Source organism: Sycon ciliatum, chromosome 1, assembly GCF_964019385.1.
Source record: "Sycon ciliatum chromosome 1, ocSycCili1.1, whole genome shotgun sequence".
NCBI classification, from domain to species: domain Eukaryota; kingdom Metazoa; phylum Porifera; class Calcarea; order Leucosolenida; family Sycettidae; genus Sycon; species Sycon ciliatum.
Window position 1 is genome coordinate 51383821 of NC_088643.1, and position 70285 is coordinate 51454105.

A 70285-nucleotide genomic window follows, 5' to 3' on the forward strand; every position below is an offset into this window, starting at 1 on the left:
TCATGTATACCCATTACCCACCATATCATGTATACCCATTACCCTCCATATCATGTATACCCATTACCCTCCATATCATGTATACCCATTACCCACCATAATTATCATGTATACCCATTACCCTCCATATCATGTATACCCATCACCCACCATATCATGTATACCCATGTATACCCTCCATATCATACAAAAAGTGTGAAAGGCATATGGAATGGCCGGACCAATCAAAAACTGCTTCCGGCGGTGCTGGTGCGTTTTTAATTAATTAATTTTTTATACGAAAGTCCACTATATTCCCGAATATGCGCGAGAAGTGGTGGCGGGGCCAGGCTGCTCTGCCCACCTTAATAAAGGTCCCGGAGTCCACGCAGACAAAGCGCGCCATAATGCAGTAAAACCATGTGGAGGGGAGGAGGAACGAATAACAGTGAGGAATGAGGACAATGGGTAGATGGTCGTGAGAGAAGCAGAATGAGAGATGAACATGTAGCGAGGAGAGAAGCAGAATGAGCGATAGCATGTAGCGAGGAGAGAAGCAGAATGAGCGATAACATGTGGTGAGGAGGGAGGGAAGACACTAGTGAGGCGCTGGTCTTACCATTTCATAGGGCGTCGGTGGCAGTTTGCCAGTTCAGGTGCAGCAGACACTTGTTGCACTTTTCCTTGAAGGACTGGAGCTGTCTGGGTTGCAGCCCTGCTGGTAGGCTGTTCCATAGATTGTGGCACCGGTCATGTTCTTTGGTTCGCCTGTGCTGGCGGCTCTCTGCAATTGTGCTTCGGTATCGTACACTGAGGACGTTCAAATGTACATTGTTTGTGGTTAACACGTTCAATGATTATGAGTTTCATTTACCTTTCATTTTGTTATGATTTCTTGGTTTTTCACCCGGTTTAGTTATTATTTAAATTATTATTTGGTGCAGTTTTAGCGCTACCAGTATGTGGTTTATGATTTCCCTTTTTTCTTAATTTCATATTTAGCACCTTTGGGTGTCATTATTTTGTACCAATTCATTATTTTAATATAGCTATGAATAGGATGAAGGCCGCAGACATCACGCAACTACGTTACTTGTTTGACATGTATTACTGTGTATTTTATAACAAAAATATTATTGAAAACCCAGAATCGATTTTCTCGTTCCTATCATCAGTGGGAAAAAACGGAACTAAGGATACAACCAAAGAAACTGAAGTTAAGTACTGTAAATAGAAAGGTGTTAGAAATAACATCAAGATACAAGTGCAATAAAACCACTAGAGGAAACGCGAAAAAGGGTAACAAGATTACATAACCAAAGGTGAGAAGGCACTGAACGAAGTGTCAACCTACGAATACAACTTCAGTGCAACAATGTGCTCTTTTTGCTTACACAAAACAGGCTTATGAATACGTATACAAACTGCCTCTAGGACTTTCAACTGTTGGACATAACGCGCACGACACAGTACAGAAAAATTGGTAGGACCCTTCAACACCTGACCGCACGTATCAAACAGCATGTACCGCTGCATATTCTACCGGATGCAGCTAAATCCAAGCGGCCGAAGCGTGGCCGACCGCGCAAGAACCCACCCCCTGTGCCAGTGGTACAGACTGAGCCAACACAGAATGCGGTGCCGTGTGGGAGAGCTAGGCTGCCCAAGTTGCCAACTCCAGCAGCACCACCGTCGCCCTTGCCACCACCAGAACCGCCATCGGCTCTTCTTGTGGCGGGGGCTGGGGTGGACCCACCTACAATTGCGCTGGCATCACCAACTCTCACACGAATTGCCACGCCGCCCACATTAATCCAGAGACCTCGGAGGGCAACAGCAAACTACTCCACAGAGATCTATGCCAGAAACGGCCAAGGACCGCGCGTTGTGGACAGTACCAACAGGAGGAGGGTCGAGCAGTATCATGAGTCAGTGAGTGAAGCGGATCTGGAGGAACAACTCCGCTCACGGGACGAGCAGCTAGCAAATGGGAGACAAGTGGTCTGGAATGAAACGGAGGATGAGACGGATGATCAGAGGATGGAAGAGGAATTGGATGACGAAACGGTTGGTGAGGACACAGAGGACGAGGCAGATGATGGTGGTGATGATGATCGTGAGGATGACGAGCGGAAAGAGGAAGAGGACGATGAGATGGACGAGGAGGAGTCGGGTGGGAAGGAGCGAGATGAGGCGGATGAATGTGTTGATCGTAAGAAGTCAGCTGTGTATCTACACTTGTTATCTCGTCCTGACTGTCTTGGTGTGTATGATGACTCTCATTTTTCTGTACTGTGTCGTGCGCGTTATGTCCAACAGTTGAAAGTCCTAGAGGCAGTTTGTATACGTATTCATAAGCCTGTTTTGTGTAAGCAAAAAGAGCACATTGTTGCACTGAAGTTGTATTCGTAGGTTGACACTTCGTTCAGTGCCTTCTCGCCTTTGGTTATGTAATCTTGTTACCCTTTTTTGCGTTTCCTCTAGTGGTTTTATAGGGCTTGAAAGTGATGACGTCAAAATGGCCAGGGAGTAGTAAGTTGACAGCAGATTTCTATTTTTGGATCCACTAAGGTGTGACTTTGCTATTGCCTAAGTATGTGGGTGCATAGCAACCCACTCATGTCGCATGCAGGTGTGACTTTTATTTCGCCACCAGTTGTAACCCCGCCCCCACTAGCCAAATCAGTCAGTTTCACTGGCTACATCACCATGCTGTGGGTAAGACCGCTTGAAATATGCTTGGATCCATACAAAAACTGGATCCAAGTGGATCCAGTTTTTGAATTTTTGAAATTGTTGCTATGCTGTGACGTAGCACTTTCAAGCCCTATTGCACTTGTATCTTGATGTTATTTCTAACACCTTTCTATTTACAGTACTTAACTTCAGTTTCTTTGGTTGTATCCTTAGTTCCGTTTTTTCCCACTGATGATAGGAACGAGAAAATCGATTCTGGGTTTTCAATAATATTTTTGTTATAAAATACACAGTAATACATGTCAAACAAGTAACGTAGTTCTGTCCCCGGGGAAAATTGCAATTCCGCGGCCGCGTTTTTTTCCGCATTTTTTGCGGTTTTTTAAAAGACCGCGTTTTCCGCGATTTTCCCGCGTTTTTTGAACTTTTTTGTTGCACTACACGTACACACAGTGCACTGTTCGGTCAGCGGCTTTTTACTCAAAATATGACGAGTGCTTACACCAGAGACTTGTAACTGATTGATTTCACTGCATACTCACTGAAAATTGCCGCACATCAATATTATTCACCGCATATTTACCGCATATTTACCGCAAATTCACCGCAAATTATGCCATATTATGCCGCGTTTTTTGCGATTTTTTTCCGCAATTTTCCCCGGGGACAGGTAGTTGCGTGATGTCTGCGGCCTTCATCCTATTCATAGCTATATTAAAATTATTATCTCCACGTAGGTTATTTGAATTCATTATTTTGTGGTATTTTCTAGCTTCTGTTTGTTTTGTAGTCGTTCTTGGGCAACCCCCCCCCCCCCCCCCCTTTCGATGCCTAGTTGCAACGTTGACGCCGAGACCTCTGGCCGGTTGAGTTGCTCCCAGCACATCAGCACGTCGTCCCTACATCCCCTATGTTTTGTCCTTTTCCTCGTTTCTTTTTGTTCTCCACATGTTTTCCAGTAGGGCTTTAATGAACTTAAAGGGGAAGCCTAAAATCAAATTTTCACCAGTTGTAGTCTTCGGGGTGCTGAGTTGAATGGTCTTGGACCGAGGAAGCTGAGACACTCCATTACTCTTATTCCTAATCGAACTCGTGCAATTCCACCGAAACTGGGTGACTGCGCCCTACTGGATGGGGATTTGTATGCAAAATGTCACTAAAAGCGCCATTTCGTTTTTATAAAAGCACGGATGACCGCGATTGGCCCATATGTTAGTCTTTTTTTTTTAACGCTGAGTCTCCTGGTTTTGGTCCGAGAAAGCTGTGATGGAGCGTTCGGCCCGTATTCCCAATCCAACATAGTTGAATAAGCGGTCACGTGCTCATGCGTGCACAAGTCACTTGGTCACCGTGCCTGCAGGCTACAACTTTCACACCAAGGTTTAACTCGAGTTACTCGAGTGACAGGAAAGCACCCAAACAGGCTGTAAGTTGTACTCTGCAGGCACGGTGACCAGGTGACTTGTGCACGCATGAGCACGTGACCACTTATTCAACTATGTTCGATTGGGCATACAGGCCAAACGCTGCATCGCAGCTTTCTCGGACCAAAACCAGTCGACTCAGCGTCCGAAAGACTACAAGATATGGGCCAATATGGCGCTTTTAGTGACATTTAGCACACAAATCCCCATCTAGTAGGGCGCAGTCACCCAGTTTCGGTGGAAGTGCGTGAGTTCGATGGGGAATAAAGGAGGAACGGAGCATCTCAGCTTCCTCGGACCAAGACCATTCGACTCAGCACCCCAAAGACTACAACTGACGCAAATTTGATTTTAGGCTTCACTTCCCCTTTAATGTAAAAAAGAGAAGAAACACATGAGAACGAGTTATGCAGCAACTATCCACGACTGTAACAAGATGATAAACAGTCAGAAAGTGCTATAATAGGGCACAAAACTGACAGGCTACTGAGACATTCAGCGACCCGAGACCTAGCTCCAACACAACTCCAGTGCACAAACCAACAGCCTTCCAACTTGGAAGTTCATGGTTACGTAGGACCAAAGAGGGGAAGGTGAGCGCAGCGAAAATGTGCACAAGCTAAGTCCCACGGCAACAAAGAGTTTATTATATAAAGTTCCCCTTTATTAAATAAAATTAATAGTAAAATAAAAATAAAATAAAAAAGGCATAAAGAGTGTTCCGGCTGGCATGCACTTGGAACGCAGACCGAGCTAAGGCCCTCTGTATGGGGTGTCCCCCGTGAACCGGGGACAAAAAAAGACTCTTTTGCAAGTAATTAGTTGTAAGTCCATGGATGTGATTACTTGGGTTAATTAATAATTTGTAAAGCTGCAAGAAAGGACAGATATTAAAGTTCGACATTTTTCTCTCACCCTTGAAACTATCATAGTGCTGCTGGCGCAAACGTTGATGTTGGGTTCCCCGAAAATGTCTCAGTCTTCCAGCACGAGAATCCTGGAAGGACTTATTGCAAAAATCACAGTGATACCGCTTGCCCATTCTCCAGAAACTGACCTCAGCTGATCAGCCAGACGTCAGGCCCACTTTCTCAGCGAAACGTCAGACAAAAAAAATATTTTACAGGGGCAACCCACCCATGCCTCTAGCTCTAGCTCCGTCCATTCTCGCCGTTACCGAATCGAAGCTGTACAAGTTAGTTTAAACCACAACGTCCACAAGTCAACTATGTCATAGCGAGAGAAAGTAGAGGAAGCAAGAAGGGACAATCCAGCAGGTTCTACGAGTACAAGCAGTAGGATCTGCCGGGTGCTGGTAAAATAATTCAAATCAATGCCTTCTGCATGCTGTGAGTGCACGTACAAAAAGCAAAAGCAAAACGAGGCACGTGATTTCATCGGCCTCTTGCCGTAAAATTCAAAAACTACACGCAAAAATTCAGTCACTTTTTTTGTTGCTCAGAAAAAATGTTGGTGGAGCAAGGAGAAAGAAGCTTGTCGTTTGAGTGACTTACAAGTGATCACCGCTGCTTTTCCTTGTCAGAGTCAACAATACACTTTGTTCTGCAGCATTGGGAGTGGTGTTGGAGTAGAAATTGCTGACTAGACGTCGCGGAGGGGCGAGCTATCCTGCGTAGGTATGAGTGTGGACGTATTTCAGCATGATCGAGTGGAAAAATTCAAAATTGTTTATTTCAAGAAAACCGAAAAAGGATGATGGGGGACATGTCCTCAGTGCTAGAAGAGGTGTTCTACTATCTGCCGGTGTATTGTGCTTGCTAATTGAGGACGTACCTCGCTGTTTTATCAGCGCTTGTAATTTGGCTATTTTCAAGACCATTTGTGGCGTCAAGGGATGATGGCCTAGTCTTCTGAGATGCTGGCGTGGCTATGCGGTGCTGCACCAAGAACTCTTCTAAGCCAAGGTGAGGCAATGTTGGCTAGATGGAGTTTTGTTCGTAGCTTGTTCTGGCACGCATGCGTCGTGGCTCGTTTCTAATTTAATACCATAAATCATGTGATTTTTCGACCATTTTTTAGGGGTATGCCAATTAAATAATCAAGGTTCCCTTCAGAAACTTTTCCGCGGGCTTTGCATATTCGATCTACACCCCAAAGGAAACTTACCTGCAAATTTTGAGCGAAATTGGAAAGATCGACTTGCACAAATGTTCGCATATTTGGTCCGAGGCTTTGACCCAAGGTCGCATAAAGTAGTGTTGAAACGAGCGTATCTATAACAAACGAGCGATCAGTTCCACTAACGAGCAAGCTATCGAGCGAGCTAACGAGTTTCATCAAGAGTCCATAACCCGGTTATGGACTCTTGGTTTCATTGATGTGGCAAATTATTATGATTATTTTTTTGAATAATTTTTTTTCTAAGTTCGATTTTTTCAGCTGGTTCAAATTATCACCGCCGGCATTTGGGGTTGCTGCTGCTTCACTTCGGACTGCTGTTTGGTGTCGAGATGTCTTTTCAGCGCCGTCGTCGATTAGCCTTTGTAAGAATAGACCGTTTTGCAAAGATTGCAAGTAGCCCTGGTCTTCGCTGCATCGCGGGAGAAAACTTCCAAACGACTGAGCGTAACTTTCACTCGAATGGAGAGGTGACCGAAGCATATCCTTCGACAGGTCAGCAGATGCGGAACAAGACATCAGTAGAGTCCACCAAAGCTGCAACGACAACTGAAACAACTCAAGTGTCGTGCAGGCATACAGTCACCTGTAACTGCGAGTGATTTTCACTTTGCGCGGGATCGGGACTGGACTCTCGATCGATCGACCAGGGAGTCGTAAAATATTAATTTTTACGACTCCCCGGTCGACATGTACTGCCATGTGTACGGAGTACGGTGTACGGTGTTCGTTAGTGCAAACGAGCTGGCCGCACAAACGAGCCGAGTTTCTGGCGAGCGAGCTAACGAGTATCCGGTGAGATCGTTTCAACACTAGCATAAAGTACCAAATCTAGCATATTGTACAGGTGGAATCCTGATAATTCGAATATGGCTTAATTCGAACATACCGCTTAATTAGAAGTTTTTCCAGGACCGATTTCTGTCAATACGATTCCCACATAAACAAATTCTGATAATTCGAACCTCGAACTGGACATGTACGGTTAATTAGAAGTCCCACGGATTCCACTTACATAGAAAATGTGTGGGATTTGTGCTGATAATTCGAAGTTAGCAAAGTGTAATTCGAAGTTCACTGTACACTGTACTGGTCAGTTCAGTTTGCATGAGCAGGCTGTACCGGTCAGTTCAGTATCCGTGAAATCTGTGTCTAAGGTCCATAGCGCAACTCTGCTTGACCATGAGAGCATTTTGACATACATATTGTGTTGTGGGTGCATGTTTGGATAATTAGAATGTCCGGATAATTAGAAGTTTTTTTCCTGGCATTTTGAGGTTCGAATTATCAGGATTCCACCTGTACCAAATCTAGCATATTTTGCTACAAGGAGCAAACAATTATTTGCATATCAGTTGCTTTTGATGAGCTGTGGTGGTGTTTGTGCATGATCTTGGTACAGAGATTGAAGTGCTGCACACCGCACTAAATATTGTGTGACTCATGGCTGTTGGTTCTCCCGACTTTGTACCTTTCTTTTCTATTACCGTAGTCCTTCAGTTATTTACGTTTGCATTTTGCCTGCTTCTAGCACTTTATGCTCAAGCCAGCCATACCTGTTCTCTTTCTGTACACATGTGACGCCGTGCATGTTTGGTTTGCATTACTTTCACCCCTTCCTCATTGTGACATACTCAAAATACCTTTCATAACTTCCAAAATCAGTGTTTTCGAGCTGCGACGTGGCAAGCATATTTCGAGCATATTTTTCTGCTTTTGGGTGATTTCGAAGGATTCGTTGAAGCAAATGGCCAATATGCGAAGAGCATAATATGCGAAATTTTGGGCATGTTTGGGCCCTCCCTAAGGGTGACGGAGAGCGCGGTGGCTTGGCAATGGCCTTTATTCCCGTAGCTATGCAAAAGACGTTACTTCAGTAACGTCTGGCGCTAGCCAGGGTCCACACAGCTTTAATTCCGTGTTTGTTTGTTTGTGCCATCGGCATGTCTGACGCTATCCCGTACCGTACCGTACCATCAAAGACAGCTGGCCACTAACAGCTGGCCACAATATTCAAATAGGGCTTTCAAATGCAAGATCATAACGTGAAGCAACTTGGAAGAATGAGTATGTATGCGAAGTGTGTCGGGGGATGCATGCAGGGCGATTTTGCGGGTTCAAATCCCAGGTTATGTCTTGAAAAATTTATAACATCCCTATGCTTTTTTTGCCTAGGTCATCAAGGTGGTAGACGGTGCTGTATTACCCTCAAATGCAAAGAGAAAGTTTGATGTAGCCAATCAATGGGAAAAAAACCATTTCCATCAGTTCAGTTCATGCATGATGAGCTAGCTAGGCAAAAAAGCATAGGGCAGGGCCCTGAGCTTCCAAGCTCTCTCGTTTAGAATTATTAATTCTCCTCTTATGCTATAATCAATCAATCAATCTATAATTGTGGGTTTGAGTGCATGCTTCCAGAGCGCGATGAAGGCAAGTTACCGGTATGTAATGAAGGCAGCGCGTCATGCCGCACACTGACCCATAAGGGCCATAACCACTCTTGTTTATGCACTCTTGCGATAATTATTTGTAAATTTGCAAAATATATACACGATCGATACAACAGTCAATCAAAAATGCTGATACTGAATTACACAGCAAACAGCACGTCCAACAAAAGCATAATAATCATAGGGTAATGTAAAAAGTACCAAAAACACACACCTCCGAAACGCAAGAGAACACCCTTGCACAGCATCTTCACACCACACAGGTCATCATCCAGCTTCAGTTAACTCGCCTCTGTCATGCATCTCTCTCTTTCCACTTCCTGCTTTTCTGACTTTTGTTTCGGCCTTTGTTGCCACGTTATTAAAGGGGAAGTTAAGGCAAAAATTAAAAGTTCACCAGTTGTAGTCTTCGGGGTGCTGAGTCGAATGGTCGTGGTCCGAGGAAGCTGAGACGCTCCCTTCCTACTTGAATCCCAATCGAACTCGCGCACTTCCACCGAAACTGGCAGGGCCTGCTGGAGAGCCGGGTCACGCGCCCGGCTGGGGAACTGCACGACCTGGCTGAACAGATAACAGCGGGTTCAGTCTGACCCGGCTGAAAAATGTCTCAAACTGACAATGGATTCCTAAAATACCGGTATATTACGACTCGCGGACCCCATCTGTTGCAAATCTAGCGCAACTGTACACATTCTAGTAGGGCGCAGTCACCCAGTTTCGGTGGAAGTGCGCGAGTTCGATTGGGATTAATATTATTTAATAAAAATAATAATAATATTAAAGGGGAAGTATACCCTAAAATCAAATTTTCACCAGTTGTAGTCTTCTGGGTGCTGAGTCGAATGGTCTTGATCCGAGGAAGCTGCGACGCTCCCTTCCTACTTGAATCCCAATCGAACCCGCGCACTTCCACCGAAACTGGGTGACTGCGCCCTACTAGATGGGGATTTGGTATAATACAGAAGCCTTGCTTGTTTTTCGATTTTGACAGCATGTTACAAGAGGACGCGTAGTGCTCCTGACTACAACCATGACCGGGACTCTGCCAACCGGGTTATGGTTGTAGTCAGGAGCACTACGCGTCCTCGCCTTGTAACATGCTGTCAAAATCGAAAAACATAGATGGGGATTTGTATGCAAAATCTCACTAAAAGTGCTATGTCGTTCTTATAAAAGCACGGATGACCGCGATTGGCCCATATGTTGTAGTCTTTTGGACGCTGAGTCGACTGGTTTTGGTCCGAAAAGGCTGCGATGCAGCGTTCCTCCTTTATTCCCAATCGAACATGGTTGAACAAGCGGTCACGTGCTCCTGGGTGCCCATTGATAGTGCCCAAATCACCTGGTCACCACGCCAGCAGGCGACAACTTACTTTCACACCAAGGTTCAACTCGAGTTCAACTCGAGTGACAGGACTGCACCCAAAAAAGGTCAAACAGGCTAGTAAGTATTAGTTGTACCCTGCAGGCACGGTGACCAGGTGACTGGTGTACAGTAAGATCGGGCGCCGAAGAACACCTCACCGAAGAACACCCAGGCTGGAAAACCGGCAAAATTTAAGAACAGTCCAGGCTAGAATTATCAGATTTAAAGTCCCTTGCGCCCTCAATAGCATACCCCTTATGTCTGATTTTCAACCTATCATTCCGCACTGGTCGTTTTCCCTCTGCATGGAAAACAGCTAATGTTATACCGATCTACAAGAAAGGGTCCCGCCACGAAGCATCAAACTACCGTCCGATACCTCTACTGTCCTGTGTTTCCAAACTCCGTGAGCGCGTTTTCTACGACCAATTGTACTGTCATGTCTCGTCACGTTTGAGTTCAGCTCAGTCCGGATTTCGCAGAGGCGATTCTACCACCCTCCAGCTGACGCGCCTGGTGCAATTAGCGTGTCGACATCGGGATGCTGGAGATCTAGTCGGGATCTGTTTTTTCGATCTTGCCAAGGCCTTCGATACCGTCTGGCACCGGGGGCTCTTGGCCAAGCTTCGTGGATCATTTACTGTAGACGGCAATCCCCTGCTATGGCTGACATCTTACCTAACTGGGCGAACGCAGTACGTCACGGTACATGGGACGTCCTCAGCCGACACAACAGTACTATCCGGAGTTCCCCAGGGTTCCATCCTCGGCCCCCTTCTTTTTATCTTATACGTCAATGATCTGCCCGCAGCTGCCCCGGGCACATCACTATTCGCAGACGACACAACGCTCCTACGGGCATCTCCTAACATCACTGGCCTGATGAGTAACCTAGCTAATGGGATTCAAAGAGTAATTTCCTGGATGTCGTCTTGGCGGTTATCGCCCAATCTGTCTAAAACTAAAATCATGCTCTTTCCTTCTCAGCCTGATGTTCCGCCCCTCCTCCATCCCACTTTCCCCCAGCCTATAGACATAGTCTCCAGCCATAAGCATCTTGGCATTTTCATTGACTCTAATCTTTCATGGGAACCCCACATCGATTACATGTGTAAACGATCAAGTTCATCTTTAGGAATCCTCTCTTCTCACTGTAGCCATCTCCCAATCTCTTGTAAACTCCTCTTTTACTCAGCTTTCCTACGGCCCATTTTTGATTATGCAGATACTGCTTGGGCTGGAATTTCCACAACCCGTGCTGCCAAGCTCGAAATTCAGCACAAAAAAGTTCTAAAAATCCTCCTCCGGAAACCCCGCATGCTCCCATCTTCCACCCTTTATGCCCTTGCTGACACTACCCCTTTGTCTAAGAGACGTAATTCACATCTTGTCACCCTTATCCATTCTCTCAAACTCAATCTGTGTCCACCTCACCTCCACTGTTTCAACTGGTTTTCTTCCCGTAGCACGAGAAACTCCCTTTCCCTTCCGAAACCCAAGTCCTCCTTTCTACTTCACTCTCCCCTTTTCACTGCGTACTCTGCGTGGCTGGCACTTCCCCAAGAAGCTAAGGACCTTTCTTCCCTCCGCCTTTTTAAGAGCCTTGTCGCGCCTTGACTTTGATTTTGTGTTTCTCATTTTGTTGCAATCACTACTTATCCATGCCGGTTCCTTTTTTTTCTTCTCCTCCCCTTCTCCCTTCCTTGCCGTGGTTGGCTAACACCCTCTCTCTTTGTATTGGCCGGTGTTCTCACTGTGCTATGAGATGCTGTAATAAATAAAGCCGCCCAATACGAGGTGATTCGTAATTTTTTAACATTGAGTCATTTGGTAAAATATCTCATTGCCAGGTGCAGCATGCAGCGCCTACAAAACGTCACGTCAAATTTCTTTTTGCCATTGTCATTGCCAATGTTCTGTCAAGTATTAGTTCGCCTCCAAAATTGAGACTGATATTCCTTCAGGAAGTGACATTGCAAGAGCTTTCAGTCTGCATGTGTGCGATGTTTACGGTAAAAGAGAGTCATAGCCGCTGGTTTCAACCTCCAGTGACAACATAATATTTAGCTGAAGAGGGAGCATAATGATAGCTACATACATGTACTGGAAACGATGCCTGGGAAGGAGGAATGTCGGTGTGTTGGCCCTGGTAATGGCCAAACATTGGCAATCACTGAATTTGCTAACAGATGTTGACACACTTGCACATGAAATCAGGGTGATACACCTATTGCTATGCAAGCTTGAATGGCTTGTATTTGGATGAACATGATCTTGATCCAGTCTTGCTGGACCATACTGGATACTTAGGGTCTCCTTCTATTGAAAACTGACTTGAAATAAGTTAGTTGCTGCTAAGGCTTATTTTACGATGATTTTTTTTTACTGACCACAACAAAATAATAATGCGGAAAAATTGCCATTTTTCAACTGCCACCTGCTTCCCAACACCAAGGATTATGTGAATGAGAAACCCAACATTGCAATCCAAGGACATCAGTATTACATTTTTACAAGAGTTCATAACCCCCAGGGGGTTATGAACTCTTGATTTTTAGAGAAATGGAAAGATTCACACCTTGAACCCTACGGTCAGTACGGAAGGCTTTTTTACTTGTAACGTTAGTAGTTCGTCGAGCAGCGGCGCGGGCCCGCGCCCGCGGGGCCGGGGCCACTTTTACATGACACATACACCCATTTTTAGCAGGGAGTCGCAAAATTTTACGACTCCCTGATTTTTAGCAATAAATGGCAACTAATTACTTTATAAAAAACAACACAAGAAAATCTGACAGGATCGCTCGCCTTCTTGAATGTTTACAGACTACGAGTAGTACATTTTCTTATTGGGCAGCCATAATTTTTACAATGTGTTAGCAAGCAGCTAGGCTGCTCGCTAACCTAGCAAGTCAGTGTATTGTGGATGGAAAGAGAATACACGACAATGAAGGCGAGGAGCGGATACGAAGCGTCCGCAGATGCAGGTAACGTGGAACAATTGCCTGTAGACTATGATGCAGTGCTCCAGGGCCTATTTTTGTCCTCTAAACCTGGAGCCGATGTGCCTTCCTCGAACAGTCAGGAAAGTACCTATGCCTATGGTGGAAGAACGCTGGCAGATTTCGAGAAAAACGTCATTGGCAGCAGAGTAGGCATTAGTGCCACCAACCTACCAGATGCTACCAAGATCCCAAACTGTAGCGTTGCCAGTACGACAATGGTCAACGGATACCTGGTCAATGAACACCCCATGCCTTCGCGTGCTGTGAGTCACGAGGGCTTTCCCATGGCCAGCCCTGTGGACTCGCAGACGCAGTGGCATCAAAACTCGGCGGCTCACCAGCCGCAAATCCCGGAGACCTTTGCATCTGACCAATTGCTCCGCCAATTTATTATTTCCCAACAGACCCGACAGCAGTTTCAGCACTGCCAACAGCAGCTGCAGCAGGACCACCAACTGCAGCTGCAGCAGCTGGAGAGGCTGCAGCACCTACAGCAGGCCAAGCACCGCCAACAGCAGCAGCAGCAGCACCTACAGCAGCCACAGCACCGCCAACAGCAGCAGCAGCAGCACCTACAGCAGCCACAGCACCGCCAACAGCAGCAGCAGCAGCACCTACAGCAGGCCCAGCACCGCCAACAGCAGCAGCAGCAGCACCAACAGCAGCCACAGCACTGCCTACAGCAGCCACAGCACCGCCAACAGCAGCTGCAGCACCTACAGCAGACCCAGCACCAGCACCGCCACCAGCAGCCACAGCACCGCCAATACAACCGCTATCAGCAGGCACAACAGCAGTCACCGCAGCAGTCACAGCAGCAGCCAACTGCGTTCCCTTTCCCTGCGTTGAATAACTCCCAGTCCGTGGAAAGTCCAGCACTGTTGAATTCAGGTGGCAAATTTCAGCAGGCTGACTCCTATGGTGAGTTTGTATCCACACAGCTGTCTGCAGCCTCACCAGATACACCACGGCGGCAGCGGCTTGAAGGACCTGATCGAATGGCAATGACTGGCCTCTCGAGCCTGCAGAGCCCGGAATCGATCGGGAAGTTTTCCCCGCACGTCCAAGAGTCCAACAGCGTGCATGCTGTAGGATTACGAAATCACACTAATTCTATGCCAGCAGCTCCGGACCATTTCATGCCCGCTGCTCATTGTGGCTCAACCATGTCACATGGTGCGAGCGGAGGTATGTTCCCTACAGCGGCGGCACGAGCAGCCAATAATCAGCTACCGGCATATGGCAATCCCCTACAGTCCACTGTTGACGCACGTCATGCTATCGACGGTTCTACACCAGTGGAACAGGCTAACACGTCACCCTTCGTATTCTCATTAGGGAGTGACCAGCGTATGCGGGTGAGCTCCAGTGCCTCGATATCAAATGCCAGGTTGAATGTAGGCAGTGAGCAAAGCTGTATGCAGTTACGTACCAGCGGAGAGCCAAGTACACAGCAAAAAAGCACACTCGAATTGCTGTTATCTGCTCGCAATGTATGTTCGCCGGCATCAAACTCTGCACTGGCCACTACGCCGCTGTCTGCGCCAGTCTCTGCTTATACTGTGAGTGCAGATGGATCAGTAACAGAAGCAGCAACAGCACCACTACCAGCAGCAGCAGCCACACTAGCAGCACCAGCAGCAGCACTACCGCCACCAGCAGCAGCAGCAGCACCACCACCACTACCAGCAGCAGCACCACCAGCAGCAGCAGCAGCACTACCGCCACCATCACCAGCAGCAGCAGCAGCAGCACCACCACCACCACTACCAGCAGCAGCAGCCGGGTCACAGACTGCATCTCCGACTACACCGGCAGATCACTCTAATGAGACCAGCAATGTAGGCGCTACTCTCATACTGCATCATAGCGCACATACTGGCCAGATGGGTGTACCAAATATGCTGTCTCCACCTCCGTCATCAAGCGGCTCCAAAGTGGCCATTCATAAATTGCCAGCCAGTGGACATGACGCCAATGTAATGCGTGTAGTAGCTGAATTAAAATTGCGGCTGGAGCAAGCCAGGAGCAATTCGAATCCGGAGATACTGAAGGAGTTCTTGTGGGGTCAATGCAAAGCCCTGAATGCATCTGACAGGAAAGCTGTGCTGAACACACTGAGCAAAAGCAGACGGTCGCGCCGCCGCAGCTCAGCATCACTAGCAGCATCAGCAGCAGTGACGCCGGTCAGTCGGCAGACCAAGCACAATCAGGCGGAGGCTGACTGGAGCAGTCTCAACTCGCTCTTTTCGCGATCAGCACTGCCTGCCGCTCAGCTAGAGCTGCTGCTGCTGCAAGAAAAGCAGCAAAGCACTCCCACCGGCCAGCATGCAACAGCTTGCCGCCTCTCCGCCGGAGTTGATCGCAAGGCGAGCAAATTTAGTGTTGATCACCACTTGTTGCAATGTCTTGCAGACATGTTCAGCGGGCAACCGGAAAAGGACATATTTTGTGCCGTATCACAGGAGCTTCGTCTCTCTCAGCAAGGATCTGAGGAGAATGCAAAGAAGCCCACTGAACAAGCAGTGCCGCGACCAACAAGTCTTCCCTTGAGTGCTCAGCACTAGCTGCCGGCGGCTCCCATCAAGTATCGACCCACGTTGCAGGGATAGTCACACGTAAGTTCTGCCTAGCTTCCATCTGGAATTGTCCAAACTGCTGCTTCGTTTATTAAAGTATGACTGGGCATGTCTTGTGCTCAAATGATCTCGTATAATTGCCTATGCCTCCGAATGTCTTGCAATGTCTCCTAATCTACATCACACAGCACACATCATCACACAACACACACGTTTACGTCATGCGGTTGCGGCATTTCGTTCACAGTCACGGCGCTGCTTTCCCAGTGTGCTAAATCCAGTGCTGGGTACGATAGTCGGCCATGACGTAGCATGGTGAGTTTCCTTCTTTCACAGGTAGAAGCGCGTGGGGCACAATAACCCGGTAGAGCTAGCAACTGCCCACTAAACTGTGCACATCGTGCTGGGTTCAAGTGTTGCTGAGACACACAGCTGTATGTACATGTGCTCACTCCTCATTGCATTATCTCCCAGAAAAAGTCTTTTCAGGGGGCACAATAGCCCAGTGGAGCTAACACCTCCCCACTAAACTGTGCACATCAGTAGCACTGGGTTTGTCGCTGAGACACACAGCCGTACATGTGTACATATGTGCTCATTCCCCTTTGCATTTCACATCTCCCCCCCCCCCCCCCCAAAGTCTTGTCAGGGAATCATCGGTTCAAGTGTTTCATCAATCGTTATATCCGTCATTAGCTTGGTATCAAGACCTGTGCATGCCGCAGTTGAGTTTCACATGGCGGAGGTAATGATTCAGTCATTAACGGTCGCTAATCTGCACGTCTTATAAGTGGTTGTTCTTCCGTTCTATTCTTACTTGGCCAGTGCTGCAGTTTTCACAATTCAACTGCTGTTTATTTTCTCAGATTGCTTAGGTTTTATTTATATTTTTGCCAGTATCTTGCATTCAATGCAATTGCCATCAGGTAAGCTAGTCGTCAAATTTTTACCAATGCCAATGGTATTAACTTGAAGACTTCCTGATTTCCACCCAAGTTGCAGTGGGTGCCGCATTGTGTGCATGTTGGCACCTTTCGCACAACTGCTCCTGGTTCTTACTTTGCCAGGTGACCTGGTGACTGCATACGGCATTGCTGCTGACTGGCATACACAATATTATATAAAACCTAATCTATAGGTGTGCCTTTCGATCAGTTCGATTTTTTTTGTTCTCCTTGTCATGAAGGTGATTCAGTGTTGAAACAATGTGTTGTGGTGATTTGTGAATGCACCAAAATCAATCCTGTCTACCGTCTAATGTGTAGTGTGTAGTGTGTAGTGTGTAGTGTGTAGTGTGTATTATGTTGGACGTGCGTATGCATGCGTGCTTGCATGCTGGAGCAGTGTGTGAAAACCAGGGACGGTCCGCGTCAAGACGGATTCGACGGTATCAGGAGGGCGTAAATTTCAGGGGCTTGACAATAAAATTATTTCCCCCGTGCAGTCGGTCAGTCTGTCGAGTCAAGTCGGCGGAAAGGCGTGAGGCCGTGAGCGCCGGTGTGGGGAGCAAACACCTTTCCTATGCATACATATAATGTATAATGATAAAAATATTATAGCCCAGGATCCTCCAAAGAGTTATACTGCATCCAGAGCACATTATATTTAGACGGAGGTTTCACAAAGGCAGACATACGGAGGTTTCACCGGTTATCGTGTACACGTACTACCAAGAATACATTGTACTTTTGGTAGTAGACCTACTGTAAAAGCAGAAATTTTTGGTGGTGTAATATTTTCGGCATTCTCCAAAATTGGCGGTTCGGTGGAGGGAAATTCTCGGTAAACCCGCTTTCCAGGTAAGTGTACTAGTACGGTACTATACCGACATTTTCGGTGGTGTTTTATTTTCTGTAAAAATGTCGGCACCGAAGTTACCGAAAATAAAACACCACCGAAAATTTCTGCTTTTACAGTACCCTACCTATACTATAGTCACCAGTTAGTATACCGATCAGGCCAATCTCTACAAATATCGGAAAATATATTGACATTTGATAAATACCCACACTCATTAGTGACCACACCATCAACAGTATCAAATTCAAATAAACTTGCTTGACTCAATAAATACCACTGTACTTTTCCATGCAGCACTGCCCTTTTCCCTAAAAAGGAGTATTAAAATTATAAACAGTATGTAGTAGCCTCAGGATTTATTGCAATTACATACCAGTTACAAAAACCTCGGGGGACCGCTCGGTGTTTATACCGGTGTATGTAATTGCAATAAATCCTTCGGCTCTACATTTATTATATACGTAAACTGCTATGTCAAATCATAATAATAGTATACACTCACGTTACATCAGGACCCCTCCTCCACACACACACACTTACCAAGAGGACATTCATGTAACCCCAAGGGGAGGGGGTATATAGTGGGTATGTACTCTTCATAATACCAAGAGTCCATAACCCCCGGGGGTTATGCACTCTTGATAATACCGGTATCAAAGGTCTGCGAAGTTTGACCGACACACGGCCTTTGCCTTTGGCTTTGGTTTGGCCTGCCAGACCTTTTTTTGGTTACTTACACTGGGAGTACGAAACTCGAAAGATGTCATCGATTTTCAAAATCCTATAACATAGGATTTGAACTCCTCAAAGGCATTTGTGGGGCATCTCATCTGTCCTGTTTACCTCATGGAAGACATTATTAATTTTTTAAATTAAGTTGTGAGTTTGTCCTGGTCTAGAGCGTGACAATACCGAGTTTGCAATAAATCAACCTCATGCACAAGGGTTTCCATATCGAATGAACACGGTAATATCCAACAAAAGTAAGGATATACATGTAGACATGTGAGGTGACAATCCAATTACTTGTGACTGCTTTGAGTATAAACAAAAAGTACCATGAAGCCAAATTTTACAGGACTAACCAGGGAGTAGTACAATACCGTATTGTACTACTCCCTGGGACTAACTAACGACAAAGATATACCAGGTAGTAGCGGAGGACTGCATGTTCGACATGTACATCGAGCCACTGCTTGTAGCAGCCCGAGAAGACCATCGGCAAGAGTCCATAACCCCATATTAATTTTAGGTTAGGCCATGGTAAAAATTAGCTTCGATTCTCAAGTATGCACGCACTGATTTTTGGCGGCGCACCGACGATTTTTTTAATTTCTATGCATGCATATGCGCACATGAAAACGGTCAATGCGAAAGGCATGAATCAGGGAGTAGTAAAATACCGGTATTTTTCTACTCCCTGGCCTGAAAAATAAAATAATTATATGAACCTGTGACGTACATACCGTAAAATCCCGCCAGAGCGCCCCTACCTCCTCGACGCTTCAGGTGGGGAGGGGCGGATGGGCGAGTCCTACTTGCCGCATTCAGTGCTACATGAAAAAGTACTCACCCTACGAAAACTGTTCGTGCATCTCGTACACCGACCAAAGGTCAAGAGCCAGGAGTCGAACAGACCCGACAAAACGCAGCGTTTGTGCGATCCCTAGTCAGGAGGGTGGGCACTATTGCGTACATTTCCAACGGGGTCGAGCACGCGTCTGCAGTGCAGTACGGCATCACAGACTGCGACAGAGTCATACGAGGATACAATCAATCACGTCCCTGACAAGAAGTCAGGGAGGGGCGGATGGGAGAGACGGGGCGCTCTGGCGAGATTTTACGGTATGTGTGACCATATCTTTGGAAAAAAATTGTGGGAAATAAAATATAAAAGCGCTCGCTCGCACCGATTTTCACAGGCTCATGACCTGAGAATCAACTTTATTTTTTTACCATGGCCTTATGGACTCTTGCTATTGAGGATATTAATTTTGACAACGGTCCCATAAAAGATGAAAGCGCACAAGCCATGATAAGCTGTCATGCCCTTCTCAACCTCATGCATCGCAATAAGAGGTCATACTAGTGCTGCCCCCCCCCCCCCCGCCCTTCCTATGTACATGATTGTACTCTTGATTGCAAGAAGGCAGTTTACAAAACCTTCCAGCCTACACTAGATACGGTCGGCATTACAGGTTTGATCTGTGCACGCAGCGGGTTGAGTGTTTGAGCACGAGAGCTAGTGGCTCGTAAAACACGCAAGTAACTTTCACAATAATTTTACAGTTTACATTACAAGTCTTCTTTTCCGGAAATAATAAAAAAGGAACTGAGCTTCTGTGAGCACTGTGTGCCAACAGAAACAGTTGTACTTGCATGTGTGAGAAGCGGAAAACGAACGAAACACTCAAAGGAGAACAGCACCAATACGGTGTGACAATCACTGGTGTCGGCAGGTGCATTACAGACAGAGCTGTTGTTGCATATGAATGCGGGGCTTTGACTATTTACAATTTGATGGCTGAGAAAACTTGAATTGAGGCTGAGGAATAAAGAAGGATGCTTGTGCACACGTATATTATGGAAACAGCACTGGCAACGGAATAAGAGTACTATTCAGACTGTATCAGGTGCCAAGTGCGGAATTTTCTTCAAGGGTGGGGCGGGTATTAATTTGGTTACTTCCCGTACAAAATAGGACTTGTCGAAATCTTAAATCGAACAAAAACACGCGCAGAAGTGAAGCCTGTACAGATAGAGCATGGTGCAGCTGTGTAAATCAGTGCCAACAAGACCTGAGTGCAGAAGGGGTTAGGTTAACTTTATAATAGATAAACATACTCAATAGATAAACATATATACACTGATGAAATTTTACAAAGGAAGCGTGCCACTGAAGTTTGTCAGCAACGGCGACGACGCACTAAGAGATCAAGTTTTACGACGCTGACTAAAAAACAGGCGTGGAAGAAAGGAAGGAGAAACTCAAATCCTGATTCTAGATAAAAGCCGATGGTGGACATGACTCCACTCGATCGGGATACGAGGCAGCAGAGCTTGGTCGCTGGTGCATGTGTGTGCGTGCATATGCGTGTGTATGTGTGTGTGTGTGTGTGTGTGTGTGTGTGTGTGTGTGTGTGTGTGTACGTGAGCACGCGTGCGTACGTGTGTGTGCTTGGTATTATATAACCCAATACTAGTTCAGAACTAGTTTCATGCTGTCAATCTAACAATGTGTGTGTACTTGAGCATGTCCATGTCTGTGCTCTACCTGTGAGAATACGGGTGTATAGGCACTACTCACCATGGCTGGTTCTCAATGAACACCTCCTCGGCATGCTCAATCAACAGGGTGAGAACATTCTGCAGTAACCTGGGTAGGTCACGCATCAGCACCATGTCACTACCTTCCATAGCTGGTCGCAATAGATTAGGCCAGAACACGACTGCAAGATTGCTGGCTTTCATGAGGTTTTCTGAAGCGTGTTCAGCAACTCTGTGTAAAAATAAGGCAACACGTGTAGACAGACAGGCATGATAGCACACGGAAACAGAATATCGGTATAAGGGCGGGTTCAGACTACCTAGAACCCCAGCAAATCGCGACTGGCGATGAGCCGTGAAGGACATTTATACCAACGGTAAACTAACGTTACTTGTGCAGCTCTCACCGCGGCACTGAGAAGAGATTTCCCCTACTCCCAGCCCGAGGACCTTTTTTACTGCCGGAATGCTGTTTCCGCTGCAGCAGTAAAACTTTCCCCCGGTAAAGTGTCTGGAACGTCATGTGATCAAATCACCCAGGAAACTTTTCCATTCTGTCCCTTTTTATCGGTAGTCCGAACGCGCCCTAAAGGAGCATTCCTTGACACAATCAACAAGACAAAGTAAACCAGAGAAGGTAAGAGCTGACTTGCTCAACGTGTCTGCTCATTTCTTCGGCAGGCACCGTGGGTGTGGTGAACGGTGCAAGGCAAATGGCATGTTTGGTCCAACCAAGCACACAAGGGTTTACCCAGGGGCAAGCTCCTCCAGTCAGAATCCCTCTACACGTTCTTCTCAACGCTCCTTGCCACTTATGCTGGGAATCCGGAGAAGCTTGCCCAAAGTGGCTGTTCAAACAGGAGTAAGGCTCTCAGACCTGCTCAACGCTTGCTCCAAACGGCTACACTATGGCAGATCTGAGTCGTACGACTTTCGTGTAGCATGTGGTGTGTCCCACCAACATATTGATGGTGCTAAGTCTCACAAGTGCCGAATTCAGGAGCACACACGCGCGCACATACACACGCACACACACACACACATTTAACGGTTTTCGGAGAAAGTAGACAAGCGGAAGGAGTAGGAGCGAGCCCAGAAAAGCAACACACCGTTTCTTTCTCAGCACAGGCCATTACCAGGAGAAGCAAGAAGGCACACCGACTGTTCTATGCCCGATATGGATGTGGACACCGCAACTATACCCGATTCGGATGTGGACACCGCAACTATACCCGATATGGATGTGGACACCGCAACTATACCCGATATGGATGTGGACATCGCAATCACATCGGATTCGGGTACAACAACCATATCAGATATGGATGTAAACACCACAACCATTTATTCAGCTTCAGAAGAGCTCTGCTGTGGATGTTTATAGTGGATGCTGTCATATTGTGTGACCTGGAAACAACCAAATTCGACAGCTGCTAGGAAATTGTCCAAATTCCGGGCCACTACCGTACTGGCAATATATGTTGCCGCGTAACGCAGGGGGGTGCGGCGTAACGCGCGACCAGGCTAGTGCGACAAATTTTCGTTGCGTTCGTAACGCGCGTCCGGCGGGGTGCGGCGATCTTTTCATTGCAAAAAAGGCTGAAAACTGTGAAAGCACGTGTACCGCGTGGTGAAAAGTTCAAAACTGGACGCAGCAGGAAGTCCTGCAATAGCAAAAAAAGGACTGCGGCAATATAGAAACCTGTGTAACGGCTCCTGTGCGACTTTGCATGTAACGCCCTGCGTGCGGTAAACATGTGCCAATGTAACGCTTCATGGCCTCACTGCGACCATATATATTGCCAGTACGGTATTTGCTCGGCTAGCATACTAAATTACCTTTGTAAGTGACAGCAAATTTCCTGCAGCAAAGCTCGATTGCGCTGAGGCATGCCAAATACAACGATCAGTTTCAGACGATCCACCATCGATTGCGTGTCCTGATCCAGAGCTGGTGAAAAAAACACAGGCAGAGAGGTGCGCGCACATGCCAGCATGCGCATACACATACAGGCAGAAATCAGCGCAGCACGGGATGTACTCTTCGGCAATAGCAAAGAGAAACACAGACATTAACACATTGGAGAGAGTACCTACATGCTGCTGTGTACATTGGAGACTTGTTGAACTTTCAGACGAGTAGAAGATGAGCACAAGTCGAATGATCATTCATTACCTGGGCTTTGTTGCGCCAAGTCTTCAGACAGCCTCATCTGTATGAGTGGATGACTGTTCATGCATTGGTTGCTCTCTACCAGATTTGCCTCGCATTTGTGTCGTCGCAGAATGCAAAAGATGCATGTATGTGGCTCAACTTCTGCCATGCACATCCTGGTACGGAGTGTAATTCATCACTCCATCAAGGCATGATGAACAGATGCATGGCAGAGAAGACATGACAGGTTCAACTGGCCATGGCACACAGCACTTACTAGGAATCTCCACAAGTCGCGACGTAATCGACGCGGGAACAACTGGGTCAGGTATTTTCCTGAGAAATGACTTGAGACTGGATGCTATGCAGTTCTCATCATAACGATCCGGTCGATCATCACAAACACTGAATAAGTTTAAATTGTGATCTGCAGCGCAAAAAAATTATCAAACACAGAGCATACCAGATTGAGTCAGACACTACTTGTAGTAGCTACCAAGTCACACATTTTCGATGCTCGACAATCAAAACCAGGGAGTAGTACAATACCGGGAGATGACACGGGCACACATCCAGGCGGGCGAGCTTTGCCTCAGGTCACTTTTCTGTGGAGCGCTGTGTCCCGGGAAACGTCACGAAATGTCGTACTTTGCGTACCTTTATCGTAGCATTTCGCAGCATTTTTCAAAAATTTTCATAGAACCATTTCAAGAGAGTGCCAGAATGCTGTCAAGAAGTTTTCGAGCAGTACTTTTCGAAGTTTGTTTTGACGATGTAGGGAAGGAATCCATCAGTCTTTGCTGAGTGATGAGGATGAATCCTACGAATGATATCAAGTAGCAGCTGGCCTTCGCACAGGTACCTTCAGTGTATCCAGTATTTACGTGGGCGGCTTGTAAGAGTGAATTTTTCTTCCTAATTTAATTTGTATTACTTTTAGTTATTCACGTCGTTTCTAGGGGAATAGATAATGTTGACGCAAGTTTTAGTCACAATGAACGACATGTTTCAGGTATGGCTGACCCGTCTCAAGATAGTAAGACTATTCCGAATCCAGATGCTATAGTCGTCTGAGTGAAACACAAAATAAAATAAATTTTATACTGCTGAGACAACTAGCTATTCGCAAATGTCACTATGACGCATGTCTGTGTCAAGCAAGGAGTAGCACAATGGTACAATGGTATTGTGCTACTCCCTGCTACAAAGCCTGAGATGTTACGCGTTAACAGGAACTGGTGTTGATGATAAAGGCAGTGTGGAATTATGTACATTGTTACTGGTGCAAGTAACCATGTCATGTATGTCATGTATGCAGGTAATCAGACCAAGCGTAAAAGGATAAAGATAGCCTGCTTATGTACTACTAGTACGTGTGCTTATTATAGATACTTTGTGTGACTACTAGTTGTATGTGTCTGCATATTACTATACGTAATAGTACGTAATTGCTTTTACTACAATTTGTACTTTGTGGGGAGCTGCGTGACGATGAAATATGGCCACGAAGAGCGTACGCAATCAGAATCGTACAATATCATTACGTAGAGGATATAACCCGAGTCAGAGGGTTATACCGGCTGAATATAAATCCCGACTGCGATAGCAGGAGGGATTTATATGAAGGTACGGTATAACCCGACTAGGAGGGTCATATCCTACTTATGCCAGGTACCCCTACGCATTTCCAGAACAACGAACCTATTTGGAGATCTCGTACATCATGCAGTACATGAACATCTTCTGATGGTTATCAGTTGTCAATTGAAAGAATGGTCGAGCAACATCAGAAGGAAATTCCTCTGTGGATGTTTGGCATAAGATTTCCTTTCAGTTCCAGTGCATATTGTAGCATCTTCATGATCTTGTCTCGTGAGCGGTGCGGAAATCAACTGAATTGCTGGGGTGCTGGAGTTTGTCGTTGAATCAAACTGCCGTCACTAGTGACATGTAGATTACAGCTTGAACTCTTTGGGAGTAAGTGTTACTATAATTATGGTACAGTGCTGATTTTAACATGCGGCATCTTATAATCAGTTTGCTTACTACTTGCACGTAGATGCATTTGCATTAGGGGTGAAACGGTTCCATGTTTTTCATGTTTGGGTACCCGAATGCCAGCATTGTTTCCCACGGTTCGGGTATCGGTTCCATGCACTCTTTTCTCCAGACCGACAAAATGCATTCGCGACATTATTTTTTAGAAAAAACATTTTTACGAGCAAGAATGAGACATCGGAGAGTCCAAGTGCGAAGAAGATAATGACCATGATGACCAGAGAACCCTTTGGAAGAGCGGTGATCGTAAGGTAAGACATTTAAAATCTTGAGTAGACTTGACGTGTACATGTATTTGTAGGAAGACGAGATTTTTCGAGTTTCGGTTCGAAATTTGACGGAACGGGTACCCGATTCTTTTCAGCTGGCGGTTCCAAAACCGGTTCCTTACCCGAACCGTTTCACCCCTAATTTGCATACACCCGTTTTGTATCACTGTATCACATTTCAATCCAATCTAGCATTTTCCAATCAGGTTGAAGTACACTCTGTACTATAAACTTAGTTACGAAGGAGACAGTCTGTTGATGATCTTCAACTCTTTGAAGTACAATGTACATTGCTGACCCATTTGGGATACGTCGTGGTTATTCGACGTTCTTTATCCTCAGATTCAGTATAATAGAATACTCTGTAGACGAATTCCAGGTCATTCTTCTTTTCCATTGTGTACTGTTCCTCGTCAGTGTGCCGTTCTGTGTGGAGTGTACACGTGCATGTGGTGTCTGTTGTGAATGGTCCGCGCGCTGGAGTACTGCCGCCGTACAAGTTCACTGCCTTTCAGACAGTGAACTTGTACGGCGGCAGTGCCCTAACGTAAGTACCGTGCACAGGGATTTATATTGGCTAGTATCAATCCCGCGCGGGATTTATACTGGCCAATATAACCATGGCTAGATGAGCGCTGATTGGCTGAAAACAGGCCCACCGTACCGTACCATGGTGTAATCCATGATTATAACCAATGTTACTTTTATGGCACCGTGGAATCGTGTACAGCGTACAATGCCACAAGTCATCCCTGTGCCATTCATGTTATGCAAATAATCACCAGGGAGTAGTACAAAAGGTGATCATGTCAAACACAAAAGGATAAAGACGAATAGTTTTATGTATGCGCACGTGCGCGCGCGTGTGTGATGTACAAGTACAAGAGGGTGTGTGTATGTGTGTGGGTGTAATTGCAATTGGCGTTGGGCAGGCAGACTTCGCAGCCGCACCCAAGTCGTCGCTCTTCCTCTTCTGTCCACGGGTTCTGGGGGTTAAAAAAGCAACAAAGCAAGCAGGCCTGGCCTCATTCAGTGCTGAAAACAAGTGATCTTGAACATTATGTTCAAGTCTGTACAAATAAATAAGTTTCAAAATTTTCGGAATGAGTTTTCCAAAGTGTTACAGTAGCTAACACGTTGAGATGAAGTAGAATGGTAGACAAATAGGTATAGTTTCGAAATATCACAACTTGGTGAGGTGTCCGAGTGGGTCCAAATGAGAAATTCAGGTTCGTGTTACACCATGTCAAGATGAGAAAATTCCATCACATTACTTACCTAGGATAGCGTCCTCCATATTCGTCACTTCCATCCATTTTGGGGAGTCGAGACTTGGCAGCAGTGTGGACGATGTATCAGAGTAGCTCCCAAAAAAGGCTCGAGCTGAAAAGAACAAGTGGCAGCTTGTCACGAAGGGATACGTCTGGTCTTCTCGTCACTATTTGAAGGTTTCTCAGCGCTGTCAAAAGAGCACAAATTTGAATTTTCGCGCGGTTTGTATTTTTTTTGTGAGGCAAAGCTCGTAATCCCGGATGTGTGCCCGTGTCACCTCCCGGTATTGTACTACTCCCTGATCAAAACAATCAAAACATAATTGATTTCCACTCCAAGGTACATGTAGCATGATCTGCATTCCGCGGGCGACCGGCAGCAGTTTTTCTCCCTTTCCGCTTTGATGAAGAAATCAAGCAGTGGTTCTCGCAAGACTATGTCTAGACTGCCCGTTTTGATCTCAGGAGCCCCGCGCACATTCTCTTGGTCATCTGACGAGAGACGTATGTATGTGGGATAGAACCTCACCTCCGGAGAAAATCTTGTTTGTCAACGCCATCAAAGGACCCCAAGGCACTCAGCTTGAGGTAGCCGTCGGTGTGCTTCTCGCTGGTCAGTCCGGACCGATGGAACGCCTCGCCAACATGAAGTCACGCCTGGAGAGTTTCTCTAAACTTTCCTCTGCAGAATATGAGATGATGGAGGGATGCTGCCATTGTCGAAAGGGACTCAACCAGCTTGGGGAGAAGTTCGCCGCCATTTCCTCTCCAGCCTGCAGCTCTGAACGTGCTGGTGAAGACCGCACCACACGAAAAGTGGGAGTACCATAGGGTACACGTCCTCTTCTAGCTATGGTCCTGGAGTACGTCTCAAGGAAGCCACAGCTGTTGCATTGCCGTCTGCATCGATCGAAGAGCATTTTGAGCGCATTCAGAGGCAAACCAAGGCTATTCTGTAGGGTTTGGAGGAGGAAACACTCCAGGATGTGCTTGAGGTGTGTAAATCTCTGATGTCTGGTCCAGTTGTCGATGCGGTAGTCTCAGCTGGGCGCCTGGGAGTGCCTTCTGAGTCATCATCTGACGAACCAGTACGCCCTTAACCTGTCCTTGCCACGTTTGCCAGCAAGGCAGCCAAACTAACTTTCTCCCGAGGCCGTTTCAAGCTTACATACTGTTGAGTTCGAAAAGGAACTCCCACATGCTTGGCGTTCTCCACTAGCCAACTCTATGCCGATGATACAAATGTCTAGGTTGCAGATCAGACTGCTGATGCAGCCACTGATAAAATGCTTGAGAAAGACATGCACTCAGTCAGTGAGTTTCTGCAATCCAGATGGCTCAAATTAAATCCAGCAAAGACTCAATTTCTTGTTCTGCCGAAGCCCACTACTGTGCTTGCATCCCGTCAGTTGAGATTCTATGGCACTGTAGTCCAACAACTGGCATGCACTAAATACCTTGGTAGCAAGTTGACGCCCTCGGGAAGAAGGTCAGCGCAAAGATGAATGCATTTCGGCGCTGCTGAGGGCGTTGCTCTCGTGGAATGATTACCCAAACAGTAACATTGAAAAATCTCAGCACAGCATTGTAGTTTTAGGCTCGATCAGGAGTTCGAATGGAAACGCATCTGCTCGCTGCAATGAAAAAGAACTTACTCATGCCATTCGACCAGCTATTGCTTGATTCTTCAAATGAACAGGTGATTCAGCGAGCATCCAAAGAAAGACTACAAAAAAGGGGAACAGTTTCTATGACATCGCCGCATGCTCATGAATCATGATATGCTTTCTCCCGCACACGGTACACATGTCGTTACCTCAGTAAGATAATATCACAGGGACCGTAGTCATGACTACAAACAGCCACCCGCTATGGATGCTGGAATACAGCAAAAGCACTGCGTAGTTTAGTGACGGCAGAAAATCTAACCCAGACCGTCGGTCGGCATCAAAACCCACGCGTGCCCTTTCCAGCGCAAAACAAAACAATGGGCTGTGAGGAGCCTTACATCCGGAATCAAGTTCCGCCGAGCACTCCTGTCAACACAGCACTAACCTGCTGTATACATCTCCTCCAACTCAGTGATGGCCGACGAGATACCGGATAGACGATAGATACCTCTTGTTGACATGGCTACAGGAAACACAGGCGAGGTGCGGCAGAAACAGAAACAGTTACTGGCACCCCAAGCAACAGAGATGCACTTCTACAACATGCATGTTGTAATGAGAATACATGTACGTACACATAGTTGCAGCCGTCGACCCCCCCCCCCCCCCCCCCCCCCCCCCCCCCCCACACACACACCTGTGTGCACCGGGATATATTATGGCCAGCTGCCCCTTGCGATTTACCCAGTAAATCCTTTGCATATAGAACGTCCAGGGTGCAGCCTTCGAGATCCCTTGACATTTTGAATCAGCGGAGAATATACAGGGTTCGCTTTGGCTTGAAATCGATACTGAGGGGTGGAATAAACTAGGGATCAAACGGATGTACCGGGTACCTGGGTACCCGCCACTTAATCTCAGGTATCGTTAGTAAAAGGGCACCTGTTTGGATTTCGATGATCCAGGCAGTACGGAACAACACTGCTGGGACCGCACATTCCAGGTGAGAGTCAATTATTTACAACTCAACGTTGCATGCCTGCACTGCACTGTTGCATTTTCACACCTCTGCAAGCGACGCCCTCTGCAACGCGCTCAAACTGAGACAGTACTGTAGTACGCACCACACACATCTGCGACTGACTGGCTGCGGATATACCCTTTTCCTTTGCATTCCCGTTTCGGCTTTGTCAGACAGGAGCAGGCTGAAATACAGTCGTTCTCTCCATTCTAGTGCCAGTGAAAATACTCAAACTGAAGGTTTTTGATTGCGATGAGAGCAACAAAAAAGCAAGCCGTAACACGTTTGAGGCGCCAGCTGAGTTACTAGAAAGTTGCGATGGTTCTCCGACATCAAACCTGCCATAGCACTTGAAGATGAACTCGTGTCACCAGGCTGAGCACCACACAGTGATGTTCGTCGGTGGTAGCTATGATACTCTTGGTTGTAGTTTGTTCATTCATTCGACGAGCTTGGTTTAGTTGAAAAACAGTTCGAAATAAATAGTTCGAAATATTGCATACGCGATTACTGGTTTCGTGAAGATTCGTTTCACGAGTTCAACAACCGGCTAGCACTAGCAGCTAGCTGGCAAGCAGCACATCAGCTGTGTCGCGCGCCCCTATTATCTTCTGAATGCGGAGAGTACCTATTCTCTGCAAAAATCGCTGACAGCATATAGGAATGCGTGGGGTCACGTCACGGAAATTTGCTAAACTACTTGACATACCTTGGATAATTAATCTGCAGTTGATTTGTGTACATGCATCATAACAACACTAGGACGACTAGAATGCATACACTCTTGGCCTTTCAAATCATTGTAACTGTGTGTGAAGGTGTGTGTGTGTGTGCATAGACAAATGTACGTATGACATTCATTCGGAACTTCAGTACCATAATAATATTACTACTTGAAGTAGTATGACACAAATCAATTTGAGAATTGATGCAACAGCAGCAGCAGCCCCACGAACGACAGTAAGAGCGGATACAGCGTGGATTGCGATATCCTAGATGACACCTGTGGAGCACCGGCCCGGACTCCAGGCCAGAAATCACGGGGCTATCAGCGTGACTCGCCGCCAGAGACGCAAGCTGCGAAGTTTAGTGTCACTGTTGGCAACGCATTTGCATCTCTAAGTCAGGATGTGGATAATATATCTGTGCAATGACTGGAAGAAGATTAGGCAACGACCCTGCTGCTCATGAACTGAATATCCTGTCCATCAATATCAGAAGCCTGCGCCACAAACTGCGTGATGTTCTGGATCTTGCTGAAGGAACAAAATCTGACATACTTGTAATTTGCGAAACATGGCTGGACTCATCCGTCACTCCTGGCGATCTCCACCTCCCAGGCTATAACTTAGAAAGGCTAGATCGCAGCGGAAATGTTGGTGGTGGTGTCTGCATTTATTGGAAAGCTGAACTCAACTGCCAACCCAGGCCTGATCTCGTTTCTCCAGGCATAGAATTAGTGTTGAAACGAGCGTATCTATAACAAACGAGCGATCAGTTCCACTAACGAGCAAGCTATCGAGCGAGCTAACGAGTTTCATTGAGGTGGCAAATATGATTTTTTGAATAAAAAAATTTCTAAGTCCGATTTTTTTCAGCTGGTTCAAATTATCACCGCCAGCATTTGGGGTTGCTGCTGCTTCACTTCGGACTGCTGTTTGGTGTCGAGATGTCTTTTCAGCGCCGTCGTCGAGTAGCCTTTGTAAGAATAGACCGTTTTGCAAAGATTGCAAGTAGCCCTGGTCTTCGCTGCATCGCGGGAGAAAACTTCCAAACGACTGAGCGAAACTTTCACTCGAATGGAGAGGTGACCGAAGAATATCCTGCGACAGGTCAGCAGATGCGGAACAAGACATCACTAGAGCCCACCAAAGCTGCAACGACAACTGAAACAACTCAAGTGTCGTGCAGGCATACAGTCACTGTAACTGCGAGTGATTTTCACTTTGCGCGGGACTGGACTCTCGATCGACCAGGGAGTCGTAAAATATTTTACGACTCTCCGGTCGACATGTACTGCCATGTGTACGGAGTACGGTGTAAGGTGTTCGTTAGTGCAAACGAGCTGGCTGCACAAACGAGCCGAGTTTCTGGCGAGCGAGCTAACGAGTATCCGGTGAGATCGTTTCAACACTACATAGAATGCTGTTGGATTGAAGTGAAAACCAGCCATCAGCCATGCCTGATTGGGAGCTTATACCGGCCACCAGGGTGCACTGTTTCATACTGGGACTCCTTTGAAGCCCTGCTGAGTAAAGCCTGCAGCCCAACGACGCAGACAATACTTTGTGGAGACTTTAATGTTGACACCAGTCGCAATTGCAGTAATCATATGCGGCTGGCTGATATTGCTACAAGTTATGGACTGCAGCAGCATGTACGCAGCCCCACTCGTATTGGACTAAGAGGACTACCAACTACAATTGACTTAGTATATAGCACAATGGGATGTGCTTCTCCTGCTACGACTCATGCTATCTCCTTCAGCGACCACCATGCTGTGACAACCCCTTTCAACATGGTTCCAATTCGAATTCCTCCTGCAGCTCCTGCACAGACACGGAACATCAGACGTATCAATATGGACCTGTTTCGGCAAGATATCCAGTGTGCTAACCTGTGCTCCATGAAGGGAACCTGTACCGAAATGTGGACCCAGTGGCACGAGTGTCTCATGTCACTCGTAGATCAACATGCACCACTCCGGCCTCGGAAGCACCGTGCCCACAATGTCGCACCATGGTATACCCCGGAGCTCGCAGCGCTTGTACGCAGGCGCAACAAACTGCATCGTAAGTGGCTGAGAACCAGACTTGATGTGGACTACCGCAGCTTCCAGCAGAGCAGACGGGAGGTTACCCGCACTAGCCGAGCACTGAAGGAACAGCATTACAATGAAGCATTTGTGAACGCTACAGGGAACCCAAGGCAGACTTGGCGTGTATTGAATCAGCTGAGCGGACGGCAACCAGTCCACACTCTTCCCAAATGCTCCCCGGATGACATTGGTAATGTGTTTGCAGGCATTGTCAATGATCCTCAACGTCCCCCAGCCTTGACTCTACCTCAAGGCCCCATGTCTCCGAACAGCCTTTCAATCTTTAAGCCTGTTACCATTGCCCGTGTGCGTAAGCTCCTATCGTCAATAGCCATGACAAAAGCTACTGGCAGTGATGGCTTGCCCGGAACGATTCTTAAATCATGCGCTGACCTTCTTGCACCCTCACTGATGCTCATCTTCAACAAATCATTGTCCGAAGGCCAGCTGCCACCGAACATGAAAATCGCCAACATCACTCCCGTCTACAAAGGTGGTGACCCCAGTCAACCCACCAACTATAGACCTGTCTCTTTGCTCCCTATAGTCTCCAAGCTGCTTGAGCGTATCGTCCATGAGCAACTCAGTCAATACCTGGCTGAACATAATCTTTACCCTTCCTGTCAATTTGGCTTCAGACGCCAGCACTCTACAGAGGATGCTCTCACAATGGTTACAGACAAATTCCTAAGAGCCCGAGATGACGGGCTGTCAACTGGCGCTGCTTTCCTGGACATGTCAAAGGCCTTTGACAAGGTCCAGCATCAGACACTTGTCGAAGACCTATTCCAGCTTGGAATCTCCGGCACAGCCCTGAACTGGTTAAGCGACTACCTCTCAAATCGTCAACAACAAGTCGTCATCAGCGGCGATAGTAGCTCATCTTTCACGTGCTCAAGTGGGGTTCCCCAAGGGTCTGTACTGGGACCACTATTGTTTGTCATATATGTCAGGGATGTGGCCAGTGAAGTGGATCAGTTTGCCGTCCAGGTAACCCAATTCGCGGACGACATCATGCTACACGATAGCAGGAAGGACAAGGTAGTGCTGTCACACAACCTGTCTTCAGCCATCACCCATCTCAGCAACTGGCTTGGTGAGCGCAACCTAATCCTGAATAGTCGAAAAACACAAATATTGTTTATTCCTGCCAATCGTCATGACGACAAGACATTGAATGTGCACTGTGCAGCTACACTCCTCCAGCAAGTGACAAGCGCCAAGTACCTGGGCTTGCACATCGATGACGACCTGAAATGGAACACAATGGTTGACCATATAGCCAAGACAGTGTCCTCAAAGATTGCCATTCTCTTCCGCCACAGGCAGTGCCTCCCAATGCCATGCCGCTCAACCTACTTGAGATGTATAATTTTACCCACATTCCAATACGCATGCAACAGCTTTTCCTCTTCCCTTTCCTCTGCACAACGTGATCGTCTTGAGAAACTTCTCAAGCGAGCTGTGCGTGTTGTCTGCTCTGCTCCGTTCCTGTCTCCAACTGCCCCTCTTTTTGAACGCCTCAGCATTCAACCCCTGCAATCAATGTATTGCCGCAAACTCCTCCTGCTAACCTTTCGTGTAATTCATAATAACTGTAGTGTGCTTCTTCATGACCTTGTCACACCTCTGTCACACACCCGTCGAACGAGGAGCACAGATGTTCCCCTGCTTCTTTTCCCGAGGATCATATCTGCCGCTGCCACACGCAGCCCTTCATATCAATGTCCCGCTCTCTGGAATAAGTTGCCTGCATCTATACGATCACTGAAGAAACCAGGTCAATTCCGGACCGCTCTTTTACCCCACCTGAAAAATTCACCGACTTACGTTGCTCACTGATCAAATAATTATGCAATCTTTCCTCTGCTAGCTAGCTGCTGTCTTAAATCCTACTCTTTTTTTCTATTTTCTTTTTTTTCTTTTTAATCTTTTCCTTACATGTGTGTGCCTGTTTGTCTTTAGTCGATCTCATGTAATAAGGCAACACTGCCTGTTTGTTATTCGACGTTAAATAAACCAATCCAATCCAATGTGATACCAAAATGCTACTTTACAGTGAGTTTCAAAATATTAAAAAAACAATCCGGACGATCGCCCGGGGAGTTTGCCATCTTAACGTACGAGCTGCCTGGAAGAAATCGCCGTAAAACTCGAAGAAATATTCCGCGCGAAAGCATGAAAAATGGCAACTCAACTCACTCATGTCGGTATGTCTGGTTCACAACAAACAAGTTATTCCTCGATATCGCGATATTGAGTCACAACGCACATGTCAAAAGCGTGGTAAATGTTGAAGCGCGGTCCATTTGTGACCCAATAATAGTTTCTTTGAGCTGCGATGCAATATTACTCTCACCATGTGACGAAAAGGAAATGGACATGGACTCATTCTCAAGGCCATGGGTAAACGCCAGAAACCTGGCCGAAATTCTAACTCCTTGACGGCTGGTCCAATTGTTCCGATACCTGCACAGAACAATTTGCCGTGCCCTACGGCCACACTATGTTTTTCTATGTTTCTCGTCACCGCCCGCGTAGGTTTTCAGAAATTTCGGAAGAAAAAAAGAAGTTCATACTTGTAAATGCACCGGTATGTACGCTGCACATGCTGCAGCTGCTACGTTGTAGATGCGTCAATCAAAATCGTAAACGTTTGCACCACAGCAGCAAAGGAGCGCTTCTCGTCCGTTCTCTGTGATGAAGGCTGCCGTAACGAAGCTTTCAGTCGTTCACTGCCTGAGCCTCGCGGGTCCCAGGAATACCGTAAATCGGACGAGTTACGTGGCAACTGGCGTCTGTGGAACGATGTCGTGGGCAGAAAATCCAAGCAATCGACGCATGGCGAGGAAAAGATGAGCGGCGTGGAGGCAAGAGTTTGATAAGCGGACACAAGAACGTTGAAGTAACAAACCAAAACTGACGAATGGGAAAGCGTTTGTTGATGCGATAGCAGATAAATATATGTTCTCTTTGCCAACTCGTAATCAAACTTTATACTCTCATTGTTGCAGGTTGCCTGATATTCATGGGCTGATGTAATAATGCAGTGCAATCATGTACTATGCCTAGCGCCTATGATTGTACAATAGACACCCTTAGCAAACAACGGTAACGCTATTTTTTACGGTACTCGTACCTTGATCACCCAAATAGTGTTGAAGCTGCAGCGTAAAAACGTTATGGGGCTGATCTATCGTTGTGACAAACGGTACGTTTTTTGGCCAAATATTGCATAGTCTTTACGCATTTCACCTTGTATCGCGTATATGGTGACATAAATGGTTGTACCGCGCGAAATACAAGCTATTCTCGTGGCAAAAGCGTACTAAAAATAGCGTGCATCTTGCTAAAGGTCGAACCCAAATCATGATATTTTCCCCCTCACGGTAATACCGTTACAACATAACTCTCTTTGCTAAGGGTGTCTAATGTACTACTGTATACGCAGTGTCTTGCATGAATCACGCATACAAAATGTATACAGTTTTCAGTAGAAAGTGTTCTTGTTTTTTTTCTTGGCTTTTGTTTTTTCCACCTGCCCGCATACCTTTTGTTAAAAATTGCCGACGAGAAACATAGAAAAAACTAAGTGTGGCCTAACAAGCCCTTCTGTGTACTTTGTTGTCCGAATTTCCTTTATCTTCATACTTTTTAAGATCAACACTGATTGTTAATCAGCCCCTGTGCGTCATCCAGGATGTGCCGACAAGATGGAACAGCATCTACTAGATGCTCAAGTGTCTTCTAGAGCTCCGCAAGCATGTCCCCACGGTGAATGTTGACCCAGTGAAGACTCCGGAGGCTTATTACAGGGCTCCGACACCATAACAAGTATATTAGACACCCTTAGCAAACAACGGCAATGCTATTTTTTTACGGTACTCGTACCTTGATCACCCACATAGCGTTGAAGCTGCAGCGTACAACCGTTATGGGGGCTGATTTATCGTTGTGACAAACGGTACGTTTTTTGGCCAAATATTGCGTAGTGTGTACGCATTTCACCTTGTATCGCGTATATGGAGCTGAAATGGTTGTACCGCGCGAAATATAAGCTATTTTCATGGCAACAGGGTACTAAAAATAGCGTGCATCTTGCTAAAGGTTGAACCCAAATCCCGGTATTTTTTCCGTTACAAAGTAACCTTCTTTTGCTAAGGGTGTCTATAGTAAAATACCTTCTGCTGCTGTTCCCAAACAACAGCAGCAGGCTAAGAAGTCCACAGTGCACACTCAAAACGACAGGCAGCTGAACAACTGAACAGTAGAATACAAAAAAACCTACCCCGTTCTTCAATGAAAGCAATGCACTTGTCCACGAACAGAGGAATCGTGCTGTTGTCTGATCTCGGTGGCAGAGCGTCCAGGTTGACACCGAAATACGGACCAGACGTGACCAGACTGGAAGCCTCCCAGGGGGCAGATACGCCATCTTGACGTTGGAAATGCCCTGTCCTGTTTTGTACTGGGCTTTGTGCTTCTACGGAGGACAGTGATGTGGCCGAAGGACTTATACGCTTCTTTGCAAGCCGCCGCCGCCGCTGCAAAGAAAGGCAAAGCGAAGAGGAGAAGAGCTCATTGCCAAAACATCAAGCAACATTACAGCGGCATTGAGGACAAGAACACAACTGGCATAGCACACACACACACACACACACACACATGCACATGCTTGTGCATCCATGTACACGCACGCATGCACATGCACACAACATGTACGCAAACCTTGCCGCGTTACCTAAGAACCCCCGAACTTACTAACCACTTTTGGTGTTCCAATGCCTGGATTAAGAGACTGGGTTTTCATCAGTTTTTCCGTCTTTGATGTACATGTAGCTTGTCTAGTTGTTTGTCCAGTGCCATGTTCACCCATTGATCTATCTGGCCTGGTAGTTGACCCATCCTCGCTGTCAAGAGAAAAGTATGATTCTGAGATTCTAGACAATGCTCTATGTGGCCTAGTTGTTGACCCATCCTCCCGATCAATAGAAAAGCATGCTTCTGGAATTTCTGTGTTTGATAAAGCAAATTGAGTGGTATGGCAAGGTAATTCTCCTGCATCCATCACCAAGAAGACAGCTTTGGAGGCTACACTCCTGTTCACAGCCTTCTTTATTCCTACTCTTTTCTCAATAGAATCTGGCTTGAACTGCAGTTTTATCAAAACAACCAGCATACTTTTCTACTGCAACACAGTGTGTATTCTGGAGGGAGCTCCAGGTTCCATAGAGACCCTGCCCCCTCCCCCCCCCCCCCCCCCCATGCATGCATGCACACCCACTGTATACTCGACCCCGACTTCATGCCTGCCATACAACACATGCTGTACACGTGACACTACAATGTGTACGAGCAAGAGTACATAGCCCCAACGGGGTGCACCTGCCTGTACGATCTCTATTCTGCGCTGCCGCAGCAGCGCTTCGCATCACATGGCATGTTATGCTGCCAAACAGTGCAAAGTGACTACCAGATAGCTGTACCCAAAGAATGCTTGTGTGTACAAACCTGTAACTACATCATGCACCGGGTCCAAATAGTGTGTATGGGTTTATCACATGCAGCATGCAGACAACCTTTGACCTAAACTGATGCGCGATAGCTCGAAAGCAGGGAGTTGTACTTTTTCGTTCAAGGAGCTTTTGGGCTACTAGTAAATTAAATTCCGGACTAACGTCCATTTCGCAATGAATAAAACAAATTGCGCACTCATAACCATGTATAAAACAATAATTAAAATGAAAAAATCCAGAACGTTTTCTCGTGACTATCATCAGTGGAACATCGTCACATACTGTATAAGCAGAAACATTCGTCTGGAATTTAATTTCGTCTTTTTTGTCCAAGGAGCTTTGACTAAATTTAATGCCGGACTAATGTCGATTTGTGCAGCTTTTCAATACACCCTTATGATCCATGGACGAAATTTACAACCGGACGAACTCCCTTTCTTTGGAGTTGGACGAAATTATTGACCGACGAAATTTTCTGCCTGTGCAGTAAATTAAATGCTGGACTAATGTCCATCTAGCGATGAATAAGACTAATTGTGCACTCATAATTTAACCATGTATAAAACAATTATTAAAATGAAAAAAATCCAGAACGTTTTCTCGTGACTATCATCAGTGGAACATCGTCACATAGTAAGAATCACTAAACCAACCAGTTATATACCTAGAATAATATGTAGTATAATATGAAAAGGAGCGTGAGAATGCAGCAGCTCGCGGTTATGCACAACGCGTGTAGTGTGAACTTATGCAGTGGATCTGAGAATGGTAGCAGTAGATAAATGTGGCAGCTATGTGTGCGTGTGGCCAAAAATGTTGAGTGCGTAAAGAGTGTGAGTGCTACAACATTTTTTTCTAGGTATATAACTGGCTGTTTTAGTGATTCTTACTATGTGACGATGTTCCACTGATGATAGTCACGAGAAAACGTTCTGGAATTATTCATTTTAATAATTGTTCTATACATGGTTATGAGTGCACAATTAGTTTTATTCATTGCTATTTTACGACTGTTGTCTCCTTGTTGGTTATATAACATCCATTTTGTCCAGCTTTTCAATACACTCTTACGATCCGTGGACGAAATTTACAACCGGACGAACTCCCTTTCTTTGGAGTTGGACGGAATTATTAACCGACGAAATTTTCAGTCTGTACAGTATGTTTGTCTGAAGAAGGGCTGAGGTTTCCTGCAGCTTCATCTGTGAAGGGAATTCGGGTGGACACACCCATTCCCATAGCGCTGCACATCCGAACCAGTTCCGTTGTTTTATGTTTCGGCACTTGGCCATCGTCAGGTAAGAAGACACAATGAATACAGTGGAAGCCACACAAGAGCAGTATGTATATACGCAGAACGTAGCGCCAAAAAGATGCGAGTTATGCCACCTCTATGCAGAGAGGGGGGGGGGGGGGGGTGTGACTGTGCACATCACGGAGAAGAAGCAGCAGAACGTAGCGCGCCATTGTGCTCTGCGAAGTGAGGGTGCGTGCCAAACAATATGGTGTTACGCAGAGTGTAGCGCCAAAAAAAGATGCGAGTTATGTCACCGCTATGCAGAGGGGGGGGGGGAGGGGAGGAGAGAGAGAGAGAGAGAGAGAGAGAGAGAGAGAGAGAGAGAGAGAGAGAGAGAGAGAGAGAGAGAGAGAGAGAGAGAGAGAGAGAGAGAGAGAGAGAGAGAGAGAGAGAGAGAGAGAGAGAGAGAGAGAGAGAGAGAGAGAGAGAGAGAGAGAGAGAGAGAGGAGAGAGAGAGAGAGAGAGAGAGAGAGAGAGAGAGAGAAGGAGCAACTGTGCACATCACGGAGAAGAAGCAACAGAAGGTAGCGCGACATTGTGCTCTGCGAAGTGAGGGTGCGTGCCCAATAATATTATGGTGCTAATTCTAGCACATTACAGGATGGGATTTATTATGACTCAGCTTGTCCTTGCTGCTACTCTTTCTTGTATATCAATATCACTGAATATAATACGAGGCAGGTCACTCAAATCCATTCTGTTCCTGACCCCTCACCCGTCCCTGGTGATAACAGTTAGGCATGGGAAGTGTGGGATTTCACGGTTGTCTGCTTTTCTCGCACATTCCGTGATTAACCTCATAGTGCCTTGGCGCATGGGCTTCAGTGTTCCCCTTCTGTAATGTGCTAGAATTAACACCATAATATTATTGGGCACGCACCCTCACTTTGCAGAGTACAATGGCGCGCAACCTTCTGTTCCTTCTTCTCCGTGATGTGCACAGTTGCTCCTTCTCTCCCCTTCTCCCTCTCCGCATAGAGGTGACATAACTCGCATCTTTTTTGGCACTACACTCTGCGTATATATATATATATATATATATATATACTGCTCTTGTGTGGCTTCCACTGTATTTCATTGTGTCTTCTTACCTGACGATGGCCAAGTGCCAAAACGTTGTAAAATAACGGAACTGGTTCGGATGTGCAGCGCTATGGAGATGGGTGGGTCCACCCGAATTCCTTTGTGTATGTTTGTACGACTGATATGTGCAACTCCAGGATATGGGGTCAACGACAGAACTTTAAATCACGTAACAAACCCCGTGACTTTGTACATTAGACACCCTTAGCAAAAAACGTTACTTTTGTAACGGTGTTACCGTAAAGGGAAAAAATACCGAGATTTGGGTTCGACCTTTAGGAAGACTGAAGCTATTTTTAGTATGCTGTTGCCATGAGAATAGCTTCCTGCATTCCCTCCTCCGTAGGATGTTTCAAAATATGTAGGGTATAAGTGGCTTGGTGGAAGGTCAGTTCCAAAACTGGTTCTTTAGCCAGACAATTCCATCCCTAACGAATATACGTGTGCATGTACATAACAATAGCCCACCCCCTCCTAGAACGAATATGCTTGATGAAGAGAGTGCAGAGATTACAAGCTGATACTAACATGATCACTGGCTGATTCCTGCAGGGATGACAGCAGAACATGAGAAGGAAAAAAAGAGACAAAGACACCATGCAATGTGTCAAGACCAACTACTGAAGAACGCATCACAAACCCTCGTTTCCTGTGCCAGCAGTTACAGTCAGACACTAAACAGACATATTGGCCGAACTTCTATGGAAATCAAAGGAGAGAGATAATATCGTTGGCTGGTTTCTTTATTTGAATTCACCCAAATGAACAGGCAGTGTTGCCTTCTGGACGGTGGATCCTCCCACACGGTGCATACCTTCTCACTAGCAAGATCATACTAGCACGTGTGTGTTTAAATCAAAATTGCCCCCCCCCCCCCCCCCCTCCCCCCATCCCACTTTACTAGCAGGCTGTCATGCACTGTAAGATATCATACAGATCTCTGGTAAAAAAAGACTAAAAACCACACAGCAACAATGCATGCCAGTCTAGACTGCACATACCGTAAAGTCGCGGATAAAAGTCGGGTTTGCATACAAGCACATTGCTGTATAGAAGCCTGAAAATCAAACGGGTCAAATGCATATAAGCCTGGCTTCTATGCAAGCGCGGATCGGGTAGGTCAAGAGTGCATGCGCTATGTACGGTGCACAGTAAAAGTGCCGCCATACCAGTAGTCATTGGTAGATATACGCGTGTCGCGCGTAGAAGCGTGCATACAAGCCTGGCAAAAATATCAGTGGTGCATATAAGCATGGTTTGCATACAAGCCTGATGCAGAAAGCGGCTTATAATTATGCTTATAAGCCCGGATTTTATCCGCGACTTTACGGTAATTGCGACATGCTCAAATATTCACTGGACGTGGCGACAATAAAATTGCAGACCACAGCAGTACAATTTACAGCCCTCACCTGTACTCCAGTTTGGTTCTGTGCAAACAAAACGGTAAGAAATAGGAATAGAGAACAGCATTTCTTTTAGATTCAAACACACAAGTACAGTCATACATCAGGCCCGCCGGAACCGGTCTGGTTATCACCGGACCAACTTGTTGGCAACCAACACGTGTTCACTACTGTGGAGGGCATGTGTACCCGCCATATCATACACAACGTGTGAAAGGCTATAATAATAGCACCGGACCAACTGAAAACTGCTTCTGGCGGTCTTGTACATTGATACAGTGATATTGCTAGAAGCTATCACACTACATCAACTTTTTTTCCTCTGTTCAAATCGCAGTCAGTAAAATCTGTCAAGGCGACCACCTGTCCCAGAGGACCACTACAACCAGGAACAAGGGACGTGATTTCTACTGATTATAACCTGGATAAGGAGAGACCACCTGTACACAGCGATCACATATTCAAAGGTCCCTTGAGTGGTCGGCTTAGACAGGTTTCACTATACTTGACTAGGGTGTACTACAATCATGTATCATGCCCAGAGTAGGACTACTCCAAAAGTGTGACAGTTATGTGCACGGCTTTGAGCCCCTAGCAGCCAACACCAAACTCCTTTTTTTCCTGAGCTGGAAACGATGTGATCAGTCCAACGAGAGAGTTGGTAATCTCGTGGATTAAGCACGCAATCAGGCATTTCCTCTCCTGGTAGGCGTGTGCCAAAGTCGTAGGATAGGATCAAATAAGTTGAAGTAACGATCAAGTCACTAAAAAGTCAGCACTGAACACACGACATTCTGTTTGAGTTTGAGTTCCACTCGCTCCGTGGCACGAGGCAGCTGAGAGACACATATGATGGAGCAAGTGGTACGGCTCTTCTCTTGATGCGCTAAACACGAGTGCTCTCAATATGCTAGATGGTGTGTAGCGAAGGGTATGTTCTGTACACATGCCCTCTTGGAGGTCAGGCGGGGGCCTATAGCTCGACACCAGATCTCCAGAAGTGGGCATCTAGCATTGCACCGGCACAAAACTGTCAGGAGAGGAAGTGCCCATTCAAGGAAATGGCGCACATCAACATCATTGCTAGTCTTTAACCCTTTGGAGTCCGTAACTTTTTTGCTTCCGCAGAATTTGTGTCAGTCACGAAAGTGCGCACTCCATTTCCAACATAACTTTGGTTCTACTTCACCGATTTTGAAGATCTTGGGCTCGTTGGAAAGCTCTTGATGAGAGAAATACAATGAGCCCAAACTCGCCAAGAGCACTATTCATTGTCCGCCACAACGCGCCCCAAACGCGAGTCCAGCTCCAGATCTGAGACGAAATCGGTCTCCTGTAGCCATTTCACTGAATCTAGCTCGGAACTGTTCAATTTTTTCCGAGTAGAAGCTTACCTTGCCGTGACTTCGCGCCGCGCCGATCCTGGCAAGTACCACCTGTCATGAAGCTGGGAAAATCCCCTTTTTTCACGCACTGCTGACTTGCAGCACGCAGCGCAGAAAATGCAAAATGTTTGATCGCTCGCCGCTCACTCCAACTTCATCGGAGAGACTTCGGACTTGTTCGAGGCGATAGCTGAGTTTTCTCTACTATCTAGACCCTTCGATTGTTGAATTTGGTCTAGATTTGGCCGAGAACCGAAAGTTTGACTGCACCCACATGCATACAAAATGCCCATGGTTCGAAATCGAACCATGCACTCCAAAGGGTTAATAGCTCTTTTGACAAAAAAAAAGCAGTGAATAAAACACTTAGTGGAATGTGTCCCGGCTCTGCTCATCGCAGATTGTGCCGTTCCGAGTATGTTCAGTCAGAACTTACAATGTCCGCCTGACTTTTCATCAAGTCCTCTACCAGCGTCAGCAACTGGGAGTGCTCCGGTAAAGCTGTCACAAAGCAAGGGTGGGGACACACAGCAGCAAACCAAGACAGTGAGTTTCAATGCTACAAAACTGCATGGCCATCACTTGTCAGTTCAGCAGGAGAAGACATATTTCCCTACAAAAAAAGTCAGGAAAGCCCGTGCCTGGTCTGTTGAAATGCCTGTAAGAAAAAAACGACTGCGCTGCCGCTTCCGTAGACAACTGTTGCTTCAGCAATCCCTAGCAAGAGTGTGTAAGTCTACTGCTAGTCTGACCCAAGCAGATTGTTGCTGTCACCACATTTTCCTGTGACCTTGAGTCATCGCGTAGAACTTTGTGCAAGATCTGCATTGCAGGGCGGCATGTGGGGCACCTCAGTAGGTGTTCGTACTGCCAGAAGCTAAAAAATATGGCTGGTGACACTCAAGGTTGCCAACCGTTGGATGTAAAAAAAAGTAAGCTTTCCAAGGCATGAAGCCTACAAGTAAGTTTTCAAGTCATGAACCCCACCCACCTCTGTACGTGATGACAAATGATCTCTGGAAAAGTGGATGTCAACAAAAAAAATTGAGCCGCAGGCCAAACTGTGCGGAGTTGCACACTCTGGTCAATATCCTTTTGCAACACCGTGGTAGAAGTGAGACACAAAAGTGTGTGGCTGACAATGGCATGCATACATGCACACAAACACACGCACAAACACACGCACAGACACACGCACAGACACACGCACAAACACATGCACAAACACAAGGAAAATACAAATGCTTGCATGCGCACACACACACACACACACACGCACACACACGCACGCACACACACACACTAGCACGCATGCGTGCGTGCACACGCTTCAGCACACCCAGGCTGGCCCACAAGAAAGCACGTTGCGCACAAACTGCTGGATACACGCCATAATGCCAGTGAAACAAGAAAAGGCGTCCAAACGCACACCATGTCTAATTACAACAGCCAAATCATTGTCAAAGCTGTTCATAACTGCCTACAAAGTACAACCGGTTCCCTTGCACAAACATCCTTGTTAGGGCGGTGCAAGTCGGCTCATGAGCACAGCGCAATGTGATGGAATGTGATGAAACGAGTGCCGAGAAGGAACAACACATCCACAAGAGGGTGCCCGCATTCTCTGGAAAAAAGCCATCACTTACAGTTGCATTGATCAGCAATATCCATAGCGTCAGCCAGATTGCAGTTGCCAAGCGCGTGTGCAAGCACCGTGCGCGTTGCATACCGACCGCTGGTCTGCTTCCACAGCTGCAGCATGCCGCGCGCGTACTCGATACTGCGCTCCTCGATGTAAGGCATGTCTGCTCCTGACGCCTCCTGCGCAACTGGCTGTACGGCCTCGATCTCCGCACGGCCCAGGTTGAGCTCATACGCAACGGATCTCCAGCAGTTGCCAATTTGCCGAGCAACTTCAGTCAGCATAGTATCACTCACGATAGATGGTAGAAACTCTGCAAGAGACACAGAAAGATAGTGGGTTTTTTTAACTTTTTCCCCCTAGACTGCTTTGCAATGTCAGCAGCAGGTGGATAAAACACATGTGCTGAAAAAATCAAACTGCTTGTGATGTCTCGTTTTGAAAAGCACTTCCGGATCACAAAACATTCGAAGCCAGCCAATACAGAATCGACAAAAGAAGAACCCAGGATTACTTCAAAGTTCTGTCGTTTCTTGTACCCGAACCCTCGTCCAACGTTTTATCCATACTTTCACATGTTTCGAATCCGTGTAACTAAGGGGTCGTCGCAAATGTTTTTTGTCGTCCCTAAAACGAACATGATTCATTTGGGGGGAGGGGGTGCGAGCCAAAATCGCAAGTCGACCGACACTGTACATATGACATGTACATGCATGCGATTTTCGTCGTCCAGTATAGCAAGCCGTGTTCGTTTCAGAGGGAGGGGAGGGGGTCCAAGTACGAAATGAACGATGTTCGTTTCAGGGACGACAGAAAACTTTTGGGACGACCCCTAAACACAACATTGCAGACACGAGCCCCCTGCCTGAACTTTACACGAGTCACCCACGCCCGTGTATTCGTTACGTGTGTCACTAATTTCCCCCAAATACGTTAATTTCTCTCACCTACTAACCTTAAACACACCACACACATGCGCATACACACATTCATCTTTAGTGCCCCTGTTCCAAGATGCTCCATGAGTTGCACCCCCCCCCCCCCCCCCCCCACACACACACACACAACTCCCATACCGGTATGCCAATTTGTACTCATTCACATGCACATGACATGTGCACACAGGCAATGTAGGCACTATACTAGAACATGGGCATACGGCCCAATGAGGCACCCGCATTGCACACCCGCATTGCACACCCACATTGCACACCCGCATTGCACACCCGCATTGCACGCCCGCATTGCACACCTACATTGCACACCCACATTGCACGCCTGCATTGCACGCCTGCATTGCACGCCTGCATTGCACGCCTGCATTGCACGCCTGCATTGCACACCCGCATTGCACGCCGGCTCTCACCTGCATCACGTTGCCATTGGTTAAACGACTCGTCCAGCTTCTGCTGCAACTCGGCATGATCCAGCAGCAAGTCAAGCAGGCGTGGACGCACATCATGGCAGTTCTCACTCAGCCGCCACTCCTCCAGAATAAGGAATATAGCGTCTATGGCATCGCCTTGGACCGCATGCGGCAGCGAATCCATTTCTACATCTAGGTTATTCGCTAGTTGTTCGGCAGAGAAGACGCCCGACAGGAGACTGGCCACGCGGCGAGTCAGCTTATCGTTCCAGTAGTAGCGTATCTTCTTTTTCCGTGGTCCACCTGTATCAGCAGGAACACCACAGAGAGCCCCCACCAGCCATGATGCTTGTTTTATGCTAGTATACTTGAACACTACTTTCTTTGCTGCAGTGTGCATTTCTGGCATTTTCTGCATACCACACAAAGTTTTTGAATAGCACAGCAGTGCACCACAGCCAAGACATTGTATTGTCCACAATCCAAAACCATGGGAGAAATCGAGAACACCGGAGACGGCCTCTTCCTCGCCACCAGCTGAATGCTGACCTTCAAGAAAGGCCCACTTATTTCCAGCAGCATTGCATGCAATGGCTTACGTTGCTCAGTCGGAGGTCTCTGTGATGCAGACCGACACAGGATGTCTAGTGTTGCATCTAGAAGCGTGCTTGTTGACGGTTTGCTGGGAATTCCAGCCGACGCGGGTGCTGCTGGTGGTGACCGAAGACGAAAGAGGACGGTGAAGCCCTCGTCGACAACTCTGAGTTGCTCCAGACCAATCGTAGCCAGAGTAGCAAGAGCACCGGCGCAGTTGTTCTCCAACAACTCCAATACCGTGCCCTGCGGCAACGAGATGGACAGCAAGTCATGGTCAGCACTCGTATGCTGCATACCGTGCACATCCGCAAGTTTGTGCCTCAGGTACGCTTGAATCCGATCCAGAGAGTTGCTCATCACCAGGATTTCACATAGTAGCTTTGTGTCTGTACGAAACACAGGCAAAATAAGGATGGGTGCATACATGTACAATGATAACGGTTGAAAATTTAGGGCTGAAACAATTATACCGATAACTCGCATATCGATCGTTATGAGTGCAATCGATAATTGTTAGTGTTCAAAACGAGTGCTAACGATTTTTCATGCATGCATATTAGTGACAGTATTCTAGCCCTTGCATTCCATCCGATAGTGGATACGAGTGCAATCATGTACTTTCAAGCGCAGTAAAATTGATTTGTGTCTTTGAAAGAGATCGGGAGAGAAGACGTTGCCTTTTCAGTTCATTCGCGGGAGAAGGCGGAGATGAGAGCAGTTGCCAGAGGGTGACAACAAGAGTCTTCGCTCTAGAAACAACATAAAGCTCTCTACTTGAGTAGTTCATGTTGATAAAACCAGCCAGATATCTACAGATGTCAACAGTGCGGTGCCACAAATTTCTAACGTAGCAAAGGTATCATAGAATTTTTTCATAAACTGGTGTTCGATAGAGCTGACAAGAATCGATAAAACCAATATATCGATCGTTAATGATATTGGTTGATCGTTAGGAGTTATTGAATGATCTTTTCAGCCCTAGTTGAAATACCTCATGTTTTTGAAAAATCAAGTCATTCTGGAGTGCCCGTGTGATGTCTACCGAAAGAAGAGATGGAGAAGGCCTGCCGAGTGCCGCGAGTGTTTTGTTCTGTGTGTAGTGAGGAATATATGGGTGAGACAAAGCAATGTTTGCACAAGCGTTTCCGGGAGCAGTTTCTACTTGACATGAAGCCAAATCGAATTCTCACTCAGAGAGATGCTGGCTGTCAATGGACCTCTCTCCAGGATGTGCGTGAATTGTCAATCTAAGGGCTTCGCAAGATGAGAAACTTCAGCCCATGCTAGAAGCCCTGAAGTCAACGAGGTACACGGGATTTCTGCCCATGCAAAATGAGAAACCCTGTTGTTAATCTGCATGAAACTAGCCATTTCGGCCCCTGTTCCAATCGATTTTTGTACACTTTCGATCACATGTCCTAAATTTGTTCCAAAGCCGACATGCCTGGCCGGGGTGGGAGCGCGTGTGTGGTATCTCCCGTATCATTTTCACAGACAGACAGCCCGCCCAGCTGAGCTCAGCTCATCCGAGAACCCAAACAGTCAGTTGGCAATGTACGAAGTCAGCATGCACACGAGAGCCCAGTTGGCACGATGTTCCACCAGCCTGGGCTGAACGTGTAAAACGGGGCCCCGAAAGGCAGATTGCACTTAGAAGGGTCCATATGACAGGTACTCAACGTACCGGTAAGCTAAATAAAGGTAAACTGAACTTCTCCTACATCGCTCCATAGCAGCATATCTAAGCACTGGGCCCATAAACAAACCCTTAGAAGAAGCTGGGTTTAATGCTGACCTTTTGGCGTGGAGTCTGCCTGTAGTCTCTCAATGTCATTCTGAAAGCGCCACAGTACTTCAGATGAGTTCATGGCACCTGCAATTCACATAGTGCCACACACAGACATACAGCACTCTCAAGCAAACCCCACATCACTAGCTTCTACTCAATGGCAAAGATAGAGGCACCCACGAAGGTCTGAAAGTACATATACACTATACAGGGTACACACCCACCCACACCGGGTCGGTGTACAGCTGACAAGTGTTACTTAGGCTGTGCAACCCCTCAAGCAGGGGAAAATAGAGAAAGGAGCTCGGGAGAAATCATCCCCAGTTAGAGATCCAAGTGATTCTTTGCCAAAGTGTACTACCGTTAAGTCGTGTATAAAAGCCGCGGCTTGCATGACTTTTCGGGGGGGGGGGGGGGGGTTGCAGGCTTCTATAATTATGACACAGGCTTCTATACAAGACAGGTATTTCTATGTATGTCAACACTAAAACCAGGCTTATGTGCCGACAGTGAATCTTGAAAATCAGGCTTCTACATGAGACAGGCTTTAATACAAGACAATACGGTAGTTGCTGATTCCACACAGCTTCTCGGGGGCACGAGTCTTGTCCTTCCAGCAAAAGAAACCCCTGAGATGGTCCCGGATCATCAAGTCAGTTAAATAACATCTGCTTAGGGAGGAGGCTGTTGAGCATCCGGGCAACGTGTCCTAGGCACTAGAAATGGCGGCGGCATATGAAATCAGACCTTCACCTCCCAATGCTGACACTTCTGGACAAGATGAAGCTCCTGGTCCCAGCTTGAGATGCCAGGAGTGAGTTACAGCGAGTGTCAGTGTGAACTTTACCATGGCGGAGAACTGACCAACACCAGACACCGAATATAAGAGCAGATAAAACACAGGCTTCAAAGTGAAGTTCATACTTCTTCCTTGTGCGGATGGAAAGGTCGCGAGTGCCGAAAATCCAACGGAAGGTGCCAAAAGTGCACGATACAGCGGCAAACAACAATCAATCTCCTGGCCAACATGTGAGTCAGGGTTGATGAGGCTGCCAGGATGGACCAGAGCTGAAACTTGCTCAACTTCTCACCCCAGATGATCATAGAAGTATTCGTTGGTCGCAGTGCCACAGCACACAAACTTAGTCCTCGTGAAGCGCAGACACAGACAGACAGATACAAGATCTCTCTCTCTCTCTCTCTCTCTCTCTCTCTCTCTCTCTCTCTCCATCCCTGGAGGCAGGTTGACCAGTACATGTATAGGGAAGGGAGAGAGCCTAACACTGTACCTGGACCAACATGTACATCATAGCTGTGGCTTTGTGGCTCCATTGGACTGCTATGTCGACGGGGTACGACACCTGCCCAGTGGAAATGAAGAGAAAGGACAAAAGACAAAACACACACACACACACACACACACACACACACACACACACACACACGCACACACACACGCACACATACCCGCGTGCATGCACGCACACACATACATGTATACACATACACACACTCACAGTACTCCATCAAATCAATCACAATCACAACGGCTTCATGGACTCATGCAGATACTAAGCAATATCAACAAAAATCAAGTGCAGCCAGGCACAAGAATCCACAACGTTCACGGAATAGAGTAATGCAGGCAAATGCAGTTGTCAGCACTGTGACTTCACTGCACCACTGCTATCAGTATCCGTATGAATGCACATGTACTTCCAAAATGTTGGTGGAAGCCTGAAACGGCATACATGAACCTCTGTCCCTGGCAACACCGATGTAAACCAGTCAAAATGGGAATAGGTGGGTGGCGGATGGGGCAGAAGCAATGGAAGGGTCGGACAGCAGCAACCAAGCAAAGACTAACCGGAATCTTCAGCTGACTTTTCAGCACCGTCTAAAGTTCCCCCATGTGAACCTGTGCATAACAATTATGGCAAAAAGAAGGGAAATGCTCACCATCAAATGGTGGAAAAAAAACCGTTTCGACTGCTTTTTAGACAGTAACGGGTAAAGAAAAAAGGAAAAAAGAAACTCATATAAGAAGAAGAAGAAGAAGAAGAAGAAGAAGAAGAAGAAGAAGAAGAAGAAGAAGAAGAAGAAGAAGAAGAAGAAGAAGAAGAAGAAGAAGAAGAAGAAGAAGAAGAAGAAGAAGAAGAAGAAGAAGAAGAAGAAGAAGAAGAAGAAGAAGAAGAAGAAGAAGAAGAAGAAGAAGAATACAAAGTCACCCCCCAAGGAAGAATTGTGTCTTGTATGCTCTCAATTTGTATCCATCTCTTATGATATAGAAGGAACTTCCACACATGCACGATGGAATCTACTGGAGCTAGAAGCTTAAAGAACGTTGATCAAAGGAATAGACTACAGTCGTTGCCAAAGAAATCCGACCAACTAGCCGAGAGTAGTGCCAAGGTTTGTGCGGCCTCTGTGGCCCTATGTTTTTTGGAACGTACACGATGTAACTGAAATGGCAACGCAGCGATACTTTTGACTAGTGGGTTGGATTTCTTTCGTCGCAACTGTACATGTACTCGGAATGATGTACACACAATCACAATACCACATACCGTATAGGCGCGAATAGAAGCCCCGGGGCTCTAAGACACATCGAGGGGGGTTATATTTGAGAGGGGGCTTTATTTTTTAATAGAAACACCAATTGTTTCACACTATTCATGTTGATCAGTACATGCAGTGACTACACTCGATCGTTGTACGGTAAAGTACCCCTAACTGTACTGCATGGTACGGACATTGCGCACTCAATTATAGCCCCGGGCTTTTATACGAGACGGGGCTTTATTATTCCGATTCCCTCTGACACACTATTTGAGAGGGGGCTCTATTCGAACAGGGGCTTATATTCGAGCGCGTACGGTAGGCAGTATGGACGTCAGGGAGTCGTAGCATCAAGAGTACATAACCCCCCAGAGTGTGCAACTCCACTATGGGTGCTGTCCCGACAGAATTTCAAGTTGACGTCATTTTGATGATGCAATGCGCACTGTACACGGATTATCAGACGAATCCGGAACCTGTGGTTGACCGAAGCCGATCGATCCTGTACAAATTATTGGAAAGAAAAACGTGTGATGCGTTGACACCCGTACACATGTTGTAAATCACTGGTGCAAGGAGCATTGCGTCATAAATAATGACGTCAACTTGAAATTCTGTCGGGACAGCAGGGTATGTGGGAGTTCAACACTCTGGGGGGGGTTATGTACTCTTGGTAGCATGCAGGGAGACGACATGGGCGACTATACAGCTAAACGAGGTGGGTTTTGCTCCCGGGCTGCCCATTCCAGTTGCCCTTGGCTGATTTATACATGCTTGTATCTGGTATCACTTGTCTGGGTCGCACTCGGGGTGGGCAGGTCAAAACACCGCACCATGTAGAACTTCTAAATTTGTGGTTGAACGGACACCATTTGGGGAACTATAATCTCACGTTGTCTCCCTAGATGCTACGACTGTTTGGTGGCCATGAACAGATGACGGGGAGGGGCATGCTTGGAGTCGATAGGGCCTCCACAATAAGAAATGATTGGATTAGGCTGCGCTAGGCGCCGATATCAGGTTCGCATGTCTTATGCTGATACTGCCGGAGATTGCACGACGCACAAAAGGTAAGTATTCATCTTCATCACTTGTACTCGAGTAGCCTGCCATGCATCCTTGTCAAGAACTTGCTCATACAACTAGCCGAGCTTCTTAGTTGCACACTAACACTGCTGTGCATTTCATTTTGTTCATCATGTTCGTATCTGCAACAGTGATGGAGGTGGAAACAGAGGCAGAGGCGGTGACAAGGCAGAGGTGGTGGCAGTTGTGGAGAAAGGAAGGCAAGAGGACGTGAGACGGAGACTGGCAACAAGGGTAGGAGGAGTTCGGTGCACGTGGGACAAGTCCAGAAGTGGCAAGGAGTGAAGCCAGTGGAGCAAACACACATAGTTCTAGTCTAAAATACATATACCTCGCTTCCGTCTCGAACTGCGATTACTGCGATTACTCGGGGATAAGATATCTCTTCCTATTCCGCCCAAGGAACACACTGCCAGCAGGAAAGACCAAGCAAGAGCAGTGTACATGATGAGGGAAGGTGAATACGGAGCAACAGTTGCAGCCATAGGCTAGCAGCAGCAGCAGTGGCAGCAGCAGCCAGAATACTAATGACAAGCAGCGCAGCAATCACACACAAACAATACATCTCAGGCACTGGGCTACCGTCTTGCATGATAGCCACTTGCATGCATGTTTATGGAAGAATTTCAAAGGATTCCTTACGAACCACGCTTCTGTACAAAAGTGAATATAGGCTGTACACAGTATACAAAACCAGGTTTGTGTGCAAATGGTCAATCTTGAAAACAGGCTTGTGTTCAAGATGGGCTTCTAAAAGAGACACGTGTTTGCACAAAAATAGCACGGCATGTCAAAAAAAGGGGAGATGAAAGTGTATGCGAACGGCATGCTGGCAAAATCTTGCGACAATTTAGTCAAATTAGATCGACCATACTTGCACATGTAAAGCCACCCAGAGTGGCAAACCAAGTAGGCAGTACTGTTGACCAGTACTCATCGGGATAACAAAAAAAACGGTTAAAATATATATTTGTAGCGCATGAGAACAATAATTACCTATGGCAGAGACTTGATTGCTTCCTTTCTGCTTCAGAGAGCCAGCATAGCTGTCGACCTTATGGAACGACTTACTAGTTCCAATTCTGCCTATCATAGGGAGGAGACATCCAATAATTGGGGTTAGGTACCCGGAAAGGCATGTACACAAAGTGTCAACACCAAACACCAAAGGCACTTTTCGACGCATGAAGTTTGGCACTGTGAAATGCAAGTGCAGTGTCAACGACACATGATTGTGTGCGTTTGAAGTATGCTAACGTGACTTTAGAAATTTGGAATCAACCCATCCCAGCGTTTGAAGTATGCCAACGTGACTTTAGAAATTTAGAATCAGCTCATCCGAAGACGGTCCAGAGCAAGGCAGAGAACACCATCCACAACAATAAACGACCGTCATGCATCAGTGAAAACTTTCGGATCTGCCACTGTCTCTGACGACTACAACACCTCTGGATATGGCCAGGTGTTGTTGTGACCTAGTTCCTCTAACTGAAGTGTAGGTGGCACAAGAGCAGCGTGTGCTATTCTCTTATGCAGAACCTGGCCTGAAATGGCAAATTCTCTTGCACACTGTGTTCGCCATGTCATGAGTCAACCGGGTGCGTAAGTTGCTGGAAGAGCAAGCAAAGAGACTAGCAGGAGATGGAAGAAAAGAGACTTTTTTACAGCCTTGTTTTGGTCATTAAAATGAATCGGATGTGCAGCTGTACCAGTACAAGTACTACAGTCCATTTCAAAAATATAGACGCATGGTATTATTGAAATATTTCAAATTTGGCTGGAGCTTTTCGAGAATTTTTTCCGGAATATTGCTCATGCCCGTCACACAATTACTGTCATATAGATTGCTAAGCGATCGGATAGCAAAATCCCAATTTCGAAATTTTTATGCACAAAGTGATCACAGATTTTATGTGGTATAGATGCTGGCCTAACGGGTTTTTTTTTTTGAAATTATGCGTCTATATTTTTGAAACGCACTGTAAGCATGAAAGTACTGTAAGTCTACAAATTTTCTGCCCATTCAAATTTCGGCACCCCAGGGCTAAAACACATTTCGGTCGCATTAAATTTTCACCTGTCCTGCTGCTGTTGCCTGTATACACTGTCACACGGAACCTTTCAAAATATAATTTCGGCTGCAACAAATTTTCGGCCAGATATGACCAGGCTGAAAATAGCCGAAAAATAAATATGCGCCGAATATTTGTTGACTTTAATACAGTACCTAGTTCGGCCAGACCTTGCCAAGAGACTACTTTGTTTGAAATTGAGATAGAGCGGGTGCAGCTTACCAATCACAGTATTCTGGCTACTTGACCGCGGTTTTACTGGTACAGGATTTGCGCTTTTCTGACTCAGAGCTGGAGCTCGAGCAGGAGCAGGTGCAGGTGCTCTCCCTGCAAAAGCCAGATGAGCAGAAAAGGAGAAAATACTGCATTGGACCAAATGTTAGGCACTGGAAATTGACACTGTTCCCCTGAAGTCACGTGCCTTTCAAGGGCTCTCTCTGCAAAAGGATGTGTTTAGATCAGGTCAATTGTAAGTGTGTTACTACCACCACTTCACTTAAAACAACTTAAACATAACAAGACACCACCACCACTGCACAAGAGGTGACCGTTTCTCAAGAGTTTCCCTGAGGCCATACATAAGAAAGTGTCCGGGTTTTGATTGGATCAATGAGACCCCTCACACACAACCGGTCCAATGATGCAGCTAATTCTGGCACTTGGGACAATTACTAAAGACTTTGACTAAATGAGAAAAATGCTGAAGCCACAGAACAGCACAGGGTGATGCTGAAACAAATCACATTCCTGTAAGACCCAGTCAGACTGGGCTTTCAGCATCCATAGGAAAGCCTCCGCCCTTAAAGATCAAGGCCCAGATGCAGCTCCTAAAGCGGTGGGAGGCGAGTTGATCACCACCGCAAAGTGATCAAACACTGAAAAACCCATTCGCCTCATCCATATTTTCCCCATGATGCTCAAAGTGCAACACAAAAAGGACAACTAGGTAGCTGAGTACAGCAGTGATGAGACATTATTACACTTTAACATATCCCTTGCTTCAGCTGACAGTCTGACTGCACTGGGTAATGTGTGTGTGTGGAGAGGGGGGGGGGGGGGGGGGGGGCAGTTTAACAGGGCTAAACTACCTTATCAACTAGAGCACCAATAACTAAATGGGCATATTGTTGTGCGTGTAGTGCCCTTATTGGCATGCCGGCAGTGGCCTATTAGCATCCACTAAAATGCACTATGGCAGGGTGGGGTGGGGATGAATGGGGCAATATAAGCAGAGGTAGAGACACATCCCCTGTTGTGTCCAGATTAGGTGAACAGGTTAGCTACATCAATACATGATTGTATTGAGCACCTGAATACCAGCCTCTCTGGCAAATTACATTACACACCCCAGGCTTGGCTCTAGCTCTACCAATGCATTCTACTACACTGCATAGTAAGATAGAGAAAGCTGTGCTGGGGTTCAGACTGCCATGCTAAGCCATACATGGGCATTGAGCACTATTTGGGCAGTCCAGCACTCTACTTTACAAAGTCAATACATTTTACTCCATTACCATTCCAGACCTGACACATGAATTGTGGAAAAGATTCAGTAATGCAGCCAAGGGGTGGTGTACAGCTACAGTCATGCACTAGTTACTTGCTCTTCTCTTACAGACCCAACAGTCTACTGTAGTCCATCAGGAAAGGCAGGGACACACCACTACCTACAGTGCTCTGATCTACAACCTTTTAAATGCTTAGGTTGTTATTGCCCTGGTCTACATGACCACACGAACCGTTGTGGGGAGGTGAATGTACCCCAGCCAGGACCCATCTCCGGAGGGAGGGGGGGGGGGGGAGGAGGAAAACAGAGCCCAATAAGAAAAGTGCATGCCCCAAGCTTCAAGCAAGTTATGCTCACGCCCAAGTCTAAGTTCGTCGAGGTCGGGCTACGCAACTCGGAATAAATGCTGTTCTGAGTTCTTGGAGAATAGACACAACTACTGTAAATTCTCACAACTTATCAGCTGTTCAACAGTCAAGGGTGAATTGTTGTCATCGCCATGACCACTGCTAAATGAAGGTGCTCGGTGCTTAGACGCATGGGGAACTTCTGGTGTGGCCATGGGTAGGACAACACCTGAATGCACGTCAGCAAGTTGGCCAATTTTACTTGCACAGCATGTCTTCACTGATCTACACGTTGGTGGCGTTAGAAAAAGCTGACGCTACATTAATGAAGGGTTACTAAGACCACGCTACTACAGGCGCAAGAAGTGCTCACTTCGTACATATAGTGGACTACAGCGGTATATTACCAACCTGAGTTCACATAAAGGCTTCTTTCTCCCTCCAATAACACAGGCATTGCTAGGGGCGGGCGGTCGTTCTTAGTGAAGACCGCAGCAGGTTGTGATAGACGGTGTGGCTCTGTGGCCACTCCTGCTGTCTTTGGCGTCGCCGACGACTCAGGAAAGTGGAAGCCATCCGGCAAGCTCTGCTTCGCCCTATATCTGGGTTTGGGCGCTGGAGCCGATCTGCCGGGGAGCTGAAGTCCCCTGCGCAAGAGAGGTGCAGCATCGCTGGATGCATGTCGCCGAGGTGCAACCGGTGCTGACATGCTCTTCTTTCAGCTCCAGTCTGATCTAATGATATGCAACTACACTACACTGTGCCTAGGTGTGTGCGCATGTATGCATGTAGCCAGTGAACGGGGACATGAAAGACAAAGATTGCTGCCTTCCAACACACTTGGTCTTTAGAATTCAATCCTCACACGACCTGTTTTAGTTCGAGTCACAACAACCCACAATTCAAGTTCTCTACACATCGAAACGCCCAGGCTGGTTCATGAGATGGGTCAAGGAAAATACTGCACTAGCAAATACTGCACTACCCGTCGCTGATGTCCGCTAGTACTAGTACTACTAGTGTTCACCGCTGTACCACCGACTTCTAGCTTTATGGCTATGCCTTGCCTTTGCTCACTTCTCACACCCACAGAGAGGTCTAAAATCATCAACCTGATGTGGACTGCGGTGAGGAGGATGAATGAATCTGTGCGTATTGCATGACTGAACTAGTACTTACTCCTTGCGTCGGCCGCTCTGGTAGCTGCCCTCGTTGCCGCAGCCAGGACTGCCTCAGGGGTCGGCGGTGTACTTGTGCTGCTGCTGCTAGATTGCAACACTGCTGAGCCAGTTTTCTGGCGTGAAACACAAACAGGTTCCATTCCAAAAGCGCCCGACATGTCGACAGCACAGCAGTACTACTACTGGGAAGCTGGGCCTGAGTGGCCCCTTCGAAAGCTCTTGAGCTGGCACGTAATATCTAGGCGAAGGTAGCACTAAAAAGCCTTTGAACGACTTGAGAATAAGTCTCTCAATAAAATAAAATGAACACTGTGTCCGAAATCAGGACTAAGGCGCAGCTGTGTTTTGGCGCAGCCAGCTAAGCACCACAATCGGCGAGGACATTCCAAGCCATTGCGGCTGGAAGTAGAAGAGCAGGAAGGCTAGGGCGGAGGAGATGCACGAGTTCGGAGTAGGCAGGACCGATCGGTGGCGTCCAAATATGCTCACTTCTCCCAAAGTAAACTATCGGAAATCAGGAAATCCCATTTGACCCATATTTTGCCTTGGCCCACGCGCGCCACGTCTCATCGTACTAGTATGAGTACAACATTAGGCACGACCACGTGGAACATCAATGCGGCCTTTGTCTTGACCAGAACACAGTGCAGAGTTCTCAAATAATTATTTGAGCTGATATGAGGATCGCGAGCTTCGTCTCTGTTCAGTTGTCATCATCAGGTCATCGAACTGGAAATACCATAATTATAGGTGTCAGCTCTTGTTGTTGGTCAGTGAGTTGTTTTCCCGGATCGTGAGCCTGTCTAAGTATTTTTTGACAGATACTGATCCTTCGTAAGAAGTTGTCTGCGTGTTTGGTATCCGGCAGGGTGCAGAACGCTGTCCGAATGAGTACAAAATACAATGTCATGTACAAGTGTTGTACTTGCTGATGGTGCCACATGCCGTCATGTCAGAAGTGTGCTCAGTGAAGGACACAACAACAACAAACAAACGACGACTTTCGCAGTCCCGATGACTTGGAACTTGCTTGGAAGATCTGCGGGGCTCTGGGGTGAGTGGGCAGTGCCGCTGAGAAAAGTCGACCTCTTGCCAGAATTAAAAAATGTACTACAAATTTCGCAGAACACAGTGCAGTGTATACGGTACATGTACTGGCGCCCTTGGCGGATAATGCTCGGAAAGGTGGCAGATTCTGTTCGAAAAGCAGTGAAATTGGCAGAACCACACAAATCTTATGGCGGGCAATTTCTCGAATTCTGCTCCATTTCTTTATCCACATACCAAACATGCATGAAACTTACCAGAAAAAGTACCGAATTCTGCCACTTTTTCTGCCGGCATTATCTGCCAAGGCCTAACTAGCTGGCGTACACACTACTACAGCACAGGCAGAATCCTGGTAATTCGAACCCCAAATTCCCCACCCGGCCAAAATGCCAGGGAAAAACTTCTAATTTATCCAGACATTCTAATTATCCAAACATGTACAGTGCGTATCGGTTATAGCGTGGTCGTGTAAAAGAATATACTACCTACAACTGAACTCTCATGTTTTCATAATCATAACGTGGGTTTCAAGTGCACATTTATTCTTACAAGCAATGGACCGATTGCCATTTGTACAGATCCACGAAATCCCGTAGAATCCCGTAGGGTGTTAAATGTGCAGGACCCTATTGTGTTTTCTGCTATTTCCATTAAGAAATGGGGCCTGAAGCCATTTCATACGAAAATCTTTTTCTGACAAAGACCTAGCTAGTCATTAGTTCTAACCAAAGTGAAGAAGCTGGAAAAGCGATTGCTGGTCATTGAATTATGACGCTAAAAAGGTCAAATGCGCATGCATAGCACACAATGAACACCCTACCGGGTCTACGGGATTCTACGGGATTTTGTGGATCTGTACAAATGGCAATCGGTCTATTTTTTATCTCATAGTGGAATATTTCGGTCCTAAGAATGGACTTTGTGTAGCGAAACATGCCAGATTAGTACATGTACCAAGTGTATTGCCTGTAGTAATAACATCTGTCCAATACAGTTCTGATCTGACTCGCGAGTTGGGTAACGCGTCGTTGCGTTGTAGTGCTGCAGTTTCAACTGTTTCGGTCATGTAACTCGCGTTACATAGCCACATGGTAAGCCTATGCCTATGGGACTATGACCAGCCGCATGCACAGTAGTCAGTAGCACTACGTTGCATGTACATGTACATGTACGATGATCTTCCTGCCCCTGCGCACATGCATATGATATGTTTCACTTGATTTATCGCGTGTAAGACATATCGGAAATAAGAATAGAAAGTCGTTTTTCAAACACCCGCCCTATAACTGATACCTACTGTACATGTACCCACAAAACATTATGTATTTCAAAAATGCTCACATTGACACGCAGAGTTGCACTACAGTCAGACCTCGCACACATCTGTTTTCCACAAAAATATCCGGATAGGCGAGGGAACGAGATAACTGAACACACATACTGTATATGCATGTGGCATGTCAACAGCAGTGACATCGTACATACATGTAGACAGGTGCTATGCAGTACGACTAGCGTGCCCAGTATGTAAAACAAGCGAGAAAAATGACAAGTGCATGCAACTGAGTGTTATCCGCATGCATCCAGCAGATCAAGGACCTCATTTGCTTGTACAACTCCCTGATACTAGCTTCTGCAAGCCACATGCAACCGGATACAACGAAGCTTTTTGTACACATTTAACCAGTTTGTACACAAAATCATGCACCGGTATGCGGATCGCGAGGTCCGGTTATGTTGTATGCATAACATATGCTGCACATCGGTAACCAGCGATTTTCGTGCGGATGGAGAGGGATCCGGATAAACCCAGCACATGTGCCGATGAAAATATAGTGGACCGTGCTCAAATAATGAAAGAAAGCACTAGCCACTACAAAAATTGTAGTTGCGCAACCTAACATCGCGTCCTTTTTTGATCCACCACGTGCTTTCTTAGTGCGCAAAGCGATGAACTCAAATAAGAGACCGGGTCTCTTATTCGGGCATGGCCTACTATTTTTCTGTGAGGCCTCTAGGAGGGTCTACTATTTGAGCATGGTCTATTATTCGAGCATGGTCCATTAATCGAGGAATACGGTATATTCTTTTACACGACCACGCTATACCCGATACGCACTATATAAGCGCTGGGCTTATAAATAGTTATAAGGCCATCATTTTTTATAGCTATGTTTCGCGTCGTCCGCACGCATACGTTTTGACTTTTTTCGGAAAAAAAATAAAAAAATCGAACATGCACAGTGAGTGTACGATCGTGCGAGTCATCACAGTGCAGTGTGGACTGGTTGCGATACGGCGAAGCTGGGATTCAGAAATGGCCTCTAGTCTAGGCCAGCGTTGGTAAATCGTTTGTTCGGCATCTGGGAGCAATATTCTATGAGCTTACACCAGACCGCATTGATCGCCTCAAGCTGAGAGGATGTGTCGTTCCGGAGCTCTTTGCACCGCTGCTGAAGTCTCAGTACAATAAGCCAGCGAAGCATGGGCACCAACGGTTGCTTCCTCTGTCCAAAGTGAATATTTACTCATGCTGATAACCCAGATGTTGTGCTTCGATGTACGATTTTTCTCTCGAATGTACATCATGCACGAGCTATTGTGTTATATATTGACCTTTGATAAATACCCACACTCATTAGTGACCACACCATCAACAGTATCAAATTCAAATAAATTTGCTTGACTCAATAAATACCACTGTACTTTTCCATGCAGCAGTGCACTTTTCCCTAAAAAGGAGTATTTTATAAACAGTATTTATTGGCCTAGTGGTATTTTATAAACAGTATTTATTGGCTTTTGGGCCAAAAATAATAATAATAATAATCAACGCAATAAATAGAGTAAGCTGCGCACTCAGTACAAACACCATTAGCAAAACTTGTTTTCATGTAAATAACGAAGCTTGTTCCTAAGCTTGTTCGTTATTAACAAGTTTTGCTAGGGACCGAGGTTTTTATACTGGTATGTAATTGCAATAAATTATTATTATTATTATTATTATTATTAACCCTTTGGAGTCCGTAACTTTTTGCTTCCGCAGAATTTGTGGCAGTCACGAAAATGCGCACTCCATTTCCAACATAACTTTGGTTCTACTTCACCGATTTTGAAGATCTTGGGCTCGTTGGAAAGCTCTTGATGAGAGAAATACAATTAGCCCAAACTCGCCAAGAGCACTATTCATTGTCCGCCACAACGTGCCCCAAACGCGAGTCCAGCTCCAGATCTGAGACGAAATCGGTCTCCTGTAGCCATTTCACTGAATCTAGCTCGGAACTGTTCAAATTTTTTCGAGTAGAAGCTTACCTTGCCGTGACTTCGCCCCGCGCCGGTCCTGGCACGTGCCGCCTGTCATGAAGCTGGGAAAATCCCGTCTTTTCACGCACTGCTGACTCGCAGCAAGCAGCGCAGAAAATTCGAAATGTTTGATCGCTCGCCGCTCACTCAAACTTCACCGGAGAGACTTCGGACCTGATCGAAGCGATAGCTGAGAGTTTTCTCTACCATTTAGACCCTTCGATTGTTGAATTTGGTCAGGATATGGCCGAGAACCGAAAGTTTGACTGCGCACACATGCATACAAAATGCCCATGGTTCGAAATCGAACCATGGACTCCAAAGGGTTAAAAAGCTTACGTGGAGATAAAAATGTAATCAACGCAATAAATAGAGTAAGCTGCGCACTCAGTACAAACACCATTAGCAAAACTTGTTAATAAATCCAATTGCAATAAATCCTTCGGCTCTACATTTATTATATACATGTACAGTGCATATGTAGCGTTGGCACGCTGGGGACTTCAAAGCGTATAGTGTTTAGAGTATAGCATATCCCCGTACTGTATCCCCGTACATTAGCGTACGGAGTCTGCCTTTGTATCAAAGCTGCTGCGCATGATTCTTTTATAGTTAGTTAGTTAATTTAGTTGCCAATAAGTTATAGTTAATTTCATTGCCAGTTTCCAGTACATTTCAATTGCCAATTACAGTGTGTTCACTGAGACCTTTGTGCGTTCTTGCCTCCAAGAGACTGCGGCCCGCTACACATATACACCTCTGATGAGCCTTTTTTATTATTTTGCAACTTTTTATTTTTTCCACCTCTCGCATATGATTCTGGAAGTTGAACTGACGCGAAACATAGATATAAAAAATGATGGCCTAATGGAGATAGTACGGTATACGCAAAAGCTCTCGAAAATGTGGATAAAGGGGAAACGTGGAAACTGGGTGTCTGCAGCATCACGTTATCCTGTGGGAACAGATGACCGAATGGCGTTAGCTGTGAGGGCATGTATCATGTCGTTATGGAGGTAATGCGAGTGATTTCATGGGTTGAGTCAGCAGAACTGCTTATGTGTGCTAACAAGAGTACATAAACCAAAGTGTGCAACTCTGGATGGTTCCTGTGGGAGCATAATCTGTGCAGTACATCATTTCTGACGGCATGGTAAGCCACAGGTACGGTGAAAAGCTGTGTACCCAGTCACAGTGGTGCAGGTCACTGAGTTTGTCCTGATTTCCGTTTTTTGATACGGATAGCCTGGTGGATTTACTTGCCAGCGGATGTACAGTCACACAAAAACACCGAAATCCTAAAACGGGACGTCTAAAATCGTGTACACTCGGCTGATTTCCGGACTGTGAAACACGAACATTTGAGCTGTATGCAAGTCGCGGCTTGGCTGACCTCATCAGGGTGACGTAGTGCACGAACTGCGCTGTTTCAGATCTGATATGCACAGTTGCACACTCTGGTTTATGTACAGTACTCTTGGTGCTAAGTATGCAGTTTGAGTCGCTTGTGTACCTCTGTGCCGCGACTTCGCCAAAGTACCTCAACTGATGTGCTCGAATAACCTCTATTGTTTGTTGCGAACAATCACGAGAATGTGGTGCAGCATACCAGGCAGAACAACAGAGACCTGTATCTTTCTCGTGACTCTGAGTTTCATGGTCAAAAACACTCATCAAGCAAAAAAAACACTCATCGTCTGATGAATGTTTTTGAACACGAAACTCGGAGTCACAAGAAAGATACTGGTCTGTTGCTCTGCCTTGTGTAGTATGCTCTGCCCTTGTTAGAGAGTATTGAGCACTACTTGAAGTATTTTGCAGCAAGGACCTCAAACACTTTGTCCATGAATATATATGCAAAAGTTACTCAATCCCCAGACAGCAGGTCACTCGTCTACTCTTTGGCAATGCCAGCCCTAGCGGAACATACTCGGAGCAGTGGAGAACGCTCTTGCTAATCTCGTGCCAATGCCAGCAATCGACTTCGAGAAGCCGTGGCTGCCTCAATCCATTGCCATGCAAAGGAACATGAGAGTATTCTTCGCTCGGAGGGGCATTGCACTGGACGAATTACCAGGTGTTCAGCCAATCCGATTATCGGCGTGGATAAATGTAGGCAGTGCCCTGAGGCCAAAGCCATGGCCCTTGCTACGGGGCTCAATGCCCAGGATGTCTGTGGGGCTGATCAGCTCTGTTCTGGCGCTAAGGCTGGGGTTGAGGCAGCAGCTCATGCTTATTGCTACGACTATGAGCGACACTTTCATTGACAGCGACACGGTAGGTCTCCTTCTCGTCGACACTAGCTACCGTTTTCGTCTGATGATCGATTCAGTTCGTGAAACTCAGAGTTACGAAAAAGCGACTGCTCGTTCTTCTGGCTGTGTATTCCGCTTTGCTTTCGGCAAATTGAGCCCTCTACGGACGGTGGATGAACTTCACATACTAGCACTTCAAAGTAGCTACCAATGATGTTGAGCCGACCAAGATTATAACGTGTATTTGTTAGTGCAGAAGTGGCTCTTTGAGAATTGAAATCTTTTGAGCACGCCGAATATCCGTCAACTCACAGATCACAAGGAGCCATGCTAAATCGGAGGAATTCATATTCCTACATATCCTGAGAAGGGATTGATTCAGATTTGTCCTATAGGCCTTTCACACGACGGAACGTGCTCACGCTTGCACGCTCCGATCGTTCTACGATCATCGCGGTACGGCATGCCACTTCACACGACGACTAGCTCTGCCGATACGGCACACACGAACCAGTTCTTAAGGGAACGCAGAAACAAAATCAAAACTCATAAACTGGGGTCAGGGTGTCGCCGGCAAGGCTACGGGTCTACGGGTTCAAATTTCCCACCAATCGTTGATCACCTTGGTGATCCTCGCGTGAGGCCGAGAAGACGTGACTTTGACTCGTCGTGTGGAAGGCTTATAATCCCAGCTTGGAATGTGTACAATCCGTGTATGTCCAACCAAAATAATCTCTTTCCCGCAGATCCCATTCAGTACTAGAAGTCTTATCAGCTAAGTGCACGTCATTGTCCACTTAGAGGGGAAGTTAAGGCAAAAATTAAAATTTCACCAGTTGTAGTCTTCGGGGTGCTGAGTCGAATGGTCTTGGTCCGAGAAAGCTGAGACGCTCCCTTCCTACTTGAATCCCAATCGAACTCGCGCACTTCCACCGAAACTGGGTGACTGCTAGGTGTTGGCGGATAATGCTCGGTAATATGGGATATAATGCTCTTAGTAATGCTCCACAAAAGGGCATATAATGCTCCAAATAATGCTGATAATGCTCCGCCGGATGGAATATTAACACCTGAACCTTGCGGTATTGGGCTAAGAAAAATGCTATAATTTAGCACCCATGCTATGATAAACACATAATACAATATCAGGTAAACATGTACGCTAGGTACACACACACATAGTCATATTGAGGCGGCACAAAGAGGATACGCCTATAAGGACTCCTTGACAAGCTTCTGCCTCTGAGTTTCCCTCTCCAAACGGGACTTTCCTTGTTTATGTCTTGTGGTAGCAATATGGGACATGATTATACTCTTCTTCCTTGACAATGTTGTATGCATCGCAACTCACCAGTATCCTTCCCCCTCAGGCAAGAAACAACACGCTCCGCTCATTTCCCCACTCCCTCATCGAAACGTGGAATCAGCTCCCACCTACCCTTCTGCAGTCTCCCCCTTCTCGCAGAGGCATGCACACGTTCAAGAAAAACGTTAACGACCACTTGCGGCGCAGCAAGTGGGAGTGGGCCACAGACAGGCTATGATCTCTGCCAACACACCAGCCTAATTATACTGACCGCACTCCAGCTCCCTTCTACCCCTCTTTGATCCCCTTCGCTCAGCCTTAAAACCCGATTATCAGTTCACTCCATCTTCCTACGGTGCACTGCTTTTACTATTGTTTTTACCCCTCTTTGATCCCCTTCGCTCAGCCTTAAAACCCGATTATCAGTTCACTCCATCTTCCTACGGTGCACTGCTTTTACTATTGTTTTGTCTTATCCCAATCTCAAATTCTCCCCATTATCGTTTGCAAAGCCAGTGCTCCCCTCTTGGATGCACATGTTTCTTTTCTCCTATGTATCGGCGCACAGGAGTAACAACGATTCCGAGACCTTTGGTCGGAGGAGTTACTTTTGCCCCGCCCCCACTTCCATCCAATATGCCACCGCCCCCGCTGTGCAGCATCTGATGGTACTGTGGTATTCAGTAAAAAAAAAAAAAAAAAAAAAAAAAAATGGCATGCCGGGCACACTAACTAGTTACTTGCCACAGTCGCTTTTGAGCGGCTCATCTGGGAACTCCCGCACCCGTGTTTCGGCACTGATGGCCACTTCAGTGCTCCGAGGCTGTCCATGAGCTACTCGCGTCCTTTTGGAAACATTTTCAGACTTAGTAATAACTCCACGACGTCACTATCATCAGAGGACTCCGCCAAAAGCTCATCTGGAGAAAGCCCAGCTTCCTCCCAATCCCAAGAACGGCATCGCGGCGAGGCAGCCATCAGCGTTGGCTGCTAGTTAGCTGGTCTTACACAATGGTCAATGTCTGGTGAAAGTCCAGCGTTACTCTTCGACAAAGACATGGACTCTTGCTTCGATGAAGAATGTTTTTTGTAACATCGTGGACGGTAATCGGGTAAGGTCTGGAATGTGTGCGTGTACGCACCTCCACCGTTCCATGCTGGCTCACATAATCATTTTGTTTCGTTGGTTCGAGTTGTTACCTGGATCTTCAAAAAGTAAGTAACACAGTAGTGTTGTTAGTTGCTGGCCGAAGATAGACTTCCGGGACCGGAAGTTTCTGCGAGAGTTTCCACACTGTGCTGGACCACAGCTGGGCCTGGCACGCGCAGTGCGTGCCACGACCTGTATGGTGGAAGGGGACGGCTCGATACCGGGACGCTTTGACAGCCAAATTTGCATAGACCCAAACCGATCATCAGCGTTGATTTTCACTCGAAATATGTTTGTGGAAGGAAACTGGCATGTTGAAGTAATAGTTTGCTCTGGGGTCAGAGTCAATCGAACTGAGCCACTCCTTTGTGTTGACCCATTGCCTCCAAGTTGCCCAATTTTTCGCTTAAAAAAAGTTCAAATCAGAGGTGGCTCCAAACCGGACAGGTTTTAGAGTGCACGTCAAATTCACTCTGGGTCTGAAATTAGGTAATTGCTATCGCTCCACGACGGCCAGTACAGAGTAACAATAAGCCTTGTGTGTGCTTCCATTAGTTTTGATTGGTATGTGGTGCTTTATTGGCAAGAGGCGAACCGCTGTTTACCTGCGACAAGAAGTTGATTTTTCGAAAGTCGTAAAACTCAAGTCGCAGTGCGAAGCAACACGTCAAAAACTCACCTGCTTGATATGGCGCTTCTGGTCATCGCAGAGCCATGAAATTTTGGCTCGGAGTATAACACATCGTAGTCTCACTGTGACATTATGTTTTCTAATCAAAATACCAAGAGAGAAAGTGAATATTGAGTCCGTTCCGGTTTGCAACCTGTGTCCTATTTGAAACCATCGCCTCTACCATGCATGATGTGTACGGTGGTCTATCGCTTGGAGTAATACATCGCCAATCAAAGACCAACACTATAGCCGATACAAATCTGTACATGACGAATTGACGATGTGTGTAGATCATACTATGCAGTCATGTAGAACGCCGTATAATGCCATTTTTGGCCTCGTAATGCTTTATAATGCTCGTAATGCTCCGGGTGGTGTATAATGCTCGATATAATGCCGGCATTATCCGCCAACACCTAGTGACTGCGCCCTACTAGATGGGGATTTGTATGCAAAATGTCACTAAAACCGTCATTTCGTTCTTATAAAAGCGCGGATGACCGCGATTGGCCCATATGTTGTAGTCTTTTGGACGCTGAGTCGACTGGTTTTGGTCCGAAAAGGCTGCGATGCAGCGTTCCTCCTTTATTCCCAATCGAACATGGTTGAACAAGCGGTCACGTGCTCCTGGGTGCCCAAATCACCTGGTCACCACGCTAGCAGGGGACAACTTTCACACCAAGGTTCAACTCAAGTGACAGGACTGCACCCAAAAAAGGTCAAACAGGCTAGTAAGTTGTACCCTGCAGGCACAGTGACCAGGTGACTGGCGTACGCAGGAGCACGTGACCGCTTGTTCAACCATGTTCGATTGGGAATAAAGGAGGAACGCTGCATCGCAGCCTTTTCGGACCAAAACCGGTCGACTCAGCGTCCAAAAGACTACAACATATGGGCCAATTGCAGTCATCCGTGCTTTTATAAGAACGAAATGGCGCTTTTAGTGACATTTGCATACAAATCCCCATCTAGTAGGGCGCAGTCACCCAGTTTCGGTGGAAGTGCGCGAGTTCGATTGGGATTCAAGTAGGAAGGGAGCGTCTCAGCTTCCTCGGACCACGACCATTCGACTCAGCACCCCGAAGACTACAACTGGTGAAATTTTAATTTTTGCCTTAACTTCCCCTTTAACATGAACCGCACAACCCTGATCAACCCCTGGCCCAAAAAGTAATGAACTTGCTGAGTAAATCATGATATAAAAATGTATGATAGCCCAATGGATGCAGTGACAGTCTCCTGCGAGGACTTACTAGCATACGTGACGAATGGCTATTGGCTGTCTCCTCATGCAAAGGCGAGTATGTCGCCGCCGCTTTTCTTGACGCGTCAAAAGCGCTTCGCAATGTGCACCACTCAGCACGAGACTGGTGTCGTTGGTTGAACTCTATTCAATGCACTACGGCTTGAAAGCGAACTCGGCAGGCAACAGGCTCACTGCAACGTCCAGTCACCACTGCTAACTACGGCACGGCAAAAGTCTAATCGACGGCAGCGAAGGGAGGCCTGGGGTTCGCGACAGGTCTGCTGCAAGCCCAACTCTCTTCGGCCTGCTGGGAGAGAGCTCCTCGCTTCTGTGGTATGGCCGAACACGGCAGCTAAAGTAAACTAAACTTTTAGTAAAAAAAGGCTTCGAACCTTCGGCTTCGTCCACGTGCAAGAATGTCTTGGCCTCAAGATATCTATAATTGGATGAAGCCCTGAAAAAAAAGACCCTGCAATAGGCAACATCAGGGCTACAAAAAGTTGTAGTTTAGGTCAAAGTTCATGAACCCGATCCATGGTAACACGAAGTAAATCAGCTGGAACGCCAGGACTGTTGAACGTAGGCAGTAGGAGCTAGGAGAAGGAAGGAGAACTCCCCTCCCCCCCCCCCCCCCCCCCCGAGTAGCTCTTGCCGGTCCCAACGTCAACGCTCACCGCGCCTTCACAACGGCAAGTGCATGTTTGTGCCAAGTAGGTAACAGTTCAAGCGAGGCTTCAACAACCTGGCGTAGAGAAGTCTGCAGCAGGCGGAGCCTGGCTGCATCTCGATACTGGTGTGCATGCATCGATTATGTACCAACATTATAGTAATATTCGACCTCCATTATAATAATGGAGGTTGTGGTTGTACCGGCGATCAAGACGCCCTCGAACAAGACTCTGGATCTGGTCGACAGTCTACTTTATGGAAGTGAAATTACTTGCTGCTGGGTAGATCTACGACTTGGAAATTTGATGAAACTCCTCGCCACCCGAGCGGAGTGGTAAAACTACTAAAAGGTCTGGTGACCGGTGTTTATCGCTAGCGCTACCTGCTTGCCCCACAGACTGTGAGAAATCGGTACCATTAGATTGTCTTCTTTGCAATCTCATGCATTGCTCACAGCTCTCAGTGTACGTGCAGTGCTACACTACAGCATGCTAGTGCTAAGACTTCCAGAACAATGATAAACTCCAGACCTGAGGGGTTATCTTGCCTCTTGGATGGGGTGGAATGTTTTGAACAGTGCATACACCACTAGTAGTACATGTAGGTCTACGTTGCGTCCTTCATGTAGACCTACATGATTGTACAAAAATTAATAGTAACAATGACTCGTATTGTACTCGTACACATGCATGACTATTGGAAATTCACAGCTGAGCATGCTTATGCAATCAACGGAATTCCGCCACCTTGCAGTTGATTTTCCCCATTTCTCTCCTCATCAATCCCTACTTGCCTTTGTACATGCATATACATGTACTAGTAGTAGTACTGTTCTTTCAATCAAATGAACCCCTCGATAGGCACATTGCCTTTGAGTCATTTCATAATAATAATAAAGTAGGAGGGCAACACCGGAGGACCGCTAGGCTCCCACAGCCTTTGGTCAATCCATTCCTAATAATGGAAACCAATCAAATCACAGCATACGGGATCTGAGAAGATCAGCATACTAAGGCGGCAGGATAAATTCAACTACACACTGAAACATAGCCATAGCCATATTTGCCTCCTGTACTGGAAATATCACTCGGCTGTAGAGCAATAGTGCCCCAGGTCGGCCAACCTAAACCACCAGGTGATAACGATAGTGCCCGCAGCTGGTTGAGTGCAGCCATGTTACCCTAATAACTGCCACCAACCCTGCGTACACGCCCACATGCTCGAACCACCACAGTAATAAGCCCAGGGGGGTAGAAATTGTAGAGCTTCCACTATTGCTTGAGTCCTGACATGCATCTTTGGGCAGATATCCCAGAGCGTCGTTGTTACATCACGTTCCAGACGCTGCCGAGTAGCCATGGCGACACTACAGCAGTAGCATCAAGAGTACATGAAAACCGGTTTTCATGTACTCTTGGTAGCATTCAGTGGTACAGCCACTTGCATCATGGCAATGGCAATGTTGTTCAAACTACCTGTAGTTTAGTTGTTACACCTACAACACTGCCACGCACTACATGGCAGAGCATCTAGTCAAGACACACATGCACACACACACACGCACACACACACACACACACACACACACGCACACACAACATTGGCCATTCTCCATTTGACGCCCATCGCCGGAGGCGATGATAGCGACACTACAGCAGGAGCCATAGCAGCTTGTGCTGGGATTGCACCATTCAACAGCTTGCAAGGCTGAAGAATTGACCGCCACTATTCAGCCTGGTCTACACCACACAGCTATGCTTGAAGTGGCTTTTCACACACACACACACACGCGCGCGCGCGCGCGCGCGCGCACACACACACACACACACGCGCGCGCGCACACACACACACACATACACAGCACACACACACACACCACACACACACACACACAC

The 70285-nt window shown here is 46.6% G+C and overlaps 3 protein-coding genes across 7 annotated transcripts in view; 1 reads left to right on the plus strand and 2 right to left on the minus strand.

Moving 5' to 3' along the window:
- LOC135830953 (zinc finger matrin-type protein 5-like) overlaps positions 1-5434 on the minus strand; it is a 9831-nt gene extending 4397 nt beyond the window's left edge. The window contains exon 1 of the mRNA XM_065343184.1: positions 5016-5434. Within this exon, the coding sequence (XP_065199256.1) occupies positions 5016-5142 (127 nt within the window). The 5' untranslated portion in view covers positions 5143-5434. The remainder of the gene's footprint in view (positions 1-5015) is intronic.
- Positions 5435-12999: 7565 nt separating this feature from the next.
- On the plus strand, positions 13000-15624 carry LOC135805188 (polyhomeotic-proximal chromatin protein-like). Its single transcript, XM_065319196.1, has 2 exons — positions 13000-14415; positions 14944-15624. The coding sequence occupies exons 1-2, from the start codon at positions 13000-13002 to the stop codon at positions 15622-15624; spliced, it is 2097 nt and encodes a 698-aa protein (XP_065175268.1).
- A 4093-nt stretch (positions 15625-19717) lies between these two features.
- LOC135830954 (uncharacterized) lies at positions 19718-57379 on the minus strand. 5 transcript variants are annotated; one of them, XM_065343187.1, is made up of 18 exons: positions 56737-57379; positions 53926-54030; positions 52628-52717; positions 51963-52040; positions 49854-49904; positions 49276-49347; positions 47993-48070; positions 46200-46583; positions 45601-45903; positions 44239-44547; positions 43029-43093; positions 41214-41231; positions 40330-40347; positions 36194-36449; positions 28512-28589; positions 23136-23285; positions 22543-22654; positions 19718-20935 (listed from the first exon to the last, which is right to left on the minus strand). In XM_065343187.1, the coding sequence occupies exons 1-18, from the start codon at positions 56894-56896 to the stop codon at positions 20740-20742; spliced, it is 2523 nt and encodes an 840-aa protein (XP_065199259.1). In that variant the 5' UTR covers positions 56897-57379; the 3' UTR covers positions 19718-20739. The 5 variants fall into 5 exon arrangements, with proteins under 5 accessions (XP_065199259.1, XP_065199257.1, XP_065199258.1 ...); XM_065343185.1 differs by lacking the exon at positions 56737-57379 and adding an exon at positions 55969-56713; XM_065343186.1 differs by lacking the exons at positions 51963-52040; positions 56737-57379 and adding an exon at positions 55969-56712.
- Between the last annotated feature and the right edge of the window lie 12906 nt (positions 57380-70285).

Coding starts and splice junctions, on each gene's coding strand:
- LOC135805188 (XM_065319196.1), top strand. CDS start 13,000: ATGAAGGCGAGGAGCGGATACGAAGCGTCCGCAGATGCAGGTAACGTG. Junction 14,416..14,943: donor GGAGTGACCAGCGTATGCGG/GTGAGCTCCAGT, acceptor CATACTGGCCAG/ATGGGTGTACCAAATATGCT.
- LOC135830954 (XM_065343185.1), bottom strand. CDS start 56,266: ATGTCAGCACCGGTTGCACCTCGGCGACATGCATCCAGCGATGCTGCA. Junction 54,031..55,968: donor AAGCCTTTATGTGAACTCAG/GTTGGTAATATA, acceptor TGGCTTTTGCAG/GGAGAGCACCTGCACCTGCT. Junction 48,071..49,275: donor TGATGTACATGTTGGTCCAG/GTACAGTGTTAG, acceptor TGTGAATTGCAG/GTGCCATGAACTCATCTGAA.